General features: G+C 35.3%; 7 protein-coding genes and 1 long non-coding RNA gene across 10 annotated transcripts; 5 read left to right on the forward strand and 3 right to left on the reverse strand.

The window, feature by feature from the left end:
• Nucleotides 1–9042: 9042 nt before the first annotated feature.
• Nucleotides 9043–15492, forward strand: LOC122311809 (protein ALTERED PHOSPHATE STARVATION RESPONSE 1-like). The gene is made up of 4 exons (XM_043126494.1): nt 9043–10660; nt 10906–11123; nt 11254–11477; nt 13783–15492. Exons 1-4 carry the CDS (start codon nt 9367–9369, stop codon nt 14528–14530), a joined length of 2484 nt encoding a protein of 827 aa, XP_042982428.1. The 5' UTR covers nt 9043–9366; the 3' UTR covers nt 14531–15492.
• A 1612-nt stretch (nt 15493–17104) lies between these two features.
• LOC122311123 (serine/threonine-protein kinase BSK1) lies at nt 17105–22320 on the forward strand. Of its 2 annotated transcripts, none has more exons than XM_043125528.1 (9): nt 17105–17670; nt 17788–17923; nt 18340–18473; nt 18580–18685; nt 19479–19564; nt 20250–20447; nt 21175–21357; nt 21445–21558; nt 21864–22320. In XM_043125528.1, the coding sequence occupies exons 1-9, from the start codon at nt 17350–17352 to the stop codon at nt 22131–22133; spliced, it is 1548 nt and encodes a 515-aa protein (XP_042981462.1). In that variant the 5' UTR covers nt 17105–17349; the 3' UTR covers nt 22134–22320. The 2 variants fall into 2 exon arrangements, with proteins under 2 accessions (XP_042981462.1, XP_042981463.1); XM_043125529.1 differs by having other exon boundaries at nt 20250–20438.
• A 984-nt stretch (nt 22321–23304) lies between these two features.
• LOC122311124 lies at nt 23305–24345 on the reverse strand. Its single transcript, XM_043125530.1, has one exon. The coding sequence runs from the start codon at nt 24298–24300 to the stop codon at nt 23437–23439; it is 864 nt and encodes a 287-aa protein (XP_042981464.1). The 5' UTR covers nt 24301–24345; the 3' UTR covers nt 23305–23436.
• A 3943-nt stretch (nt 24346–28288) lies between these two features.
• Nucleotides 28289–30076, forward strand: LOC122311782. Its single transcript, XM_043126456.1, has one exon. It carries the CDS (start codon nt 29052–29054, stop codon nt 29937–29939), a length of 888 nt encoding a protein of 295 aa, XP_042982390.1. The 5' UTR covers nt 28289–29051; the 3' UTR covers nt 29940–30076.
• A 2468-nt stretch (nt 30077–32544) lies between these two features.
• LOC122311781 (endochitinase 2-like) lies at nt 32545–34145 on the forward strand. Its single transcript, XM_043126455.1, has 3 exons — nt 32545–32993; nt 33215–33365; nt 33463–34145. The coding sequence occupies exons 1-3, from the start codon at nt 32585–32587 to the stop codon at nt 33854–33856; spliced, it is 954 nt and encodes a 317-aa protein (XP_042982389.1). The 5' UTR covers nt 32545–32584; the 3' UTR covers nt 33857–34145.
• LOC122311783 lies at nt 32678–33326 on the reverse strand. The gene is made up of 2 exons (XR_006242861.1): nt 33191–33326; nt 32678–33083 (listed from the first exon to the last, which is right to left on the reverse strand). It is a non-coding gene; the product is annotated as an uncharacterized LOC122311783 (long non-coding RNA).
• Nucleotides 34146–40292: 6147 nt separating the features above from the next.
• Nucleotides 40293–47195, forward strand: LOC122311526. Of its 2 annotated transcripts, XM_043126114.1 has the most exons (10): nt 40293–40634; nt 41511–41556; nt 42285–42473; nt 42756–42868; nt 43927–44005; nt 44653–44681; nt 45101–45194; nt 45724–45813; nt 45922–46111; nt 46707–47195. In XM_043126114.1, exons 3-10 carry the CDS (start codon nt 42330–42332, stop codon nt 47111–47113), a joined length of 1146 nt encoding a protein of 381 aa, XP_042982048.1. In that variant the 5' UTR covers nt 40293–40634; nt 41511–41556; nt 42285–42329; the 3' UTR covers nt 47114–47195. The 2 variants fall into 2 exon arrangements, with proteins under 2 accessions (XP_042982048.1, XP_042982046.1); XM_043126112.1 differs by lacking the exon at nt 41511–41556.
• Nucleotides 47196–48238: 1043 nt separating this feature from the next.
• LOC122308822 (NAC domain-containing protein 6-like) lies at nt 48239–50821 on the reverse strand. Its single transcript, XM_043122071.1, has 3 exons — nt 50476–50821; nt 50077–50345; nt 48239–49252 (listed from the first exon to the last, which is right to left on the reverse strand). The coding sequence occupies exons 1-3, from the start codon at nt 50654–50656 to the stop codon at nt 48839–48841; spliced, it is 864 nt and encodes a 287-aa protein (XP_042978005.1). The 5' UTR covers nt 50657–50821; the 3' UTR covers nt 48239–48838.
• Between the last annotated feature and the right edge of the window lie 20207 nt (nt 50822–71028).

The raw sequence follows: 71028 nt of genomic DNA on the forward strand, positions 1-71028 counted from the left end.
GTGAGGTCATGTGGTCCTGGCCTTGAGTTTAGTTTCAAGATTGGCCTTGAGTTTCAAGATTGGTCGACGTTTGAGATTGAAATATTAATCATTCTGTCTACCAGCTTTAACTCTCACTTTATTTTGTAACGGGCCGGCCACCTCAGTCTTCAATTTTGACATAATCTTAATAGTTGAATTTTAAGTTGATTTGGATATTAAATTAAATTTTTTTATGAATAATAGTGAGTTGAAAGGGTAGAGTGAGTTATCTGGAACCCATCTAAAATAAGTTTAGATATTAAGATGAGTTCAGAAATATTTATGAGAAATTAAAAAAAGTTATAAGTCTCACATATATAAAAAGACGTTGAGTTAAAAGATATTATAAGTCTCACGTGTAAAGAGATTTTGAGTTGAGATAAATTTAATAATTTAAGAGTTAAATATTTGAATGTTAGATTTGGCTTAAAAGTTTAGTCTAACAACCAAACGAGATTCATTAACTCAGTTTGACTCTTTAACCCTTATTTTAGACTTTGTTTGTGGTGATACGAGTCCCTCACCACAACTTATGAATTAAGAATTCAAGCAACAACGTCATGATCTATTCGACGTGAATTAGGAGTTAATGAAAACTTTTTTCACAAGAATCCTTACAACAAAATTATCAACTAATATTAATATTGCTTAGTTCAAGGGATATCAAATTATCAATTATAAAACCGAAAGGAGTGTCAACTTTTTGACAACCATAATCAGTACTACTACTTATGAAACATTGCATGCATTGAAGAAAAATGATAAAAATAAATAAAAAATAAAAAAAAGAAGTGAAAGCGACGTGAAATTATGGCATTTAATTATTGGTTGGTGCAATTGTTTTTTTCTTCAGTAACATAAGAAAGTAATTGTCAAGATTGGCATGCATGTTGCAGTTGATCTTCTGTGGAGTTGGTGATGGAGAGATGAGACCAAGCTGGTACGTTAATTTATTGGATGGACCATCTCGAAGAAGAGGCTAGACATTGAAATCAATGTAGGCTTGGTCATCGAGAGGCCAGGTGCGTCATGCACCAATATTCTTGCATATAGTTGAATAACATGTCGATTATGTACGTAGATCTTATGATATTAAATGCTGATCAGATCTACGTTATTTTATATGGACAGTATTTAATGTAATAAAAGTAATTACTTGATTTTTTTTTCCGAGTTCTAGGAATTATTTAGGGGACAAAATTGTATGAAATCTCGAATCGAAAAGCAAGACATCATATGAAGATGATGTTTTGCAAAAGGTCCATTTGAAGAGGATGGTAAGTAAAAACCATAGACATTTTATATAAACGATGTGCTCGAGACACGGAACATGTGAAGAAGAACATGAGAGGAGGAGGGCTCATCACTGCCGGCGCCGGCGGTACGTGAGTTGCAATAATGATGGTATTTGACCTTATATTTTCCTATGCATGCATTCTTGACGGCCTGAAGTGGGATATTACAGCACTAGTACTCTGGGAAATTACTCTGCAATATCTTATTTTCTTTACAAAATAATTGCATGGATACATTTAACCTTTGAATAATGCTACTTGTCCCGACAAATGATTCCCGAGATGAGTCTTGACAAGTTTTTTATTTATTTACTGATTAAAAAAGTGTTTTTTTTTTTTTCAAAAATATGTAAAGGTATAAAAAATTGATAAAAAAATTAATAAAAAAAGAAAAGAAAAAGAAAAATAGCTTATGAGATCGAGGACCCATCCTCGGGCTACCCACTGCAGGACTTTTTACCTTTTACTTAACAGAATCACTGAATTACAGAGGATGAATTTGTTGAGGTTGGTGGTGAATGAAAGAAGATCATTAACTTGGGCATATCCTACGCCAGTGGATTGAGTTGGCTCCTGTTTTTATTCATCTTTGGTGGGCCACAAGATTCAAATTACAAGAGAATTCCAAAGCTTTCTCAAACAAGTAATTAAATGGGGCTCACATATCATTTTCCCTTTCCCCATTTTAGAAGTTAGATGTAGTAATATAATTAAGTGAGATTCTGCAAGTCTTGGCTATTGGTTTAGCTTTTTAGAAACTAGAGAAGATCAGATGGTAATACAAGGAAAATAATAAAAAAAGGAACCATAGTAGATTAACTACCCATGCACATAAAGTTCCTCCATAGCTTGTTCTAGTAAAATTTCTCTACTATTTGTAAATGTACTTTATGTTGAACCACTCTTGAATATTATAAATATATTTTATAAAAATAAATGTCTTCATGTATTACGATATATCTACTTTATAATAAATAGAATTTTGCTACGTACAAGAAAAGTCGTATATTAATCTATATATCAATATTGATTCCTTTATATTCAAAATTTAAATTAGCACTGTTTTCAATCAAATCTAATTTTTAATCAATCACATTAGATTAGTACACATATTAATATATAATTATGCTTGCAATTAAAATTTTTCCTTTTACAAAACTTTAATCATTAATTTTTTTTTCCCTTTCCTTGTCCAAACTTATGCATATATACTGTTTAATTTGGACAGATGACATCGACAATAATCATATTAATATTGAAAAAATAGATAAATATGCTTATCTACAATGCAAATCTGCCTCTATTCATGTATTGAGTGATGTGGACATAAAGTTGAGGGGTGGGTTATTTGAAAGATATTGAGAAAAAACAGTGAAGAAAACCCGAGCTGCTGCTGATTGAAATGGTCATGAGATGGGGCATTCTTATCATGTGATGGGAGTTGAAACCTCCCCCAAATCTCCTTCACTGTTTCCTGGACATTTCATTCAATTATTGGAGAATATAATAAGTGCCAATGTCACGTCTTTATAGGAACTTATGCGGTTACACAAAATTAAAAATTTCATCTCATCTCAATTCATTATTATAATTTTTTTAAATTTTTATATAAAATATAATAAATAATTTAATTTTTTTAAATTTTAATATAAAATTAATATTAAAAATTATATTATAACAATATTTTATTCATTACTATTTAAAACATTTCATCTCATATCATCGAAGACAATTGAAAGTCCCTCAATCATAATTTTTAATTAAAAATTTTGACTATTTTTGTATGGTTATCGATTACACTTTGAGATTCTAGAATTAATTATTAATATATGAATTTTGTTATATATAAATACAGTCACGCACTAATCTGTATACTAATATTAATTTATTCATATTTAAAATTTAAATTAATATTATTTTTAATAAAATTTACTTTTTAATCAATCACATCATATTGATACATAAATTAATATATAATTATATTTACAACTATATTTTTCCTTAATATATATATATACCCAACTGCAGCTTTGATTGAGCAACTAATTCCCAACTTCCTATATATGAATATTATGGCTGCAGGTATATATACAGTACTAGTACGACGTTTAACCAGTTAATTAATTATGTTTACACGTGTATTGATTTTGATGGAAATTAAGGTACCATATATGAAACGAAGTCATGGACTCATGATGGCAGACTCATGCATGAAATACTCATGTTAACTACGTACGTACGTACGTACATTTGAAGACATATTTTTGCAGGGATGCTAGCTGTAAACTACGTCGTTTTAATACACAAACCAGAACTACCGTAGAAGACCAAAATATACATACCCGATAATTTAGGGGTGGAATCGGTCTGTCCGGTCTAGGGTGAAGATTTATTCGATTCGTTTAGTCTGGTTCGATCTTTTTTTTTAAAACAATATATTAATAAAAAATTTTATTTAAATTATTAAATTAAAATTAAATAAATCATTAATATAAATTATGTAACTAACTCATTAAAAAATATTTTATATAATCAATGATAATAAATTAGATGAAAATTACATAATTAATTTATATAATTATTATATACAAATAATATATTAGATTATTTAAAATACATATAGAAGTTTGGTCCAGTCCAATCCAGGTCCAAAATTTATAGGTCTCGGGATTGGATCGAATAATTTCGGTCCACACCTTTTACGACGAGACCGTCCAGACTAGAGTTTGATTCAATCCTGTCGACTTACACCCCTACCTAATATTTTAAGAAGTATTGGATATATATATATATATAAGCAATCGTACGTTGTATCGAGTAGTTTGACCAACTATGAGCATATATGGTAATAATAAGTAAGTATTTGATTAAATAATGGAAATGGTAGCACCAAATTATGACTATATATATATATATATGAAACAAGTTGATAATTATATAATTAAGTAGTATATAATTAAGCACAAATGGGAGAGAGTAAGCATGATTATATATAAGAGAAAATTAAGAAATGTGGAGTGACGTACTAGTGCATGTCATCGATCTTAATCTTTTCAGCCGGGTTGCATGTATATATATATATTTATTTAAAAAAACTTAGAGAATATTTTAATACAACATGGCCTTTAAGATGAATAATATATATTGTATTTGAAATGAGTAATGCTACATATAATCGTTGAGTGTGTAAATACTGCACAATAATTTTAAAAAAGAGTGGAGTTCACGATTAAAAAGTTAATTTTTTTTATATGTATTTCGTATTAATTCACTTTTTTTAAAAAGACTCCACGACATTTGCACAATCACGATCATAAATATCATTATTTATTTAAAATTAATGGGTCACAACCTATTATATGGATTGATTGCTGACCATGATCAATAATGCAATGACATTTCAAATTGGGGATTGTGAGTGCACGCATGGAAAATTAATATTAGATTAATTAATGCAATATTAACACATCCATCTCCTCAATTTTCTTTTTCTAATTAGAAGACGACGACTCCGACGACTCCACCACATGATGTACGTGCGTGCTAGCTCTTGGAAAATTGAATAATCCAAATCAAACGCCTCTGACAAAAGCAACATTGGATTCATTGGAATATGACTCGTGACCCAATTTCCCTCCTCCAGCTTCTGCAATTGCTTTCAATAATTGCTTTCAATAACATGCATGCAGCTAGCCTCCATTACTACTTTCTATTCATTAACGGTTGGTTTGAACGGTTAGCTAAGTTGAATTGAATTAAAAATTAAAAATTAAATAAATATTATTAAAAAATTATTTTTAATAATAATAAGATGAATTGAGATAAATTATGATGAATTGAAAAATTAAAGACAGTCTAGATTTTAATTTTCGACCTTGTCAAATCACTTATTATTTTTAAAATTTGAATTTATGAAATTAAATAAATATAATTACGTACGTTATCATTTTCATACTTTTGGTCTAAATTATTTCTTAACAAATAGATTTAATAAATACATGAAATATTTTAATTAGATAAAGGTAAAATATAGAGAACAAAAAAAAAAAAATCAATACATACCTGTGTCCAAATATTAAATAAATCGATGAAAAAAATATAAATTGAATTATTTAAATTATATTCCAGTTGAAGGGTCTGACTTGAACACTGTCGTCGAGCCACGAGATCGATACGTCCAAGTTTGCCATGCATGCTGTTTCGTATATACGTTAGAACGAGGAAGGGAAGAAATTTCAACGAGTAAAATTAGGAAGCGATTTAATTTGGGAAAGGAAAAGCGGCTCAACGAACTCTGTTGCGGCCAAACCAGACTTACCCGCCATCTTACTTAGAGAGAGAGAGAGAGAGCGGAGCAGCAGAAAACGAACGAACGTACACGTAATCTCAAATAAATAAATAAATATACTCACAACGACAGAATGAGAAGATGGGTCAAATGGATGATTGAGACTGAAATGTTGACATCGTATTCTGAAATTATAAATGATATTTGCAGTATATAAGTATTGTGTATTTTTTTAAAAAAAATTAAATAATTATAAATTTTTTTATAAAATAAATATTTTTTTAATAATAAATCTCATTTTAAAAAATATGTAATTAAATAATTAATCACACGCACCCAATACTCTAATATTTTCTTTTTGGTTTTGTCGTTCAAAGCTTACATGTGGTCATCCTCCTCTTGGCCGAGCCGGCACAACCGGCTACTATATAAATGATATTTGTAATTAAAAAATATATAAATATTATATAATTCTTTTTAAAAATTAAATATATATAAAATTTACATAAAAAATTATAATTTTTTAATAATAATTTTATTTTTTTTCAAAATAAATACACGATATTTATATATTTTATAATTATAAAGTAATATTACTCATTTATATATATAATAGGACGACAAATAAATTAATTGCCTTATCTCCTCCAAGGGGGTGCATAACTTTCCGGTACCCAATGATCTCCATTATGATTAATTTATTAGTCTAAATGTAAAAAAACTCATTTGAAATTGACCATTCAGTAATAGTGTTAAGACTAGTTATCTTAATAGATACATCAATATTATTTAATTGCTTTAACAATTAATAAAAATAATATATTTCTTTTTGTAAATAAAAATTAATATTGATCAAGATTGTCTACTTTTGTCAATTGGGTAAATTTATAAAGACATTATTCTCCCCAACTAGCATGATTCAGCCTTTATTTTTTTTTTTAAGAAAAAACAAAACCATAACTTTCAAGTTTAATTCAACTTAGATTTTTGAATTTTTTTTAATAAAGGATTTGTTATTAAATATAGTAGCAAATTGCAATATTTACTCTCCTTCTCTTGGTGTGCAAGTTATTCTTTTTGCTAGCCAGCCAAAGAAAAGTTGGTCTTGTTGCCAATATTAGGAAGGTCCTGGAATTCTCCTACATCATGGTCCCTGTCCTCTTTGGTTTTCATCTTTATCTACCTTTCAACCTTTTACTATCCATCTGCTATATTCTGAGAAGAGATGCTACTCCTTTTCTTTTCTCTCCTTTTGCCTCATTTCATAATGACTGATTTCAAGCTGGAGATCATCATCCATTCATCCTCCTCTATATATATTTGTTTACATTCTGGAATGATGTTGCAATGATTTCTTTAAAGAAACTACCTTTTGGCTCTAAGAAATCCCAACATATATATTGAGAACAATGATATTTACATTGCCTCCAAGCATAGCTTCTTGAAAACATTTGCTGAGAATGCTTTGGGAAAAAAACAAAAATTATGTAGTCTCGTTTAGTTACATAGATGACACAAAATAAAAGTTGAGAGTTGAATAAAATATTATTAAAATATAATTTTTGTTTTAAAATTTAAAAAAGTTGAATATGAGATAGATGAGATAATTTGAACTGTGTAACTAAACCAAATATAAAATCTAACAGTTTTTAGAGTTTTAAATCGAGAGATCCCAAGCATCGAACAATTTATCTATATATAGGTAGATCCTATATTCTTATATATCTTATTAATTGGTCATGCAATTGTCATTCAATCAAAAGCATAACTAAAAATTTTCATTATTGCTTGATCATGTAAAAGGCATGGGAACTGATCTGCATTAAGTTCTTGTGAGAAAAGAGAAGAAAAATTATCAAACCTAAATCATATTTTTTTCCCCTATAAAAAAACTATAAATTAAGTTTTTTTTTTTTTTTTTTCACAAAATTCTCATTCAAATCACAAGAACATATATAAAACAACATTTGAAATTTGAATATTGATTGACCTCGAGAATAGCATGGGCACTGGTCAAGTTAGTGTGAGAAAAATGCATTCATACTTATATTATAATAAAGTAATATTATTTACAATCATAGAATACATATATAAGCGTCGTGTAATTATTTTAAAAAAGAGTGAAGTTTATTATTAAAAAATTAATTTTTTTATGTGTATCTCATATTTACTCACTTTTTTAAAGAGATTGATTGCACGGTACTTACGTAATCTATAATGATAAATATCATTTTTTATTATAATAAGACAAAAAAATAAATAAACATTAGTAATTTTAAAAAATTATGAAGATTTATTTATTGCTAAAAATAGCGTGCTGTTGCCAGGTAATAAAATTTTATGAGACCATATATTAGTACTGAGTGTCAGATATTTGGGACCAATGGATCCCAAATAACATGCCTACTCAATAAATAAACAATAATTGGAAAAATAGCATTCAATTATTTTTTAAAAAATATGAGTAATTTATAATTGGTTTGCTTTTATTGACCTATCATGATCTCTACTCCTTTTCTTTCTTTTGGGTCTTTGGCCAATCACCAAAAAAATCAATGGAGAATTCAATAGAATGTGGAGACATCGAGACTTTTGTCTGTACTTGGAAATTTCATAACCCAAAGACCCAAAAAAAAAAAAAAAAAACACACACACACATTAGTCCATCATGGTATTTCCAAGCAACTACATGGAGGCTTTAATCCAAATCACAAACCAAAACAACTCCAATCCTATCTAGAGAAGATTAAGATGCATGGCATTTAATTACAAGAAATATTTTTCACATTTAATTTTAAAAAAATATATTTAAATTAATATTATTGACGTAATTTATTATGATATAATGAGCGTATCATGATATTTATATCTCGACAGAACCTTATATAATTTTAGAAAAATAGGTTTTATATTTCCAATTTCTTATAGAAAAAACAATGAATAATTCCTAAAAAATAAAAAATAAAAAGATTAAATTAGTTAAATCAAATAAAAATTGACTTAATAAGACCAAATCTAATGCGACAGAAGCGTTACCAACCGACCTGGCTCACACGGAGAGATTTGGTACGTCAAAGAAATTAAAAAATAATAATAAGAAAAAGAGAGGAAAAATAAGAAAGGGCAATAATGTAATAACACAAACAGGGATTAGACAGAGAAAATTCGGCAGAGGCGGTAGCCCGTACTCCGTAGGCGTCAAACTTTCCGTCAAACCATGCAAAACCCCTCCTTCGAAGCTCTTTACTTACTCCCCGTTGAACCGAGTAAACTATTTTTATTTTTATTTTTATAATTATGATTATAATTAAAAAGGGAGAAGTCCATTAAAAGTATACACAGCCTGAATACTATACAAAATAAATAATATTAAAAAGAAGAAGAATATATTAATTAATTAATTTTACACCGACGCAGCACAGAAGAAGAGTCTTTCACTCTCTCGCTTCTTCAGCTTACAAACAAACCGACGACAAACGCCGTGCTGTCAAAAGATTCTCTCTCTCTCTCTCTCTGTGACTCTGTCCCTTCTTTGCTTTTCCCTTATCTTCTTCTTTCTTCTTCTTTCCTTTACCCTCGCAAACCCTAATTATTCATTTTTCCTTGGAAACAAACAGATACCCTGGCCTAATCAACTCCTATCACACTGTCGCAATCATCCATCATGCCCCGTTCTCTCTCTCCATAACCTTCAAAATCTGTTCACTTTTTTTTTTTTTTTGGCGTACTTTCCACTGAGTTTTTTTATTCTTAAATTTTTGAATGGGGTGTTCGACGTCCAAGGTGGACGATCTCCCGGCGGTGGCACTCTGCCGGGACCGGATGACCTTCTTGGACGAGGCAATCCACCAGCGCTACGCTCTGGCCGAGGCCCACCTCGCTTACATTCGCTCCCTCAAAGGAATCGGCCGCTCCCTCCACGGTTTCATCAATGATTTAACCCATTCCGCCGCTTTGCCTCTTTCCCCCGAGCTCAATCTCCCGCCTCACAGAAAGGGAGACCCTGTCCATCATCGTCGCGATGACTCCGGTCACATCGATTTCAACTCCGGCTCGGACTCCGACGACGACGATTTGGGTTCGCTCCACCACGACTCGGGTCACTCATCGCCTCTTCACCAACAGGATCGTATTGAATACATGGATACGGATCAATTCGAAGATGGGGACGGACAGTTGGGTTCGTATCAGTTTCAAGGTTTCTTTCCTGGCGACGGAGGAGGACGTGGCGGCGACGGGTCTATGCACATGAATTATATGAAGAATAAGGCGACGCCTTCGGTGGTCTACGAGCAGAGGCCAGTGAGTTCAGAGAAGGTGTACATGGGTGAATCTTCTCCTGCTTATTCTGGTTATCCTCCTCAGTCTTATTATGGAAATACTAATCCCAGTTCTAGTGCTTATGCGTATCATGGGTCTGCTTCTCCCCCCAATCCGAATTATGGTAACTATGGTTCTGGTTACTATACTAATTCCCCGAGCCAAATGGATACGTCTTCCAAGAAGCCACCGCCCCCTCCGCCCTCGCCTCCGCAAGCTTCGGCATGGGATTTCTTGAACCCATTCGAGGGTTACGACAGATATTATGCGGCGTACACTCCGAGTAGGAACTCGAAGGACCTGAGGGAAGAAGAGGGGATTCCCGACTTGGAAGACGAGGATTACCAGCATGAGGTGGTGAAGGAAGTTCATGGGGAGGAGAAGTTTGTCGCTGATGGGGGTAGAAGCGGTGGTGATGGGAGTGGGGTGCGTTCCAAGGCTGTGGTGGACGACGCTGAGGCGTCAACGTCGCTATACGAGATTAGGCCCAGTTCTGTAGTAGAGAATGATAGGATGGGGTATGATGGACATACGGTGGAGAAGAAAGTTGTTGATAATGAGGAGAGATCCGAGGAGACTAGGGCCAGGTTTAAGGGTCCTCTGAGTGTGTCTCAAGTGGTAGAGGAAGTTGAGGTTCAATTTGACAGAGTTTCCGAGTCGGGGAAGGAGGTCGCGAAAATGCTTGAGGTCGGAAAGCTTCCTTATAACCGTAAACACCGTGTTTATCTTTATCAAGGTAACAATTTTTCTATACTAAATTTATTTGGTTCGTTGGATTGTACAATTATTATTGAGCTCACTTGATCTGTAAATTATTCCTCGTTTTGGGGCTGAATCAGAATGGGTCGATAATTTATGGATCATGAACAAAAATCTTCTCCTTATGTATGAGATGGGTTTCTATTTTGTTCAGCTTGAATGGGTTGGGCTTCATTTAGCTGCTCTTTTTAACTATCAATTTAATGGATCTTCGCAAAGCAGTTTCTTCCAAGACGTTGCACGTGGCTGCTCCTTCAATATCCATGGTATCCGCACAGCCTTCTACGTCTAAGGGTGCCCAGTCATCGTCAGCCTCTGACAAGGCGGGTCCGGCTCAATTGGACGTGGATGAAGATGTGGTGGGGTTGGGATCTACAAATCTTTCGTCTACTCTACAAAAGCTGTATCTTTGGGAGAAGAAACTCTATAACGAAGTTAAGGTGTGCTGTATCATGTTATTCTGCTATTAAGTCTGGATCACTTCCTAATGCTTATCCTTTATTGAGTTCAAAATTATACTAATTGACTTTATGTCTTTCGCTGAGTTGTTAACATTGTGTTGTTGGGCAGGCTGAGGAAAAGATGCGGGTGGATCATGACAGGAAGGTAGATAAGCTAAGGCGCTTAGATAAAAAGGGTGCCGAGGCTCACAAAGTTGATGCTACTCGTATTTTAATAAGGAGCCTGTCAACGAGGATAAAAATGGCAATTCAGGTTGTTGATAAGATATCTGCGACGATTAATAAGATTCGGGATGAAGAGCTCTGGCCACAACTAAATGAATTAATTCAAGGGTATGTCGACTATAAATCTCATAATTGCATTTTTTAGCTTTCTATCCCTGTTATTTTTGTAATTTTGAGCTTCAACTTTTCTTTTCCTAGATAGGCGTATTTCTTGTATGCTTCCTCTGTACTTCAATTATGCATTTTAATGAAGTCTCAGTTATTTTAAAAATATATTAGTTTTTTTTTTCTAAGCTAAAAATATTTTAGTTAATATTACTTTTGTTCGTATAGTTCCTATATCTGGTTTTGTTTCTACCCGAATGGACAGAATTCAAAGATTTCTTTATTGGCACTCTTCTCCTTGTACCTGTATATTTGGTTTGCGCCTTTTGCGCTTATTAATAAAAACTTCTTATCAAGAGTGTGGTGAATCTTTTGGCCTGTTGGAGAGGGATTCAAGGAAATCGTCAAATAGCAGCTGTTTGGAAGATGGTTCCTCTTTTTCTTATGTGGTGTATTTGGAATGAGAGGAGTGGTCACTGTTTCGACAGTAGATAACGCTCAGTTGATGGGATGAGAGCTTTCTTTTTTCATACTTTGTTTTGCTTTGGGCTTCGGTTATTGTAATGGATGGGTTCAGTCCCAATGACTTTCGTGCTGTTTTTCAGCTTTAGCTTGTAATTAGGTGTTTTCTCTTGTATACTTCCTACGTACTTAGGCTATGCCTAATTACATGGTTTAATAAATTTCTTACTTATCAAAAACTAAAAAATAAAAAACTTCTCATCAAAACAACAAATATTGTGTTCGTTGTACTGATATTTGAATCCCAGCCCAAATGGCCATTTCAAATTTGATATATCACGATCACCATTCTTCAGTAACCTCCTACCCCTGTGGACATTTTTTTCTTGGGTCGGGGGAGGGGTTGAGGTCAGACTCATGCTTGTAACTTGTAAGTGCCTGATAAAACATTATTCATATCCTGAGTTTGATTTGATGCTCATGCTTGATATTTGACATACTGATGTACTGTTACTTTTTAGCTCCATGGCCTTGGTAGAATCATTGGGACTTAGGAACTTGTGATGCTTTGAAACACCCTTATTCCTTGTGGCTTTTTTTTTTGACGGGTGGATAATAAAAAGAACTGATGAATTGTAGGCTTTGGATGTATAATGACTACCAGCACATAGATGAAGAATAGTGCATAGTTAGGTAAAAGAATCATGCAAATCAAGCTTTCACCTGGATTGGAAAGTGATGGCTTTTAGCATACCTTAGGTTTCATTAAAGTACATTAGTTGTTTGGATCTTTACTTTTTCTAGTTGTCGTCTTGGTCTAGGTCTTCTACATTAATTATAAAAAAAAAAAAAAAAAAAAAAATTTACTTTTTCTTATCATAGGACATCATGGTTCTTCATTGGAGTTTACATTTATTCAGTAAGATTGTCCCTGCTGGGCCTGCCCTTCAATGAATTATTTACTTGCTAAAGAACAAGTGAAGTGTGTGTTTCTACCTATCCAAAAAAAGAAAAAAGAAAAAAGAAAAAAGAAAAAAGAAAAAGGAAAAAAGAAAAAAGAAAAAAGAAAAAAGAAGATGAAGATGGAAGTGTGTATTTTTATTTTTCACTTCTTTTGAGTTTCGACACTATGTATGAGTGTCAATTATATGATATACTCCAATTTGTCATCTACTTTGATGTGTTTGAGGAGTGACATATATTCATGTAAGTATTTATCTAAGTCATCTGATGGATAGGACAATGTAGAAATATGTGACCCATTCTCTGTTCCTAGTTGTTGAGAACCAGTTGCCTTTTAAAAAAAAAAAAAAAAAAAAAGAAGTTGTTGAGAGCCAGTCGGTTAGTTTTGGAACTTTTGTTCATTGAGCTAGCTATGAATCATACACCTATAGAATAATATTGAGGGAAGTTCTCTAAGAGTGTTATGATTTAAACTAATTTCTGATGTTTTAGGATGAAACTTTCAATAGTCGATCATTCAAAAGATTGGAGGAGAGTTCAGATAATTTTATTAGGTGAGATTTTGCTTGCTCCTGCTGTGAGCAAAGAGGCCAAAGAAAGTAGTGTATACACTTTTAAATGTGAGAAAAAAATGTGTTATTGATATTTAAAATTATATGTTGGTTAGGGAAGTTGAGAGTACATGATGAAGGCTCTTCTTCTCTAGATATTGACATCAATGCCATTGTTTTTGCTTGACTTTATGTATGTATATGCTATTCACGCTTCTCGTTTTCTTGATGGTTGCTAGCTTGGAATTTATATTTCTGTCATGGACATTGATATATGGTTAAATGTCTATGCTTTGCATAGTCCTTCTTGTTAATTTGGAATACTTCTTCAGGTTAACCAGAATGTGGAAAAGTATGCTTGAATGCCATCGTAGTCAGTGCCAGGCAATCAGAGAAGCCAAAGGTTTAGGTTCGATTGGATTGGGCAAGAAGCTTGGTGATGATCATAATCGAGCCACTTCGGAACTTGTGCATGAGCTTCTTAGGTGGACTGCTGCTTTTTATAGTTGGGTAAGTTGCCAGAAGGGATATGTGAGAGCCTTGAATAATTGGCTTCTTAGATGTATACTGTATGAACCCGAGGAAACAGATGATGGGGTAGCCCCTTTCTCACCCAGTAGAGTAGGTGCACCGCCTGTGTTTGTAATCTGTAATCAGTGGTCGCAAACTTTGGAAAGAATTTCTGAGAAGGAAGTGCTTGATTCTATGCGTGATTTTACCATGAGTGTGTATCATAGCTGGGAACAATATAAGCTGGAAATGCACCAGAGGATGATGGCAAACAAGGATCTGGACAAGAAAGTTAAGAATTTGGATAGAGAGGACCAAAAAATACAGAAGGAGATCCAGGTATTAGACAAGATAATGGTTCGGGTCTCTGGGGATGGTAACAGCCTATCAGTTGGAGAGGTTGTATATCCTAGTGACACTCACAATAGAAGTCTACAGGCAAGTCTGCAACAAATTTTTGAGGCCATGGAGAGATTCGCGGCTAACTCTATGAGAGCTTATGAGGAGCTTTTGCAACGCAGTGAGGAGGAAAGGGTTCGCCAAGAGCATGGAAGAGTTTCACAGGGCTGAGCGAGTAGTTAACAGAAATGTCGATGCTTTTGCATTGTTGCTCGGGAAAGGGTTTGGCATCTGCTGCTCGCAGCCCTTACATAAATCTTTTGAAGATCAGGATCTTTGTGGAGTTGAATGAAATCCTTCTACTATCTTTGGATATCATTGACTCCATTGGTTGTGGCCCACAATGGACTGCTTCAGACGGTTGTTCATATCACCAAGAGCAATCCTCATAATTTTTTTGCCTAGATTCCGTAGGCTTGCATTGCCAATAATGCTGGGTCCTATACCAGCTGTTCTAATCATAATCACGGACCACTGCAATTGGGTGGTTCTTACACCAGTAGAGATGAGGGCAAGGCTAAGCTACAATCCTACAAGGCAAGTTCGTGCTGACCAGAAAACGACTCTGTGCCCACTGCAATTGTTTTGACAACACAGAGAGACCATCTAAAGCCTGCTGCCGGGCCAAGTGGGTGCGTTGCCTGCCAAATTCTCGCTCGCTCATGTTACTTCCTACCGAGCCATATTCTCTCACTTTGTACCATGTACAGAAACAAGCAATACTCTCATTTGTACGCATCCTATGAGCAATTGTCCCATCGCGTACCAGCTTTTCATGGAAAGATGATTATGCCGCGGGGGGCCATGATTTTTTTATTTTTATTTTTATTTTTGAAGGAAAGGGTGGATGGGACACGAGCAACCAAAGGCCAGATTTACCCGGGCAGGGCAATCTCAATCTCCCTCCAGTTTTGTACGAGGATTTATGTTTTTTTAAGCATAGGCAAATTGGGCTGGTCTAGGGTGACGCAAGTCACTGAGGATGAGCCCTTTCAACAGTTGTTTGATGAATCTTCTTCTTCTTTTTCCCTTTCTAATTTTCCTCTTACAGGAATTTATTATTGTATAGACGACTTCCAGCAAGCTTGCGAGCACCTTCTAATAAAAGAGCTGTCTTGGAATTATTATCCAAATGACTATTCTTTGAGATTGATAATGATAAATCCTTATCTAGCTGCTTGCAATGCGCCGAGAAGTGAGAAAAATTGTACGTGATGGCAAAAAATCCAAAAAAGAAGTAGACATCAAATACCCCACATCGACATGCACAATTACGTGCCAAATCTCTAAAGCTAGTTGTAATCGGCTTGTTATTGGGCTTCCATCCCATCTCCAAGGATATTGACGCGAATGCTGGGTCCAGCCCTTTATTTACGATTTCCATTTTGTATATTCTTATGTTCATACTATTATAACAAGGGTTCGATCTTAAGCCGCCTTTACAGAACTCACCTACGGACCAAGAACTCTCTCTCTCTCTCCTTTTTTTTTTTTTTTTTTTTCCCGGTGAATGAAAACGTTCAACGGTGCCTACCCATGAGTCTTTTGCTTTTATTGATTGAAAAAAGAAAAAAGAATAACGTTATCATCATCTTTATTATTGAAGAAATGAAATTAGGGTGGTTGGATGATGACAAGTGGCACATCATGCACTGTGACAAAAAAAAATGGAAAAATATAGTTGTAAGCATAATTGTGCATTAATTTGTGCACCAATATAATGTGATTGGTCAAAAAGTAAATTTTATTGAAAACAGTGTTAATTTAAATTTTAAGTATGAATGAATCAGTATTGGTATACAGATTAGTACGCGACTGTGCTTGTATATAGCAAAATTCAAATAAAATAGGACACCCATCGGTAAGATACTAGAGAATATATGCCTTCCCCTCGATTAGATTTACATCTAGTAATTTGGCCTTAAGATACTCTTTTATATATATATAAAATAATAAACAAACCCTAGTAGCCAATGACAAGCAATTAAACATGATATTTATTTAAAGTTGTTATTATTATTATTATTTTTTGTTTTTGTTTTCAACGTGAGCTCAAATTTAGGGGTCAAGGACTCAAGAGCAAACCAACCAATACCACAATAAAAGACAGGATGCCCGCCTCTCTCTCCTAAAGACCAAAGAGTAATAACGATATTGATGGCTGGCTTAGACTAGCAAGCACTAAACACGTTGTCGCCTGTCTTAATTCATATGGATTTGCTCCAATATTATGCCAAATATTTGAACAGAACGCATCCAACAATTGGTCAAAGTTTTTTTTTTTTTTTTGGGACCCAAAAATATATAAGAATTAAATGAAAAGACAACCGAATTAGACTCCATATTCGTATTTTTTTTTTTCATCTGTTAAATAACACGTGCCATACCTATATTTCTCTCGAATTAGAATCTTTCAATCTAAAACGAACATTTATAGAAAGAAAACTAGAGAATAATTAATAGACTCAGCTCCTAGTGGGAACAACAAAATAGGATACAAATACACTTGTTTTTGTATAATATATGTGAAGGCGTGTGGATAATTTCTTGCAAGCTGCATTTTTTATTGGAACAACTTCAAGATCAAGGTGGGTTTAAAGTAACTTTGGCATAATACATACCTAAAATACTCTTTTTAGTATGGAGATAAGGCTCATCCTATATTTTTGACCATATTTTGATCATCTAATACAGAAAATTACAATATATATATATATATATATATATATGTACATGTATGGATTAACAACAGAGAAAGAAAGAACTGAGAGAAATAGCGACTAGCGAGAGAAGTTAGAACGCTACTACCAAATTTACAGAGAGACTGAGAAAATAAAAAGGAAACAAAACATACCCATTCTCCCCAAAAGCTAAACCATACCCACCCCTCCCCTCGTGTTTTCTCTGCTTTCTCTACTCCTGTAACACCAAGCTTTGGTTTACAAACTCAAAACCGATACCGAAAACCAAAAACTAAAACCACAGAGATCATGGGTTGCTGCCAGTCCTCGTTTTTAACAGAGACCCACCCAGAGAAGGAGCAGCATCAAGTCCAGCTCCAAACCCAGAACCTCCCACCTTCCATTGGACTCGACCCCGTAGCCGGCGGTGGAGTAGAAGTCCTATCCTTCTCCGAGTTCTCCTTCGTGGACCTCAGGGCCGCCACAAACAACTTCAGCTCCGACTTCATCGTCTCCGAGAGCGGCGAAAAGGCCCCCAATCTCGTCTACAAGGGCCGCCTCCGCAACCGCCGTTGGATTGCTGTGAAAAAGTTCACCAAGTTGGCCTGGCCTGATCCCAAACAGTTTGCGGTAAAGCTATTTGCTTTGCTTTCATTTTGTGTTTCTTTTTTTGAGTTCCGTATTGGCGCTCTGATAGATAGTGACGAACTTGGGTATGTGGGAAATTTTTGTGTTGGTGGGTTGTAGGAGGAGGCGCGGGGAGTAGGGCAGATGAGGCATCCGAGGCTGGCCAATTTGATTGGGTATTGCTGTGATGGAGATGAGAGGCTGCTGGTTGCTGAGTACATGCCTAATGATACTCTTGCCAAGCATTTGTTTCACTGTATGTGCGGTTTCTAGCATGGATTCTTCTTTTTTTAATTCTTGATTTATTGTCTTAGCTGTGGCCTGTGTATCCAATAAGACATTCTTGTTAGTTCTTAGGTTGCTCTGATTCAGATGGTCTCTTAAGCTTGTCCTTTGTGTTTTAAGAGTTTCTTTGAATCTTGGATATAACTGGCATTGACTTGAAAGTTGACATTTGATTTACTTTATAAGGTGGGATAGTTATTGTCTGATGAATGTTAATAATTGCATTTCTCTTGCTCTGTACCTAGGTTAATGGGTTATTGTATTCTTTTGTTGATATTATTTTTCTTGAATTTTGCACACGGGGTGCATTTGAATTGTTATTTCTTCCCTCTATCATATCGAGAAGTTGGTGAATTTCTGTTTATCTAAATTCTGGGTCCTTGGCAGGGGAAAAGCAAACCATTGAATGGGCCATGCGTTTGAGAGTAGCTCTTTATATTGCTGAAGCCTTGGATTATTGCAGCACTGAGGGACGTCCACTGTACCATGATTTGAATGCTTATAGGGTTCTCTTTCATGAGGTATGTTTTTTTTTTTGTTTGCTTTTATTGCATGTACTAATGCTATTTAGTTATTCAATATTTGCTATCATCGAGATGGCTTTCTTATATCTATATCCATTTGTAGGATGGTGATCCTCGGCTATCATGTTTTGGCTTGATGAAAAATAGTAGGGATGGGAAAAGTTACAGCACAAACCTTGCCTACACACCTCCCGAATATTTAAGAAATGGTAATAAATTCTCCACTCTGTGTAAGTATGATTGGTATTCTACCTCTTTATGTGTTAAAGGATTTACCTGCTTTCAGTATCTCTGTAACTTTCAAGTGGGTGCAAAGATATCTTGATGCAGCTGTTGCATGATTGAAGTGGAGTTTTTGCTCTAACAGCGTATGGCTGCAACTCTTTTACCAGGAAATATTCCTCAAACATCATATTTGTGGTGGTGGGAGTTGTGGGACTCTTGGAACTATATCAACTTTTACGTCCTTTCAAAGGGAATGAAAATATTTTTCTATAAGGCTATCTTGTTCAAAGTGCAAAGGGATGCGACCCAAGTATACAATAGGATAGGAAGCACCCATTAAGGGATGAAGAAAAGGAAAATTGTCTAGAGGGAATTAAACATAACGGCTCTAATTCTAACACCACCCACTCACATTCTTTGAAGGTCCAAACATTATGTTCCCCCCATATACACCACATCAGAGACACGAAGGAAACTATGGGGTATGAGAATGAAAATATTAACCAAAGGAACGAGAGCAAAGTTTGAACCACTAAAATCCTTTTAGTTCAAAAAAGGTTCTAGTTTATGCATGTTGTTCACTTATGTAAACTATTTTTCTCTTTCTTTTTGAATATTGATGATAAAATTTGTAACGTCTGATTTGCAATTCAAGTTAAACTGTTTATACGGTGCTATGTTGTATGAATTACGAGATTTGTTTTATTATATTTAACTTCATGAAGATTTTTCTTGGTAAACTTGATTAATTTTCATTGCCATAATTTGTAATTTTAGGAAGGGTCACTGCTGAAAGTGTAATTTACAGCTTTGGTACTGTCCTTCTGGATCTGCTAAGTGGAAAACACATCCCCCCCAGCCATGTAAGTTACCTATGTTGTAATAGGCGGTATGAAAATTTACTAATGTTTATGCGTTCTTTCTTTGTCAGGCTACATGTTTAATATACAGCCTACAAAGTCAAGATCGTTATCAAGAGTGTTACCAGAACTTTCAACTCTAAAGTTGCCTAAAATGGACTATGTGTAGAAAATGGAAATTTTTAGTTCTTTGATTCCTTTTGTACTTCACATTTTGGATGTGAACAGAACTCTCTCTCTCTCAACTAATGCAAATCTTGAAATCATGCCTGTTTCTACAATACTTATGCTTCTTTTTCCACGTCCCAAACAACCATAATTAATCCAGTTACCATGGTATTAAGCAACACAAAGGCATTTTAAAGAAGCCTTTCATCAATGAAAATCCATGCTGTTTTTTAAAAAAAATTTCTCTTATTGATTAACCAACCTAGGTTCATATAGCATCAGGCTAGAGCATCAAGGAGCATATACTGCTGTTCTTTTTCTTATTCTTTTTTTTACGTCAGTTTTTTTTACTCATACACAAATTAGTTAATCAATGAAAGAGATAGGTTATAGTAACTTAATGCCAGTTATTTCAACAGTATGCTGTCTTTTTATTAAAAATTAATATGTCCTGTCTACGAGTTTAGGAAGTTTGACTGTGTTTTATGTGCTTTTATGTTATCTACACTAATATGTGCAGGCTCTTGACATTATACGGGGAAAAAATATCATCAGCTTAATGGATTCACATTTGGAGGGAAAATTTTCTACAGAAGAAGCAACAGTTGTGGTTAATCTTGCCTCTCAGTGTTTGCAATACGAACCTAGGGAGCGGCCTAATACAAAGGATCTTGTTGCAACTCTAGCTCAACTACAAACCAAACCTGATGTAAGGAAGGTTGCTTTAACTAATTTATTTAATCATCAATTCTACCATTACTGTCAGTCAAGCATTCTGTGAATTTAAGCATATGTTCCTTTTTTCAAATTGATTTTTGGACCTGTGACATTACATACACCCATTGTTTAAAATTGGACAAACTTGTGTGATTTCTACATTTTCTTTGAATGTTCAACGTGGCTGGATGCAAATAGGAGTTTCTTTATATTATATGCAACAATGATGGATGTATGCAAACATAAAGACCAATTTGAGTGGAAATCTTGGGATATTAGAACTTCGAAGGTATAACATGGATGTTAGTCAACATACCCGATGATAGGTTTATTTTTTCCTTTAAAAAGACCTATAAAATAAAACACTGTATCAAGCTTTGCCTATTCTTTGATTAATATATTTTATTTACTTATAAAAAAAAAAAGACCTATAAAAAATTTTCCTTTGAGGTTAATGCAGTAAAATTGCAAAATAATGTGCAAACCACAACTTTAGTTTGCATTAAAACATTTGCTTTTGTCCTTTTCCTTTGCCTTGCTGCCTTCAATCTGCTTGAGGAGATTCACCTGAAATGAATCTAGAGGTTTTTCTGAGGCTTCAGTCTGTCGTAACATGGCTAGCGACTACCACAACAAGTGCCATTTAGTGGCTATGGTCTCAAGAAGATCAAATGAGCGGTGATTTTTGTGAAGAACCTGACTACCTCTACCTCTGTTCTGGATTGCAGGTTCCGTCTCATGTCTTGCTTGGGATTCCAAAGCACGAGGAAGCCCCATCAACCCCGCAACCCCCATCAACCCCGCAACGCCCTCTTTCAGCAATGGGTGAGGCCTGTTCAAGAATGGATCTCACAGCCATCCATCAGATTTTAGTTATGACACATTACAGGGAAGATGAAGGAACTAATGAGGTATTTGGCTTGTAAAAGAGGGACTTGCATGTCACCATATTCTTATATTTTATGCTGATTTGTTTATTTAAATTTGGAGCGAGTCAGTTATCTTTCCAAGAGTGGACCCAACAAATGAGAGATATGCTGGAGGCAAGGAAGCGTGGGGACTTTGCATTCCGTGAGAAGGATTCCAAAACTGCCATCGACTGTTATTCCCAGGCATGATTTTCTATTTCTTCTGCCAACACACATAAAGTTCTTAGGCTACAATTATACACTGAAATTGTGTGGTAATGAATTTACCCAGTTTTGCACGGACCATTTTACCAGTAGGCCTTGATGTAAGAGTAAGCAAGTGGGTTTGAATCCAATAATGTTAAATATCAACTAGTTGGTCTTATAACTATGACTTAATATGGCACTATAACTGTATCATTTGGAAAATTCGTGCATGGATATTAAGCAGGTTACTGATTAAACTTGGTTTTGATGTTTGCTTGATGTTCGTTCTGGTTCTCTTGCAGTTCATAGATGTTGGAATCATGGTCTCTCCAACTGTTTTTGCTAGGCGCAGTCTGTGTTATCTGTTAAATGATCAACCAGATGCTGCCCTTCGAGATGCAATGCAAGCACAATGCGTGTATCCAGAGTGGCCCACCGCCTTCTACATGCAATCAGTTGCGCTGGCCAAGTTGGACATGAACAAGGATGCTGCTGACATGTTAAATGAAGCAACTGCACTAGAAGATAAGAGGCAACGAGTGGGAGAGCATCATAAAAAAACAACCGTGTAATGAGTTATAATCGATTCATCACTACCCATTGGCAATTGTTGTTGAGGCTACCCCAAATTTGTACAAAATTTGAGCTGGGAATCAGTAGTGTATTCTAAAATGAAAATGTAATATAGAAAACTTTGTTGTATCAATGCTTGTGTGCTTCAAATGATATTTATGCACTACTTCAATGGTGTTCTCACAATCGTGTTCGAACAAGATTTAATTATCAGGAAAATGAACAAAGATTGGTGGGAAGAAATGCCCGGCTTTCGAGAGATGAGGGTACATTTGGACATTTGACTTTGCGTTGGTTGTTATAGCTCTCCAAGCTGATTGGGCTCCTTTAGTGACTTTAGGAGAGAAATAGGTACGGGATCGATTGGACCCTTTTGCGCAGGACCTCTCGGAATTCATTTCCGTACATCTCTCATTGCTTTATCTCTTGAACCCTTAATTCCAGTTCCCTGTCATCACTACTAATTGCAGGGGAACCGAATCCATGCTCTAGCACCCTGCTCAAGCTCTTTAATTGTCACTGCATTGATTCATCAAAAAATAAAGAAAGAAAAAAGAACTCAGCTACCCAGCTTGTGCGAGTAATTTATGCATATAACTGAGACAATGTTCTTTCATGTCCAATTCTGCATAATCGATGAAACTGATCTATTTCTGCAGTCGGACTCAGTACACTTAAGAATAGAGCAGAGTATTAATACAGCAGTGGCGATTTCCCAAAAAACGAGTTTTATACTGCAGGAATCAAATGTGTGTATGTGCCAAGTCATGTACAAGCACGAGTGAGTTTACAGGCCGCCTCCGCTTGAAAAAATTGATGCCCATCACGAATCTTGGAGAAGGGTAACTTTCGCTTTGATCAGAGTCCTACACAGGCATTCAAGCCCTCGTTCAAAACCTTGATGCTGTTTGAGAGACTAATTTGAGACAATTAGAATCTTGACAGCTTTTCAAAAAATTAAATTTCACAAACCCCCTCATACGACGCCTAGCCCGGAGAGAAGCGATTGGGGGAAAATGAAAAGGTTTGAATGGCATAAACCTTTAAAGAACTGATAATGGCACATCGTGTACCAATATTTCTGATTTTCATATCCAGTATATTGCATTTGCATGCTTCGTTATCAATCAGTTTTTAGGAATCCTCTAGAAGATAAAAGTTAAGTAGCCATGATCATGAATTTAGTATATTTATAATATAGAATCAGAAAATAAAGTACACCATAATCTCTTTCATGTACAAGTATGAACAATAAATCTTGAGGCCTTTCTCTACAAAAATGGATGCCCGTGCCTTTCTGGGCTAGTGATTGAAGATGTTAAGGAGGGAAACTCTGGTTTTTATTAGACGCCTAAATAGACATTCAAGCTCTTCTTCAAGATTTTGAATGCTGGGCTCGAATTTCCCCAGCAAGTTCTGCGCATTCTCTATATGCACGAGATCATCAGATTTGCTGGTCCTGAGGAGAGATTGTAATGCTGCATCCACCTTCTCAAGTTTTGTTTCTTCATCCTCGCATGAAACTCTTTTAGGATGCACCAGCTTGGATACCAAAAACCAGCCACTTGACTTCGATGGCAACTTTGGTCCAGCTACAAATGACAACAGGGACTCAAACACAGATAGAGTGACTGCTTCTACTTCGCTTAACATGTTAACCATGGCCACAGTCTCAATGGTTTTGTTGTTGCACTTGCTTTCCATGCCCTTAAGGGTCTTGTGGATTGCCTTTTTAATACTCTTCCTTGAGACCAAGTAATTCCTAACCTCCCTTCCAAACTCTGCATCACCTCCCCGTCTTCTGCGCATAAAGGATTGGATTTCATTGGTGCATTCCTTTGTCTGTAACAATACATCCTTGGCTATGCCACAAACATCCAGGAGCCTAACAGATCCATTCAGAAGTTCTTCGGCCCATTGCGCATGATGCTCTTGGGCCAAGGTTTGTTGAGTGAGCGGCAATTGAAGCAACTTGTCAACATGATCATGTAAATCTTGAAGGCCGCCTAGTTTCTGGCTTATTGACGATGATGATGATTTGGCTTCAGAAGCCCTCAACCTGCTCAATTGCTCTTCAACCTCTGAAATGAGCGGGTGTGTCCTAGAGGGCAAGCTGTTAGAGCGAACATGGTAATGGGATTTTGGGTTCAAAGGAGAGGCAGCCATGTTTCCTTGGCAAACAGAAAGTCTTGCAGTTGAAAGTAAGAATTGATCCAGCACTTTTCCTTCCATTGGTTTGGAATCTGCTCATTATATACAATGGAGTAAGGGGAACATAAAGAATCTCATCATTTTCAAATATCAATCAGTTGTAACATGATTTCGATCCAGATCTAAATGCCATCTCGGCAATGTTTTTGCAATGTCTCCCTCTAGACAGTTCTCCAACTGGTTATCAATTATTTCTATATTTTAAAAATTCATTGGAGCATCTTTTCATAAGATAATAGATAAACTGCATGTTGCACAAAAATGTATAAGATATGCAGCACACGAGTGGCATGGCACCATCTTCTTTGACACAAAACGGTAATAGCCATTCTATCCTTCCTGCTTGCCTTCGAGGAAGACAAGAAGCTTTCATCACTTTGTAAACACACAAGTATCATTAATTTACTAGCCAAGGCAGACATGCATTAATTACAATCAGGTGGTCATACTCATCATCTGGTACACCTTCCCCAGTGCATCAGAATAGTTTTTTCTTGGGCCTGCTTTCTATTTTTTTTTTTCTCTTTTCTGGTCTAAAAACTTTTATGCTTACAAGATACAATTAATGATGATGAATGAGACAATCTTATTGTAATTAGTGTTACACGTGTGCACGAGTGACACGGCCCTCTTGTCTCCCAGAGAGGCTGGCTGAACTGCATAGATTGGCTAATGCCATTGTTGTATTGGACGAGATGGTGTCAACACTCGTGCGTTGCATATTTTATATACTGGGATACAAGTTTTTATGTAATATAAGGCTTAAGTTAAGCAACTCATCTGATTTTGCAGGTCTAAATATATATATATATATATATATATATAACTGGGGAGACATTGCATAAACATTGCTGATATAGCATTTAGATCCAGATCAAAATATGTTGCCACTCATTGAGTTTTGAAAAGGATGAGATTCGGATCCTTAGTCGTAATATATACAGCAGATGCCAACAAGAGGAAGGCAAGTTTCTAGGCAAATTTTTACATTCAACTCACACAGTTTTTCTGAATTGAGTGTAAGGCCCACCAGAGGTTTTTGGTGCAATACAACTTGATATCAAGAGATTCGAATCACGAGTCTCAAAAGCAGATAGCTCATTATCGTTGGTTGAGAAATAAAGATATATGCGTATATGTTCCACAAATAAGATCTGCATGGTAAACTTTGCAGTAAGATGCATGGAAGATAGAGAAAAGGATGGCATCTTCTTACGACAATTAATGATTTCCAGATTTGTCACCCTAATCTATTTTTGTGAGAGGCACACTCGTGCGCTACGATATTTAATTAATCTACACAGTGGAAAGTAAACTATATGGATGTCATACAATAATTTAGAAAACATATAAATTTACGAGGCAGTAGTACATTTGGGCGGTGACGTTTGTTGCCTCCATTACTCTATGAAAAATGTGCTGGCCTTCTTCCTGACTGGGAGACAGTCTGATCTATCCAGCCTTACGAGTCACAAATGCCAATTTTACATATTGTTTGTCGACATATTCATGCAGCATGCAGATCTTGCCTGCTTTTTGCACAACAATCATGGTTCGGGTACTCCTGCACAATGTGTTTGATTTATAAATGGACACATCTCATTTTGCTTGCATGTGCACGTGTACAAAGGAGTGTGACAAGGGAGGGACAGAAGCGATTTATAAAAACACTCGATCGTTTTTCAATATTTTATATAGTACTGACATTATAGCAACCTTTGAGTATCCTTTTCAATAGATGGAGTGCTGGTGGGAGTGAGAGATTGCAAAAACATCGCCTTTTGATGGGGTTTGGATACAGATCAAGAATATGTTGTCGCTCCTTGATAGAAGAAAGGACGTCATTCTCAATCTGTAATATTATATAAACTTGGTCTGTAAAATGTACGTACAACTGCAGCTAACAGCCTTTCAGAACACACACCCGCTTGCCCAACAATTCGATGTGCAACTCTACAGAATGCTCCTCAGTTTCATCCTCAACAATATTCAACAAAATAAATGGCCTTGCAGATTTGTATGACAGGGTCGATAAGTTGTTTTTCTTGCTGCTCTTTCAACAAGCCTTAGCTTAAAAGAAGAATGGAAGTGGGCAGGAGCTGCGGGATGGATCATTTAGGCTCTTGGATATGGTCAGCATAGCCAAAGATATCCGGTTTCGAAGAAAACAATGTCTGCATGTACTTCAATCAATTATGCACATAAGATGGCGGAGTGAAATTGGGCTTGCAAGTCAGGTAAACAAACGCTTGGCCTCCAGGAAGGGGGTGGAAAAGACTCCTTGTAACCAGTTTAGCACGCTGAGAGAGGTGGATGCTGTCAGTAGTCTTACTCTCTGATTCCCAGTTTTCCTTTATACTAGACCAAGGTGTAACGATCCAAGGAAGCTGAGCTTATGATCCAAAAGCAATTTTTGAAGTTAGAATTAGAGCTCCTTAAAATCGTAAAGGTCAAGAAATTCTCCCTCCCAGACAACGTGGGATCCAATTCACCAGCTTTTCCATTCACACTTAGCTAAAATTGGCTTTTGAGATAATTCGTAATGATTCGAGGAAAGCCCATGCTACATTTGGGTTCGTACTTCAAAAATACTAGTCAGAATTATAAATGGAATCCCTTCGAATCAATATGAAGGCCAAGAAATTTCTACTCCTAGGCAATGGAGATTTCATTCACCAAGCTCCCATTAACTAACCTCCCACAAATGTGAGGCGTTCCACAAGTCATGTTGAAGCTATGTGGTCATTCATTTCAAATCATCTGTACAAAGAGTAGCATGAAAGGAAGGAAGCAGGAACTAACACAGATGAATTTTCGAAGTCCAGTTGCAATCCATCAATTGTCACAGGACAAGCAAATATGATGACATTCTGAACAATGCACTGAACTATCAGGAAAAATCGTATTCGTGCATCCAAGATACCAACGAAGTAGAATGCCCGTTCAGGTGTTTGATAGAAGCCAGAGTTTCTCTTCTTAACATCCTTAACCACTTGCTGAAAAAATTTTAGATGCAGTTCTAGGATTTAGATGTTCATGCTTGTCAATGGATAAGACAGACAGACGTAACTTCATAAAATATTTGATAAGGTCTTCTACAAAATTCTGCACAGATATACTTACTTTTTTCCGTAGCATTCATATTTAAGTTTCATGAGATTAAGATAAAAAAAAAAAAAAAAAAAAGTTCACATCGAAACAATCAGTCTAAGAAGGATAATTCAGAAAAAAAAAAAAAAAAAAAAAAAAACCAAACAAACACAACAGAGATTAAAGACAAAACAAAAGCTCAGATCGAATGATATTGAATTCTTGGTGATTTTATAATAAATTAACCTTTGTTGATGTGAAAACGAAAAAAAAAAAAAAAACTAAAATAAATCATTTCACAACGAGAGTATCTTTTCTTTGTAAACTATCAGGCCACACGGGACTTCATGCAATTTAATTGAATATCATATCTGTTTGTATTTTGGTGGGCAGTCTGATTAATCTAACCTGCCTATTAGTCAGCCTCATAAGCTGATACCATTTTCTGTACCGTGGAAACGCATGGCATAGTCATGTATGCAGATCTTGCTTGCTGCCTGCACAGCAATTATGTTAAAGGACTACAACACTTATTAGACTATTACCAACACATTACTTGATTACCTAATGGTGTCTCTGAGTGCAATTGTTAATTGTGCATGTGTGGGCAAGAGCAAATGTAGCCCTCATGGGTAGGCAGGCCAGGCAGGAAATGGCTACTGCCCCTGTTCTTGTATCACTAGAGATGGCCTAACACCATTCATGCGATTAATATATTATAGCTACCCGCCAATTGTGAAATATGTTATATCGTATTTCATCATGACTACTTCTTGTTTCAACCAATAATGGGCCACATGAAGACTTTATGCAATTCAAATCAGTATCGCATCTGTTAGGGAGACAGACTGATTAATCTATCCTGCTCTAGCCAGCCTCATAGGCTTATATACTCTTTTTCTATATTTCATGGAAATATGTGGCATATTCTTTTACTAGACCATGCCATTTGCTTGCACAGAAATGAAGTTCAGGGCCTGCTCCACTGTATCAATTATTAGTCAAAAAATGGAGTCTGTCATTGTACTTCTGTGCACTTCGATGGGAACATTGGAACCTGATTGAACAACCCTTGCTAGTTGCTGCTTAGATGAATTATACTTGTAAATATAAAACCTTCGAAGTCATGATTCAGCAAACAATTTCTTAAGCTTGAGTATAATATATTTCATTACTTATAGCAGTTCTGGACATGGTACAGATACTTTAATCGTGCATGTGTAAGCAAGAGCAATGTATCCCTCATAGGGAGGCAGGCCAAGCTGGACAGATGGCTATTGTCACCGTTCTTGTATCAGTGGAGACGGTCTAACACCATTCATGCGTTGAATGTATCATAGCCATTGTGAATATCTTATGTTATGATACAGAAATTGAAAATTATCGACAATGAGTTGGAGACCTAGTGATGAGGAGACATTTCTTAAACAATACTGACATGGTGGTTACAATTCAATCGAAATCATGTTGTTACTAACAATTTGCACGAGGATGAGATTCCTCTTGTCTCCCTCTCCCTGAAATATATAACGAGCAGATGCCAAGGAAGGAAGGCAGATTGCTTGGCTAATTCACTCTGACAAAAGATAGGTCTTATCTTTTCTGAGAAAGGAAAAATGGATTCCTCTGCTTCAAACCCAAAAACCTCTTACCATGCTCGCTCTAACAGCTTGCCTTCAAGACCACACCCTCTCATTGCACAAGTCAATGAACATCTATGCAGATTGAGGGCTTCTGAAGGTACTTCATCATCATCATCTATGAGCCACAACATAGTTGGCCTTCAAGATTTGCATGATTGCGGGGACAAGTTGCTTCTGTTGCCACTCAGTACACAATCTTTAGCCCAGCAGCAGCATGAGAAATGGGTGAACGAGCTATTAGATGGATCTCTTCGGCTCCTGGATTTGTGTAACACTGCCAAGGATGCTTTGTCGCAAACAAAGGAATGTACACAAGAACTTCAATCTATTATGCGAAGAAGACGAGGAGAAAGTATGCTTGGGAGTGAGGTTCGGAAATTCTTGAACTCTAGGAAGGTGGTGAAGAAGGCAATCAACAAGGCCTTGGGGAACTTGAAGGGTGCAAAAGACAAATGCACCTTCTCTCCCTCCGAGGCAGAGAATGAGGCTGTGGCCTTGTTTAGCATCTTGAGAGAGGCGGAAGCTTTCACTGTTACCGTGTTCGAGTCTTTGCTGTCCTTTATATCTGGACGAAACGCACAATCAAAGCCATGCAGATGGTCTTTGGTTTCCAAGCTAATGCGCAGCAAAAGGGTTGCTTGTGAGGAAGAAGAAACACATGCAAACGAGTTCAGCAAGGTGGATGCAGCCTTACTTTCAGTTTTCATGACAAGTAAATTTGATAACAAGCATGTTGAGAACTTGCAAAATAAGCTCGAACAGTTGGAGATGTGCACGCAAGATTTTGAAGATGGACTTGAGTGCCTGTTTAGGCGTTTGATCAAAACCAGAGTTTCTCTTCTCAACGTCCTTAACCACTAGATACTAGCTCTTCATACTTGTACATGAAACCGATGAAAGGAATATACATGTTTATCTCTTCAATACAAAATTCAGTGCCTGTTGCATAAATTATCGACCCTTATTACTCCTTTTCACTTGAAAATGAAACCAATGTTCCATACATATGCAATTTTCCAGTTTCCGATTCTCAGTCATAGACCATGCATGAAATCGCCACAGGAGACAGGAAAGAACAGCCAAAGGAAATAACTATACACGTTAAATTATCTAGATGATAAAATCAATTGAAAGTTGATTTTTCCAACATTTAAAATGAAAATTCTTAGCAGTCGTGGACAAGATGAGCAATGGACATTGGTAGAAGGTTGGACCAGATTAAGAGATAGCAAAGCCTGACCACTGAACAGCAGTTGACCCCAAAATTTACATGTTTTAGTAATCATGAAAATTAGCTGTGCTAACTCATAATGCAGTAAACACAGTTTGGAATTCGTCTGTTCTTTTTTTCTTTTCTTTTTTAAGTAATTTTAAATTTACACCAAAGCTGTCAAGATTCGATTTGTCTTTATTGACACTATTACCACGCTACACGTACACAAAAATTATTGACAAAAATAAACTAATGACATTCGCATCCGTGTATGCGTAATGGAGACAACTGACTGGATTAGCACGCTCCCTTGCTAATCTTAGATTGTTTTCCCACATCATGGAGGAGAGACATGGCCACCTCTTGAAAGAATCTGGGTTCTACACGATGCTCACGTTGACAATGGCTGCTAGCCCGTTTCTTATAGGCCTGAACCATACGGGCTTGTGTCTGCATTTCGCCCAATTGTTTCAGCCAAGTGGGCTCAGACGTGCATAATGGAATACATGAAAATTTTCATTTTACACCTTCATATGATTATCACCCTTTTTAAAGAGATTTGGTATATCAAATTACTTATCTTTTTTTCAATTTACACCTGGTGGTTCAATGTTCTTTTCAAAAGAAAGCCACCATGTCTTTGCGTCTCTCATAGGGTGGCTCGACCTATTCCATTCAAGGGGCATCTGCTAGTGCTAAGAGCCACCCCATGGCGACTTTTGTGGTGGTCATCGGTGGCCATTTTTAAGATTTTTTATTTTCAATTTAATTTTATTAATACTTTGTTTGCATTAAAAATTAAAGGAGGGCATTTTATTAATATCTTGTTCGACCATCATCATAGTCAATCATCATCTATATTTAAATAGGAGTAAAATATAATGGAAAGGAAGACCAGTTAAGCTGGCAAAATCATATGGATGGGTTATGGTCTTTATTTTGAACACTTTGTAAAGTATATAGGGTTGGTATACATATAATAATGAGGTGCGTGTAGGGTTATCCAAGTGCAGGGCACCAAAACCTAATTTTCAAGTCAAAGCCAGGGGTCTCTGGTCTGTGTTGGTGCACGTCCCTTTCCCTCTGTCGGAGTTTGGGCAAAATACGCAAACCTTCCGGGGAGGTTTTTTTTTTTTTTTTTTAAATGAAGAGGACGCCACCTCCACCTTTATTATCGAAATCTGTCATTTATGTGGGAGGAAAATCATAACCAGTGAAACAAATGAGAGAAATGACCAACAAAACAAAAAAGAAAAGGCCTAGAAGGTGGGTGCCGTGGACTGATTTCATGGGATATTCTCACTTTCCTTGAGCATATCCTGCTTTCTTTAACAGGTCATTAAGTGCAAGTGACATTTTTTTTTTTTTTCTAACAAACATGTCAGTGTCTTGATGTGGACAAATTGCGTTATGGTATTGAGGATTTGGAGGCTTATTATGAATATCATATGCATGAAGAATAACCTTTTACATGTCTCTTAGTAAATCTTCTGGCCATTGAATGAATATATGCTTGCAGCATCATAAATGGTATGATCTGCTGTAAGCTGTTTGTTATATTATGTGGCTCGTACAGAGTGGAACATATATTCAGAGAAAGGACGCTGATGCAGAAGCGAGGGGACTGAGCGGAGCGGAACGACTGGGATTAGTAAAATGTATCTGATGTAATCCTAATTTCATATGGTAAAATTTCAGCCACCGCTCGCTTATGATGAATGTAGTCACGTTGTCGAACTATATTAAATCTCTATGTTCTTTTACTTTTTCTTTTTCATAAAATTCATCATAATTACCGCACGTTTTCACAACACTGTTAAAAGGCAAGATAACTTAAAAAGGACTCGATCGAAGAACAAACCTGGGATGGTATTACTTACAGGGTGATGTGCATACTTTTTTTACGTAAATCTATCGTCTGTATGGTTAACACCACATTTGATCTGTATTGAAATGTTGGCTTTAATTTAAGATCATGTCCAGTCTTACACGCTCTGGAGTCGTGTATGAATGTATGGCAAACAATGTTTAATATTTAATAAGCAATCATGTACAGTACATGAAATGGAGATAGTCAAAGCCGCCCTATGCCTTTCTTTTTAACCTTTACTTTGGATTACTGGATAAGGATGAGAAGCTGAAATCAGCCATCGTTATTGAATAAAGTCCAAAAGAATTAAAGTGAAACAAACAAAACTCTATCCGGAGTAATGCTCACCCTCAGTACCCAATATATATACACCAACATATTCACCCTCCCCAAACATAAACCAAAACATAAACAAACCAGAAAATGATGTTTGCCCTGGCAATTCTCTGTTTATGGCTGTCTTCATTTCAAAGAGGCTTAGCTGAGCAGTGTGGAAGGCAGGCAGGAGGTGCTCTATGCCCAGGTGGGCAGTGCTGCAGCCAATTTGGCTGGTGCGGCACCTCCCCTGACTACTGCACCAACGGTTGCCAAAGCCAATGCAGTGGTGGTAGTGGAGGTGAAGGGGACGTAGGCAGTCTCATCTCAAGGAATCAATTTGATCAGTTGCTGAAGCATCGCAACGATGGCGGCTGCCCGGCCAAGGGCTTCTACACCTACGATGCATTCATAAGCGCTACAAAGTCCTTTCCTGCCTTTGCTACCACTGGGGACACTGCCACCCGTAAAAGAGAGATTGCTGCTTTCTTAGGCCAAACTTCCCATGAAACTACAGGTTAGTTAGTTAGTTCATACCTGGCTATGAAGTTTCATCATATTGTTACCAAAAATTAACAAAGTGTCCGATCCGGAGATGACATGAAACCTTGATGCCGATGATCACTAAAACATTATTAATACTGTCCGAATTCATGATAAGAATATTTGTAATATAGTATCTATGTAGATTCCTGAGTTGTTCAGAGAATTAACCTGTGTTGTGATATGTATATGTAGGGGGATGGGCAAGCGCTCCAGATGGCCCATACTCTTGGGGATATTGCTATCTTAGGGAACAAAACCCTGGATCCTACTGTGCTTCCGATCCAAATAATCCTTGTGCTCCTGGAAGGCAATATTATGGCCGAGGTCCTATCCAAATTTCATGGTCAGTACATCACCTTTACAATTACATTATCTATATGACTTTTTGTCTTTCAATTATAATTATTTTTTGTGATGTACACAAAATTGTCATTATTCAGGAACTACAACTATGGGAGGTGTGGAAGAGCCATAGGAGTGGACCTATTGAACAACCCTGACCTTGTGGCCACCGACCCAGTAATCTCATTCAAAACAGCACTCTGGTTCTGGATGACTCCACAGTCCCCAAAGCCGTCGTGCCACGATGTTATCACCGGAAGATGGAACCCATCTGGTGCTGACAAGTCGGCCGGTCGGGTTCTGGGATATGGTGTAATCACAAACATCATCAATGGTGGACTGGAGTGTGGTAAAGGGTGGAATTCTAAGGTTGAGGATCGCATTGGGTTCTATAAGAGGTATTGTGACATACTTGGGGTTGGATATGGTAACAACCTTGACTGCTACAGCCAGAGGTCCTTTGGGAATGGACTATTGATGGACACCATGTAGATGCTCTAGATAACTTTGGGACTGTGTGCTTCAGAATAATTGATCATTTGGTCAATGGGGAAGGTTGATCCTTTGGTTTTTGGTATTATAAAGTTGGCATATGTAACTTTCTCATGTAATTATCTCTTGTGAAATGAGAGAATACAAATAATTACTGAAAAAAATGGGTACAACAATTATTTTATTTAAAAACCTGTTATGAGTTACCTGCCAAATGCCAATTGTGATTTACTATCCTAAAAAGAAGTGGTAGCTGCCGTCATGAATGTGTAAGTACTGTAGAATTATTTAAAAAAAAATTATTAAATATGAAATTTATATAAAAAAAAATTTATTTTTTAATAATAATTTTTTTTTTTAAAATGACTATATGGTAATTACACGCTTATATTAAATGAGTATTACTCTTTGAAAGTGAATCTTTTTCATCTAAATCCATACTAATAAAAAGTTAAATACAATAACCCTCCAAAATCAAATGTTTCAAAAATCATTCCTAATGAAATAAACTGTTTTTATTTTTTTCGAAAATCCAACAGGTGCCTATATTGAATAGCAATTAATCTGTACAATACTGTTTCTTCAAAGCTGAAGGCATTATTTGCATCAGTCCACACTTTTTCACCCTAACAAATGTGCTACATTATTTACTTCTCTACAAGTAAAACAATTGCTCCAGTTTTGATGATTTTCAAACATCAACAAACAGACTTCGCACATCTTCAATCACAACCCCACAACCAGTATTAATAATCTCTCTACCGTTTGCAGCCATAACTATCCCCCTTGAATCACCTTCAAACCTCAAATATGACTAGCTCTTGACACAAGATCACTGCCCTTCTTAGTGCACAAGTTCAGCTACAGCAGGTCTGGTTTATGTTTAGAAAGAAGCAATCAACTCACCATCACTATCTTATAAATATTCTCAACACTAATTAATATGCTCTAAAATCTTACAAATCTATATATATATATATATACACACATTACACTTATATTTATTTTCTAATCATGTCACGTGTCATCTATTCTAATTATCACATAACAACTCTACGTGGTATTTATTATGATAATTTAAACCTAAAATAAATTATAACTAAAAGAAATTGGAAGAAGGGTTAGAACCCAATATAATTAATAATTTTAGTGGGTCATTAGCTTAAGAATATGCTTATATTCTAATTAAAACTACTATTGTGCTCACTTATCTTATATTCGCACGCCCTTAATAACTGTGACTTTTTCACTATTCTGTTTAGTTGTGTAGTTTACATAAAATGAGATGAGATGAGATATAATTTTTTAATATTAATTTTGTATTAAAATTAAAAAAAATTGAATTATTTATTATATTTTATATAAAAATTTAAAAAGATTATAATCATTAAATTAGATAAAATAAAATAATTTAATTTTTGGTAAGCAATCGGCGCACAAGAATCACCATTCATCCCCTATCTCGATGAGTCCTCTCAAAGAGAGAGAAAAAAAAAATTCTATTTACAGTCCCGTTCGGGGACTGCCATGCAGACCTCACTTAAACAAAACGATTCGTTTCATGTAAGTGAGGAAATAACCCTGGCCCCTTTGATTGAAGAAAAAGTCTATTTGCACCCGGCAATGCGTACCCCCTGCGTACACGTCCCTCCACGTGTGCAAATGAAACGGTGTGTTTCGTATACACCAGTTCTCCCCCCCTTCCGATAATAACGAAGCTCCATTCTCTCCTTGTTACAAAACCCAATACTGATTTTACACATAATAACTGCTTCTCTCACTGAAGCTTCTCTCTCTCTGAGATCAAGCTTTATCATCTCCTTCCCGAAGCTGTGACGCCCCCAAATTCCGTTTGGGATTGGACGGACATTTGAAGCGTCGAGACATGCAACACAAGGTTACCTGCCCCCGTTCATGACATATAAGATGCAATAATCCTAACATGCATCTAACATTATGCAATATTCGCAGCGGATAATTTTTTTCTTTAGCAATACTATGCACCAAACTGAAAATATCCTAATACTTAAAACATACTTCATACATAAAGATCCATTGAATAACTAAGATCACAGCACTATTCCAAAATAGTTATGATCCAAAAGTACTAGAGATGCAACTCCATTGTACAAGTAGTAATTTAACTACTATATTAACATTAACGACGCACCGTCGTTCAGTCGACTGTGTCTAGTTGGTCAGCTCCTGATCCTCCTTCAGGTCCTGTAACAAGATCTACCATACGGGGGGAATGGTAGTTGGGATTACCACAGTGAGATTTGATTACAAATCTCAGCAAGTTAACAAAAAACTTTCATACAGACTAATGATGCATGGATGACAGTAAAAGCATAAATGCATAATCAAATTCATAAGTAATTAAAGCATAACTTAGTGTACAACATAGAATAATTGACATAGCTTAAATTGAATCATGAAGTGAACTTGACTTAGCATGAACTTGCTCTGAAACTTGAATTAACATGAAAAATACATACTCCACAGTTGTTGTGGCCCCATGTATTCTACGTGTAAATACATACTCCACAGTTGTTGTGGCCCATGTATTCTTCACAAACTTGACTTAACATTAAAAATACATACTCCACAGTTGTTGTGGCCCTATGTATTCTACACAAACTTGACTTAACATGAAAAATACATACTCCACAGTTGTTGTGGCCCCATGTATTTTACGCATCACATTTGTAGTTAAATACATACTCCACAGTTGTTGTGGCCCCATGTATTCTACACAACTTGACTTAACATTTAAAAATACATACTCCACAATTGTTGTGGCCCCATGTATTCTACATAAACTTGACTTAACATGAAAAATACATACTCCACAGTTGTTGTGGCCCCATGTATTTTACGCATCACATTTGTAGTTAAATACATACTCTACAGTTGTTGTGACCCCATGTATTCTACACAACTTGACTTAACATTTAAAAATACATACTCCACAATTGTTGTGGCCCCATGTATTCTACACAAACTGAATATACTCAAGATGAAACGTGACTGGAATATGAAAGGACTGAAGCCCTGACGTAACATAACGTGACTTGAACATAATTTGAAATACATAACCAACTTGAGATAGTAACATTTCGTAACATGGCATAACATATAACATACAACATATTTAGCATGACATATTTGTAATGTATAGTAATACATGACAGAATATATTGTGTAACAGATAAAAATTGATGACAGAATAAATTCTGTATAATAGACAATTACATGATAACTTGGCATGGCATGACATATATGATAACATACATACATACACTGTAATTCTTTTACTTAACACACATACACAGTAGACTGCTAGTAAGTTGAAAGCTAACTTACCTCGATCTCCGCGTTTCTTATAAAACCTCAAGCGCGATCACGAGGAACTGTAATTAGTGATTCTAAAAGTTAGTACTAAATCACTAATAATTTGAAATATGGAAAAATACTAACTTAAAGAGTAAAATTTCCATTTTACTTCTTACATGTAGGAAAATGACCGTTTTACCCATAACTTAAGAATTTTGCATACTAACTCCAAAAGTCACCAAAATTTACATGCCTCATGTAAATTTTATCCTCAACTCAAATATCAATCTAGAAAAATTTAAAACTAATCACAACTATTAAAACTCCATAGGGCCGAAATTCTCATATGCTATTTCTATTGATTTTTGTTTCCAACTTGTTTTGATCAACCTTTTGATCTATGACTTATAAATATGTGATCTTCAAACCAAACCATCACATGGTTTAAAAAGATGTCCTAAAACATATATAAGCTTCTAATTCAAGATCACATGGTTAAAAATTAACCAAAACATAAATTTAGCCAAGAACATCCACACTTTGGCTTATCTGAATATCTCTTTGCATAAAATTTCATATATTTGAAACTAACATCAAATATCTTCAAAATAATAATATAACATGTATATAAGATGCTTAGGATCCTCCAATAAAATTATCAAAGTCATTAGAATAGGTTTAGACCACCAAAGAGTTAAACTTTCTCAAAATAGAAACTGTTTTTCTTCTTCCAGTTTCTAAGTTTCTAAATCTAAGCAAATATTTCATCAAAACCTTCAATCATGCAAAAATCCTCAACCAATAGTCATATATACATGTTAACAATACTCCATAAAAATTTCGGACCAATATCTATCCATTAGCTTGGTCAAAAACTCCAAACTATAACATATTCTCCAGTTTATCTCCCAGAATGACCTTTCTATAGTTTACACAATATTTGACTGACCAAATGATCTTCAAATGGGGCAAATAAGATATCCATGTAAACTAGACTCAAAAAGGAACAACTTATATGAAGGAGACTGTATGATAAAACACTTACAACAGCTTCGAAATGGGCATGCAAAAGAACTCCTAAAAGCTGTCCGAGAGAGAATGTTTGATATTCTTTTAAAGAAACGTGTAAATGAAGATAAGTTCGTGGGTGATGGCTGGAGATGCTTATGGAAGAGATAAGGGAGATGATAAGGCTGGAGTTGAGAGTTGAGTGTGGTTTTCTCCTACCCAAAATATCTATAAAATATTATCTCAAAATATTCTATCCAATAATATCTATAAAAATCAACTCAATATATTTTCCAAATGTGGAGTAGACTTGGAAGAGTAAGGTGGATAAAATCTTTCTATGTGTATTTTAAATCTCTATTCTTAAGATATTTTCCAAATGTGTATTTTGCTTAGGTGTCATGATCTCACACCTTGATTTCCTTCACAATTCCATCTAATGGTTTCTCTTTGTGCCAAGTATCTAATACTATTCATTATGTGTGGTTAAGATCTTGCCAAGTGTCCAAATAAAATATCACTATCCTAATTTGGACATTTCACACTATGATTTTAAAAATACTACGCTCAGTACATTTACCGAGGTTACTATTCACTCCAAAAATAAACGTAATAAACTTAGTACTGAAAAATTCTAAATATTCAATTAAGCCTAGTGGTGTAGACTATAATGTATTCTGACACTTTTAACTATCTCAAATAATTAAAATTGCATTTCTGGCACCATAGTGAGTGATAACACTAACTATGTTGACAGGCTAAAATTTATGCGATTAGTCGATTCGTGTAAACTTACAGAGTTTTCACGAGGTTCCTAAAGTCAATAGAAATTCCTTAATTGAATTTCTAGCGGGCTGTTACAGAAGCTGTCTGGGTTTTTTTAGTCAAGTTTGATGAATTTTTATTTCAATTCTGGTTGGAAAGAGACCCATTTTGATTTTGTTCAGCTTTTTATTTTCCTTACCTGCTCTGTAAATGGTGGAAAGGATGCCAGCGATGGGAAGTGGAGAAGAAGAGCACTGCGACGTCGATGGTGGAAAGAGACCGTAGCAAAAACTTGAATCTATTTGGAAAGAGACCCAGTTTGTTGCTTTTCCGTCGATGGTGGAGGAGGTTGTCCCGTTGGAGGAGTCGTCGTCGATGGGCATAGCACAGAGAGGAAAAAAAATTTGCGATTGAGGAAGATTTGATACTTGGAACGTTTGCTGCTTTCCGTCGATGGTGGAGTAGGTCGTCCCGTTGGAGGAGTCGTCATCGATGGGCACAGCACAGAGAGGAAAAAAAATTTTGCAGTCGTGTATTTCCCCCTTTCGTCATCCTGCCTTCCCGATTCTGAACCCAATCTCCCGTCAAACGAAGAGACCCTAACATTCGCCATTGAACTTTGTAACGCCCTCACGACACTGCCGGGTCCACCAACCTTTTTCCTTTCGTCTGTGCAATCCAAGCTCCTACTCATACAATTCGCTTGCCTTAATCGCGCAGGCTATCGCTGCTGATCCGTCCCCAGCCTCGAGTTTTCAGTCTTATCGACAGCTCTGGCCGGTGTCGTCGCCTTCCTCCTCTCCGGAGTACCCTTCCTCACGCTCGGCAATGGAGACGGCGCAGGCTTCGCCTTGCTGACTTGGAGCGATAACGATTCACCCTGAAACGACACCGATAAGCTCCTCGCCGAAGTGAACAATAGCTTTTGAGCCGCGGACACTTCACCATTGCCGCTCCCAGGTCTCGAGTCCAGAGAACTGGGCTGAGGAGTGGCCGTCCTCCTCCTCTCCACTGACTGTGAACGTTTAGCCAAAGACGATACCAAAGGCATCGGCGTCATCGTAGTCGTCCGAGAAACCAACGGCGATGGACATCGTCAGGAATTAGAAGTCGAAGAAGGCGTAGAAGTAGAAGAAGAGGAAGAGGACATGTAGCGAGAGGTGACTTGTTGAGATTTCGACCGGCGATGGGGAGAGACTGCATCCTCAAAAATTTACAGTTTTTGAGGAGGCACCCCTCGAGTCAGTTTTTTTTTTTTTAATTATTATTTATTATATCGGCTGACGTGGTATTATTATTTATTATACCACGTCAGCCGATTCCGCAACAGGTACCCATCGCCGGGTACCTGTAGCAGTCCACTTGATTGAATAAGCCCCTTCGCACGGCTGATTCTCCAAGCCAGTTCGCCGCTCGCAGCCCCCTTCGATTTTCCAAGCCAGTTCGCGGCTCGCCGTTTGCCATTCGCCGTTCGCCGTCGCCCCTTCGAACAACTGGGACTCCCTTCGACGTTGCCCCTTCTCCTTCGCCATCGCCCCTTCGAACGACTGAGAAGAGCACTGCCTCGTCGTCTCGCCTTCGCTGTCGCCCCTTCTACTTCGGCCCGAAACTCCCTTTGCCTTCGTCGTCTCTGCTACCTTCAACATTGCTGTAGTCCGCCATCAACAAGGTATGAGCATATGCCAATGAGTTTGAAATTTATGGAATAAATTGATTTATGCCAATGAGCTTGAAATTTATGGAATAAATTGATTTATGTTAGGAACCTGTTGAGAATTTTTGTAATGTAACAAGGAAACGAATGGAAGATGGAATGATGTTTGCTGTAATACAAATGACAGAATCCTGGAAGATGTTTGTAAGAATCTAAGACTATTTGTCCGGTGGACTCAGCTGTACAAGAGCTAAGCTCTTGTATCATTAGACTGAATCCAAACTTGCTTCCATTCCAGACCAAGTGAAGTCGCTCGAAATTCCTCTAGCGTAACTCTTTGATTTGTTGACATGAATCACTTGAGTTTGTAGAAGTTGTTGGTGATGTGGTTCTTTTGGCAGTATACTCAGAAATATTGTTGGAAGTTCTTCCATTCCAGACCAAGTGAAGTTGTTGGAGAAATTCACAATGGATGCTTGATTTCTTCTGGTTCATAATCGTGATCCAACTACCAAGTGATCAAATATCACCACCTTATTCCATATCTTATTTTGGACAAAATTCTATTCTTTGAACCCTCTATTCCATAGAAATTATTTATGCACCCATAATGATTTGAAAAAAACAAAAAAAAAAAGCATCCAGAACAACCACCCAGAACGATTGTGAATCAAAGTCTAAAAAGCTACCAGATTGATTAAATATTTACATAATGGCTGGTATACGAAACAGCGCCGTTTAATATATCCTGTATATTCATCACAGTGGAGATTCCCTTCCTGAGCCATAACCTATATAAGTCTCTCAGTCTGCAGCTCTCAACTCCTCTCTTGCTTTTTGATTTATTCTGATTGACGTTTGATTTCTCTGCATTAAATTGATATCGTTTAGGCGGATTCTCGGTTGATTTCTTCGATTGGCTTGATCTTGGCCGAGGGTAAATCTCTCTCTCTCTCTCTCTCTCTCTCTCTCTCTCTCTCTCTCTCTCTCTCTCTCTCTCTCTCTCTCTCTCTCTATATATATATATATATATATATTTATAGATGGAGACTTGGGAGTAGATCTCTCTCCGATTTCGTGATGGGTGTCTTCGCATGCATGATGCTTTCCTAGGAAAACCCCTCAAAATGTATTGAAGAATTTTCCAAATACCACCAGCTGGTGGATTCTTGCACATCTAAAAAACTGAAGGCCTTTGTTTTATGGCCCGATTGGTTTTGGTTTTTTGATGAGCTTCATGTCAGAGATGTCAAAATCATTTTGATTTGGTTTGGGATGACACATTTTTTTCAGTTAATGCCTTCAATTGTCTGTTAAGATGTGAAAGTGATTCAGTGCTTTGAAAAATATGTATTTTTTGGTCTGGGAACTAAAAGCATGTCACTGTGGTCTCTACTAAAGGCCTGTTATTTCTTACGATTTTTCCGTTTTAAAACCTTTTAGGGCTAGAAATTGTCGTTGCTTAGTTTTTAAATGTTGCTGTTTCTCCTTTGAATGATTTCAAACAATGGAAATATACTGTTGGATCTTTACCAAGATCGTGGTGACTGTCTATACAATTTTCATTTTCTTTTTTCTGAGAATAGTTAATTTTATGTTGGGGAGGTTAAGCCTTTTCATTTGTATATCTTTAAGTGAACTATTTGTGTTTTTTTTTTTCTCCAGGAAAGTCTTAGGCTGCTTAAGCAACCTAGATGTACCAGAGACTCCATGGGTTTAGAAATTGATACTCTCAAGGAGAGGTTAGCATCCATGCTTGGTCAGCTCCAAACAGAGTGTGGCATTCTTGAACGAATGGCATACAAGAACAAGAACCAGCATCGCCGTTGTTCGTATTTCCAGTATATTTTGAAGGTTCTTATTCTTTACTTTCCTTTAAAGATGCTTACACTTTTTCAGTTTCTGCTAATGAAAAGACTAAAAAAGAGAAGGTATTTGTTACTAGTATGTGCTAAATATGCAAAAATCTCACTTCAAGTTTGTCAAATAGCCTTAAATCGGCCAAATTCACCTGTGGGTAGCATATAATGAGTTTTTTTTCCCCCTACTTTAGCAGCCAAAGAGAGCACTGGATTCTTCTTGTTATGGAATTCTTATTGATTTGTGCACTTTTCCTTACTTCTTTTGTGATATTAGGTTAGGAGGGATCTAAGGCTTCTGAAATCAACTAAATTGGAGGAGTTAGTAGATTCTTGCTTTTTGGTTATCACTGGAAAGAGACCTAAACAAAAGGTGCACCTTTTAGAAAGGTAAAATTTCCGTTGTCTTATATTAGACCTCTAATTAATAGGTGGGTTGTATCATGAGTATCATGAGCTTGCAAATACTTTGATTAGTGTTTATTTCCTGTGAAACACAATGCATGTATATGTAACTGTATATTATGGTTGTCTTCACCTTAGAATTGGGATTGCTGTCAAAAAACTATAGGCAAGACCCAATGTGGTACGCTTTCCGCGAAGCCTTAGTTTTTTTATGCTTCTGCTAAACCGTAGTTTTTTAATGCCTTTCCTACTAGGGAAATGGTATTTTTAGTGTACTGAAACTAAATCAGCATCATGTATTTGGGAGTTCCTTTTGAATTTGGTACATGGCAAGAAAATGTCCATAAATGCTCATACGGATTTTGATGAGCATGTATGAATGTTGGCTCTGGTAAGGATAAGCACAATAGTTCATTGATGAGAAACACAATACATATCTTAAATTGCAAACAATTAAACATAATGGAATTGTCTGCATATAAGAGAGCATTATCAGGTGACAAATAGGGTTGAGGTTCTGATCACAGTCATGATGGCTTCTGTACTTTTATTAACGGTGGTTAAAGAGAGGGACGAAAGTTGGACACTTTCCATTTTAAAGAAGAGTGATGCTTTAGAGATGGAGGTCTAAGGCATGGATGCATAGGGTTGGGTTTTACCATGTAGAGATAAAATCTGTTGGATGTAGATTAGGTTTAAAAATCTTAAAAGCACTTGTCCTATATTGTTTTGCCTACTCCTTGGCCTACTATCTACCTTCCTATCCCTGTGCTATTATATAAACCGGAACGAACAAAATTAATCCAATTTGTTAGTATTGTAACTGGATCAAAGCACCTTCTCTACCATCTGAACTGTAATTGTCTTTTTAGATTATTATGGCATCTTAAAATCAGTTTTAGTTTTGGGAATAAAAAGATGAGCTTTGACTCTTTCTATCTAGATATGTCGTGCATGACCTCATTTCCCAATATTTATGAGATAACCTTATCTTTATATGGGCTATATGGTTAGTTTCCACTTATTGATTCATTTTGTCCCAGTTTAAAGAGGAGAAAATGTGATGGTGGAAAACATAATTTCATGGAGCGACTTCTGGGAGCTGCACGACTACTCTCACTGGTACGGTCATGCTTTTCTCTTATGCTTACCTTCGTCTTTGCCCACCTTGGCTACTGAAGTTATTACTCGTTCTCATTGCTGCCTTTTCTATTCCAAGGTTGTTTTGACTAACGTGGACATCTCTCTCTCTCTCTCTCTCTCTCTCTCTCTCTCTCTCTCTCTCTCTCTCTCTCTCTCTCTCTCTCTCTCTCTCGTATTTAAGCTACTGAAGTAGAGATTTCATCCAGATGTTTTTTCCTCATCTATACTAAAGTACCCAACTGATTGTTGGCTTTTGGTTCGGAAAGATCTTAATATTTTCATTCTTTTGAACCATTTAAGATGTGCATTTTACATTCAACCCATGTTTCAGGCCTGGTCAACTTAATTAATTATGGTGTCTTATAGAATTCTTGATAGGGAAAATAACTGTTTTAATTTCCACAGTGACAAAATCAACTAAGCTTATATTACAACTCAGTTTTGGCTCCATGGCTATCAGGAGGCAATCATGTTGAATAATGCTACTACAGATTCACGTTGCCATTAACTTATCAAAAAAAGATTTGTGTTGCCATTAACCATTTGATTTGGCTGCTGGCATCAAGGAGCAGTTTTGTGTGGATTTCTTGAATTTGGTAATCATATCTGCCTTGTTTCTCATGCAGATTGTTGAGCCAATGTTGATGGCAGCTGCGTATCCTATTTATTGGTTAAAAGTTACTTATCCATATTGTTTATAAGATGGACTATTCGTTTTTGAAAGTTGTCCTTTTTCCGTAGACATGTTAGAGCTTTTGGCTGTACGTCAACTCCTATGACTCCTTATGTTCAGTTATTAAGCATCTACACAAACACAAAATTTCCCTTCCTTTTAGTTGTCGCAAAAGAGAAATATTTACATTTCTTATATTTTAGCACCTTTTCTTGTGCTGCTGTTATGTAGATGTACTCAGTGGATTTAAAACTTGCCAACAGATTATTTGCCAGTTAATGCAAGAACAGTTTTTAAGCCTTTTTTAAAATAGATTTTCAGAACTTGCTTCATGTGATTATCTTTTTTTTTTTTATCAAACAAGCAAAAAGGTATCATTTTTATCCTTGACTACTCTGCAGTGAGATATCTATCTTGCTTGCTCGATCCTTTTTCACGGGATTTTCTATGACCATGTTGGCTCTGCTCGCACGCCTTCGAGTTTTGGTTCAGCAAGTACGTATGTTACGGGTCTTGTTCTTAAACTGTTTGAGAGTTGACATTTGCACTTTTAAATTCTCAGTTAGTTTTAGGCATATCACCTCGTTGATCCTGTTTATCTATGTAACAATCTCATCTTGAATAACCATATTCCTGGAGGATGAAATTTGGATTGTTTTTTATTAGTAAATTTGGATATTATATGAGAAGAATAAAGTTATAGATGTATGGCATGGTTACAGAGATTATTTACCAGCAGCATTTAGAAATTGAAATAATTTGAACAAGCTTTGGTTTCAGGCAACAATCTCACCTGCCCAACTAACAAAGGGTATCTATTATTTTGCGCATAAACGTTAGCAATCTGCAGAAAAGATGGTAGTCTCCTTGTGACTGTCCTTTAGGAATAAGTATATAAACGCTTATATTGATGTTTTAGCATTGTGGAGTCTTGACCTCTCATATTTGTATTGGAGCTGCCTGCTATCAGTATGGAACTAAGCTACGTCTTCCAATTAAACTTCTATTTATGTTCCTTGTACAGATACTACATGATGTAGTTTCAATATTCAACATGGTTTCTTCTATCTCCCAGAAGAAGCAATCTGTAAAGATAAACCAGGAAGGAATTGAGGTTGGTCTACACCTCTTAATTCCTTTGGTCAATTTCTCTTTTCAATGCCTTTTTAGTTATAAGAGTTTTTATAAGTTACTTTTTCTTGTCCTGCTATGACCCGTTCAGGTCTTCAGGGAGTTTTATCCTACCAATGAGGAAGTTGTTACCTTAGAGTGTGTATGGAAATCAGATAAGTTTGTATTACTTGAGAGGATGTGTAAGAGCAATACTGGAAGCCCAGATGAGGATCTTACAGAAGATGCATCTCTGGGAGCATCAGCTGTAAAGTATCAAAGTGTTGAGTCTTTTCTTGGAGGTAAGCATTTCTCATGGTTTTCTTCTGATTGTCAACACACCCCCTCCCCAAACACCACCTCCACTCGGATCATTCACTTTTTCTTCATTCTTTCTTTTCTTTAAAAGCCAGCTTCGGTTGTAATTGCATGTTTCCTACATCTTACTGCTTATGGAGCAAGAATATCCCTCCTTCATTCACATGTTTCTTTACACCATATGCTTTAATGTAATAAGTTTTAAGATTGCTTACTATTTTGTGCAAGTCAACAGTAAACAGTGGCTTTTTCTGCTATTGATCGGCTGAAATGTGGCCTGCTTGCATAGTTTTTCATTTGTTGCATTAGAATTAATACTTTTAAATCGGAGATAAAGACAAGTAATCTCCATATGATGAACCGTAATGACTTTTATTGCCAAGAGTGACTTCATCTATCAGAGTAAAAATGTGTAGAGTACAAGCGTCAAAGGAACCCCTTATCCCAGGGTTTAGGATACATTGAAGTGCATTACGATGTGCTTGATTGAGTACATTATGATGCATATAAACTGTGTACCATTATTAAGGAGTCTTGATGCTTTTACTTTCTAGCAACTCCTGAATGTCTCTTTTGTAGGTGATGAACTTGTTCCCAAGAAGGTGGATTCAGACCAAATGGGTGAAAAAGGTCCATCTCAGGCGGTGAGGACTGATTTGCTCGCAAGCCCTCCCATGGAGAGTGACAATAGGAAGGCAGTTGAAGATTGTAGGGAAGTCGGAAATGGTTCAGGAACTGCAGCTACACCTTGCAAGAAACTCCTGCAGGAAGTGAGTATGCTCACAGCCTCAAAGCGCTCTCCAAGTTCAAACACTTCGATACTCAAATCCGGGTCAAGAAAAGTAGCATTCGTCTCTGTGAAAAATCCTCCAGCATTAACGGCTAATGTGAAAAATCTGCCAGTACCTGGCTTTAAAGGTGAGGACAACGCAGATCCATTTTTCAGCTTGCTCATTGATGGAAATGTGAAGGATAGTCTCCTCTAGTTACTAATCCTTTGAATATGATTTTTTTTTTCTTTTTAATGATAGTCTCGTCGATAATATAATTTTCATATAATTCTTCGACTTCTCTCATCCATTCAATAGGAAAATTTATAGGTGAATTATCCTGAAACTCATATAAATGTCTGTTCCGGATAAAAGCCCCTAAAATTGTAACCAATGAATTATTTTTAAAAACCCCTGAATTAAAAAAAAAAAAAAAAAAAGAAAAAAAAAAGAAAAGAAAACAATTGAGACAGACAACATAGAGAAAGGGCACAATGTTTTTGAATTCCATGTGTATAGTTAAGTGATTTATGGTGAATCTCCCTCGATCGGTGGATTTCCTTGTCTCTTCGCACTCCATATCATTCTTGTTTTCTTAACAACAAGATAAGATGATACTTGAGTTTGACCTTTTAACTTTCTTAGGGGGTGACATGCCGCGTGAAGTTCTTTAAACTTCAGCCATAATTTTCGATCCAACGACTTAGGTTTTGTAACCTCAACATACAATTTAATAACTACAATGAATTTAGGAGAGACCTAGAACTCTCTATGCAAAATCTGAATTAAGCATTACGGTTAGAATTTTAAACTTCACCATGAAGTTAGTTAATTCATAGAGAAATGTCAATAAATTATAAAAATTTACTTGTCAAATTATCGTGATTTGATATAATATATTAGATTGTTACCTCTATTTTTTTTTTAATTATGATTATAAAGTAAATATGATGTGAGGCATTAAATCCTATTAGTTTGTAATTTTTTTATTTCTAAGATTTTTTTAGACGGCACTTTCTCACCATATGCAAAAAGAGTTTACGCCTTTCACGCTTTAGGCATCCCTTTGTACATTACCTTTTATGCATGTACTGATTCCATATATTAATTTATGAGACAACTTTAAGGTTCGCAGCATTTTTATTCTCTATGACGGAGGGTCAAATCAATGCTGGAATTTTGTTTTGTTGAAATCTCTCAAAAATAGAACCAGTCAACCATTAATATCAGAAAGAGCAACTTACTTTATTTTTTATTTAAAAAAAAGTAAAATACATCAAATCAAAATTAAAATTAAAATAAATATTTTTAAAAGATTATTTTATTTTAAGATTGTAGACAAATTGTAAATGAGTAGTTGTTTTATTATTTCTCTATCAACAGCACAAAAGCTAGCTTTAGTACATCACAGAGTTCGAAAATGGGCTTTTAATTTCTAAGATTCAAATATACAACGAACAAAGTAAGGGTCCATACAAGCTTTTTCCTACAACGCCAACAAAAAAACAATACAAAGTAAGTTAAAAAAATAAAAACGAAGAACAAACAAACAAACAAACAAAGATGGGAAGCCCCTTTCTCCGAACCCATCTGTTTGGTAGAATCCGTTCCCATCTTTGGCACTTGAATTAAAGATCAGTCGATGAAGCAGTAGGTTTCATTACCATATAGCCTAATTTCTTGGCTTCCCTTAGTTTTCCATTTGTTTTTAAAATTTAAGAGAATCTATTCTCGAAAGTGAAACTGTTCTTTAATCAGAACAGAAAGCGCTCTTTGGAATGATGAAACCAAGTCATGGCCAACCACCTGAGGAGTAAACAAACACTCATCCAGAATTCCCTTTAATCGAGCAGGGATTGGCCCATAAGCTACTAATTCATGCACAAATTTATCTACATGGCCTAAGTTTATTGTATTCTGGGCATGATGAACGTGAAGAAATTAGAAGTTCAGAATGTTGGCGTAAGGGGTCAGGTTTTGAAGCCAAGGACTGTTTAACTGAGTCCAAAATTGATCTTGGGTCCAGTCCATGGTCGATTTGGGAACTTGAAGCTCTGGCAACTTGTCCTTCCCTAGTGGCAAGTGCAGGGATGTGGAACATCCTCTACTTTCAATTGGTATTCCATGCTTTGTGTCTTCTTCTGCTTCTTTCTTGAAGACAATGTTGTGCACAGGCATTGGTGGTACAAACTGATCCTCCTGTGGAGTTAGAAATGAGATGGTTTCAAGTGATGATGATGGTGGAGATGAATAAGGGGAAGCATGAAAGTTCTTCATCTCTTCCTCCATTGCTGCCCTTTGCTCTAGGACTTTCAAAGAAGTGGCCTTCCTGTATATCTTGCACAGTACTATGTCCTGCATTTCAAAACAGAGACATTAGGAAGGACCATAGTGTGGAGTTATTGAATTAGTTGGGTGAGAATAACTTTAAGGAAAATACTAAGCTCACAGATAATTTCTACCGACCGAAATTTTTTATTTATTATTTTTATTTAGTGATTAAGTAAATATTTTTAAATGAATATGTAATTTTTTTATTTTTAAAAAATATCTAAATAATTTTAAAAAATAGTGAAAGAAAAAAAAAATAAAGATTTGTAGTGATCGGTAAAACTTTTCTGTAAAAAAATTCTGTGGAGGTAGCAACGTCCATAACTTAATACCACTGTGATTTCAATTACTAAACTACTACTGACTTTTATTTACCTACCAGTAGAGGGACCTACTCTAAAAATAGAATATTGTAAACACTAGGATTTTCATTTGCAGTGCTTAGGAATGTGGCCCAAGTGTTATTGGGTCCCAATAATAATTTATTGGAAGGGCACTTATAAAAGGTGTACATGAACTCAATGGATAATAGACTTGGTATTAATAATCTCTCAACCTAGTTCCATCTAAACATTTTCATGGAAACTTCCCAGATAGCTTTTAATTCACACCAACAGATAGTGATTCTTGAAAGAGATATTTTCTTGGAATTTAGTGTCCGTGGACTTGAGAAAACTCCTTTTCAAGTACTACATTTTCTGAAACAAGCAAAGCCCTCGATTCTTTCTCGGAAAATATTGGCTGGGGAAGCAATTTTCCTATTCATTGGCCAAAACTACAACTTTGGTTTCAAAACTGAAGAATCGACAAGTCTAAACTTTCTACGACGAAAAGGTTGGCTCGCTAACCTTTGGTAACGGAGATGAATCAGGCAGGCGATACTCGTTCATCACCCAGTCGGTCTTGTTTCCTCTAGGTGCTCTTCCTTTATAGAAAACAAGGGTCTTCCTTAAGCCAATAATCCGTTTCGGATCCGATATGGTCACGATTCTCCGGTCAGAACCTGTGGCTTTCCAAAACCCAGTTTCAGTTGTCCGGTTAGGCCTCCCACCACTACCATGCTTCCTGTCCCTCGGCACAAAGAAGTACCACTCTCTTTCACCGATCCTCGCCAGCCCTTTTTTACAAAAACCATGACAAATATTCAGCATCATAAGCATAATCATATATTACTCGTACTGAAATTTGAAACAAAACTAATTAAGCAAAGTAGGAAAGTGCAGAAAACAATATATATAAATAGGTACCAGGCAAATCCCAAGGGTCATGATGATAGATGTTGAGAAAGCCGATTATATCAAAACGCAATCTTTTTCCAAACACCATGTTCTTGAGGTAGAAGTCGAGAAGTTCTTCTTCTGTAGGGTGAAATCGGAAGCCCGGAAGTTCAAGTTCTGGTGTCATTTCATCTATGGCAGTGGCTGTCATTCTGGTTAAGTAACTAGATATTGCTGCAGTACTTGCTCTTCACTATTCTTGTTTAAGGTTGTGTGTGAACTGTGAAGGTTTTTTTTTTTTGCTTTTTTTCTCCTACGTAGATACACGGAACACTCTGTAAGAATATTTATAACAATACTGCGGGGGACAATGAATCTGTGTTTGTGATTTATAAGGATGGCTGATAAAGAAGGTTGTGACCAAGTCGTCGAAGTTGTGGGGGCAGGGAAGTCCTTTTAAAAAAATGTTTCGAGACTTGGGGTCCGTCAGTGGTGGAACCCACACGGCATTGCAAAAAGTCACCAGAGACTGAATTGTGAGTCTGTGACAAAGACGCAAATCTTTTATGCACTCGGCATGAAATTTTTTTTCCTTGTCAGTTTTGGACTCTTACCTGGAAATTCCAGACAACTCGGGGATTTTTCCAAGTAATGCTGCTCGGCTCCCATGATTTGATCTTTGATTTTGAATATATGAATCATGTAATAATTTCAAGGCTTCAAAGGCAAATTAGTAGGCAGCAAGTCTTTTAAGGACTCCTCATTCTTGTGATGGCAGTTTGAGTCGGTCTTATTAATGGGGTCTTTGCTAATTTCTTGCAATCTAAACAAACACTAGGAAAGTCATCTTCTAAAAGTTTATAGTTTCTGCAGATCCCACCTTCAACAGCTCATCCCTCCAATTTGCATCATTGAATTTCACTCCAACCTTAAAAATCAAAACCCCAATCACATTTACTTTCATGCAACATTGCAAGTTTCAAGTGGTTGTATTCTTTATAGATTCCCTTGCTAAAAGCTAAAGGCAACTGCACTTTCAGGGAGATTAAAAGAGTATATGACATGTGAGTGCGAACGGTTGAATCTCTTTTTCATTTTTTTTTTTCTGAACAGTTACAATCACATATCGGATAATAGTAACAAAAAGGAAGAAGGGATTGATATATTATTGGTTTGGTTTACACTTCTATATGAAATAGAATATCTTCCCATAACTTATTTAAATCCAAGCTTAAAACTTGATCGATATTCATCCCTCAAGTGATAACAAATTTACTAGGAATTTGTAGATTTTGAATTCTTGGTTTATAAATTGCAATTGCTGAAGCGCTCGAGAGGAAATGATTGTTGGGTTGCATATGATCATAGGTCGTTAATTCTTGAAATTAAAGAGGTAGATACTGGATAGAGTTGAAAAAAACTAATCCCAATTTAGATACAAGAAATGTTTCATCTCATCTTATCATTACAATTTTTTCAAATTTTCAAACAAAATATAATAAACAATTCAGTTTTTCAAATTTTAAAATAATAATAATATTAAAAAATAATACTCTAATAATATTTTATTTAAATTTTAACTTTCATCTCAACTCATTGTCCAAACGACACCTTATCGGCACTTGTTGATATTGGTTGTTTTCATATGATTTCATATAAGAATCACTCAATTAAAGTACATGTTATAATGCTACACCTTACAGATGATACAATGGAAGAAAATAAAATTTAGTTTGGGAAGAAACAAAAAAAAAGAGTGGAGCAGAGGTATTTCATGTGCCTGTTGTTGCATAACGAGCTTGTATGAAAAGTACTTGGTATTTTCAACGTTGTTTATATCACAAAGTCTTTATGATTTAGTGCCCACAAAACTACAAGAAGAAATGAATACTTTCCAAAGCTGTCAATTCAAGGGCAACCACGCGTTGTTCCACTGTTTATTTTTCTTTTAAATATATGTACAACTTTGGTAAACAGGCTGTTTTTCATGGCATTTGATGGGTAATTTGACTTGGAAGTCTTCCCCGTAGACCTGAAGAAGTCTTTGCTTCCTCCCAACAAAATGATAAGAATCACCACAGAAAAATTAGACTTTCTAATATCTTCTAGTAATTGCTCTGATCTACAGTCCCATTTGCTTCTAAATTTCTCATTTTTCACTCAAATCTAAGAACATAGACATTAGACAAGGTTTAAAGGTACAAAAAACTATTAATTTAATAAAGTTGCTTTCTTTGCAATTTCCTCGAAGTTTCTCGTATCTTTTGCCAAGCAGGTTTTGAAAGAGTCTTCCTCAAGTCTGCAGGGAACATATTTTCTGTATAACAAAGTTTGTGTCAGATTCGTAAGAAACCCTGTTCAAATCCTTTATACAAATCTAGAAGTTACTAAAAAATTTACAAATTAATATAGTTTGATATGATATTATGTTAGATATACTTTATAATAAAAATAATTTTATAATTTAACGTATTATATTAAATTATATTAATTTATGAATTTATTTTTTTAATCTCTTTATATCTAAAGATTAATTAGGCTTATTCATCCGGGCTAAATTTTTTTAGGTCCAGAAACCCACATCTCTAAATCCATATTTAAAACTTGGAACCTTTTTTTTTTTTATTCATGGACATCCGACTTTTGCTTTGCAAACAAAAGGGAAATCCTCAGAACATCATGTCCATGAATCTTGCGTTCATTTACAGAAGCTGATAAACAGAAAAATGGTATTATGATTAGTGTGCAAGACTCCGATTTTGTTATAACATTGGTTCGTGAAAGTTAAAATTTGGCCACAAGTAAAATCATCAAAGAGAGAATTGACGTATAAGAAATTAGAATGCCCGAGTGTTTGCCATGTGTTCATTTAAAGTAACATTATAACGAGGAAGAGTGACTGACCTTGCTGCAGAATTTCAACAATCCATAGGTGCAAAGAAATGATTTTTTAAGACCGGAATTCGGATGAACAGTCATTCTAAACCATTTCTCATATCAATAACTAAGCAAAAACTGTTTGAATCAAAAGTCTAAGCTTGTGACAAAGTCTCATGGTTCTGTTTAATGACGAGAATGGAAGATAATTTTGCAAGTCCCACATTTGCAGATAATATTCCAAAAATACAAAAGGTGTCTAACATTATAATACTTTGACTGTAAGCTACAATTCCGGCACAGATTGAGCTGGGACTCCAATGCTGAAGATTTTGATGTATAATACCTCTTACATCTCAATTCACCCAAGATGGGAGTCATTCAGTGAATTACATTCTCGTCTACTTATGTTTGTATCTCTTTTTACTCTTACATATAACGAGTCAGTCAAAAACTGTATGAATATTTTCTATTTATTTTTTAGTAGAAAGCATTTCTTGAGAAATAAAGATAATTATAAAATGAGTTGTTCTGTTCTCGAGTTAGTGTGTAAATCATATCATCTATACATCTTAAATCGTAAAATTTTATTTGTAATATTTAAATTTTAAAATTTATATTCAAAATCAAATTATGTCATATAAACACTTTATTGGGTGTGCTCTACGTACCGACTTGATAATATAATTTTTCTTATAGAATAATATAGAATAGTTTTGAATTCTACATACCAATTTGAAAAAATAATTTTTCTTACATGACAACGTAGAAGAATATTGAATTCTAAGTCCATGGAGTCTCTTACACGACAGAGTCAACATACAAAAATTATTAGTGGGTGTCTCTTTTTTGTTTTTAATAAAAATTATTTTGAGGTAAATGAACCTTTTGAAATCTTATATATTGAACAGCCATGGTCTTTTTTCTCCTTTTTAATTGTTCTTTTTTTTATCAATAAAATGACATCAAGATGACTACTGGGATTGACCCACCTTTTTTATTAAATTATTGACCTGTTGGGATGAAATTCGATTTTTATTTTTGATGAGAAATAGCCTCCGTTAATTCATAAAAGTGAAGTTACAGTTTTGATCTTATACATATAAGAAAATTTCTATATTACAAACTAACTACTCATATTTAAGACTTTATTAGTTCACAAATTCCTTTGTAACTAGTATGATCTTAATTTCTATAATTCTCTACAGACAAACCTCTAAAAAATAATATTTTGCCAAATTAGAGATTTCATACCCCACCCTCCGAAAAAAGAGAAAACTTTCACTATAAATAAAATGTCAAAGAGACCATTTCTTTTTTATTTTTGCTTAAACAAAAAAAAAATGACAATAAATATAAATATAGATATGAAAATGATGAATTACAACTTAGATCTACGTCTGTAGACTTTGAAACCTGTCATACGGCCTAGGACGCCTATAGGTCCACCTTTTCAGCTTAAAGGAAAGCATAATACATGAAATGAAAAGACTATGGTGATACGTAAGGGACATGCAACGCTAGGAGTGTGGTAGACAATCGAGTCTGGAGAAACCGAGGTCCTTGGCCCCCAAAAATGCCACGCGTGGTGGCAGTAGGAGCTTTCCGATACAGTGGCGCGTGGATATCATCTATGCGTGTGACTTACACTCGATTTCATTTGATGAAAATCTTTAGTCATCTTGTTGAACCCAAGGTTTCAAGATTTGTGTAATTATATATCTACACATAGATTTTGATGATAACAAATGAATTCAAAAAATAAAAGAATCTCAAACTCAAGTTATCTAAACAATGGAATCAAGCACATCAAGGAAACAAGTATGAGCAAGAAGGAAACAAGTTCACATTAAAGTGATAGAATAATGTTGTAAATCTCTTAAAAATTCAAAATTAGGATTAAGGCTCAAAATTGATATTTTATCATAAAGCATTAAAATACATTTTCAACATGTGCATGAATATTTTGAAAATTAAATTTGAAAATTGAAAGATGATTGATTGTCATCTTTCACATGTGCATACCTTGATTAAAGGGTTGAACTTTGAAAATATTAAAGATGATTGATTGTCATTTTTCACATGTGCATGTTTTATTTGAATATTTTCAAAAGTGATTGATACTTTTTTTGACTTATGCAAAAGGTAGATGATTTTGTTTGAAATATTTGAAAAGTAAAGTGTGCTCTTTTTGTCATATGCAAAAAATAAAAGATTAGGTTTGAATTTTTTGAAAAGTAAAGAGTGCTGCTTTTGTCATATGCCAAAAGTAAAATATTAGGTTTAAAGTTTTTGAAAAATGAATGATGTTGTCTTTGACAATTGAAAAAGAAGAATTTTTTATTTGAATTTTTTGAAAAAATGAATGATATTGTCTTTGACATGTGAATCTTTTTTAATTTGAATATGAAATCTTATATGCCTATAAATAGATCATTTGAGAGTTTCACATTCGCAACATCCAGAGCATACAACATTCATTCATTCAAAGCTTTCATTCTCCCTTCTTTAAGCATTGAGCCTTAATCCTTATTCATTTTGAGAGATATAGTTTGCGTTGTATTGTTCTTATTTCACTCATTGAGGAGTGTTTTCTGATAACTTACCCACTATCAGCTCTTGTATTAGAAAAATGTGTGTATAACCCTTGTGCGTGTAGAAAGTGTTCTACACGGAAAATAGTTGAATTACCATGTGTAAGGTGATTGCAAGTGTAAAGGATGTTCTACACGGATCCTGTTACCCAGATGACTAACACAAGAGGTGGGGTGAATTGAGTTGTATTAAAAAAAATAACAATTATAAATCAAATATATAATATAAAAAATAAACAAAATATGAAATAACAATAAATATAAAGAGTAAGGGTAAGAGAGAAGCAAACTCAGTATGTTAACGAGGTTCGGCCCCACTGCCTACGTCCTCGCCTCAAGCTACCCCTTGAGGATTCCCAAATTCACTATTCAACCTCCTTCAGGTGGAGATAGAAACCTATTACACCTTTGAACAGCACCGCTACAAAGGATCCGTGTAGAACACCCTCTACACTTGCAATCACCTTACACGTGGTGATTCAACTATTCCCCGTGTAGAATACTTTCTACACACACAAGGGTTATACACACCATTTTTCTGATATAAGAGCTGATAGTGGGTAGATTATCAAAAAACACTCCTCAATGAGTAAAATAAGAACAATACAGCACAAACTATATCTCTCAAAATGAACAAGGATTAAGGCTCAATGCTTAGAGAAGAGAGAATGAAAGCTTTGAATGAATGTTGTATGCTCTTGGTGTTATGAATGTGAAGCTCTCAAATGATCTATTTATAGGCATATGAGACTTCATATTCAAATTTAAAAAGATTCACATGTCAAAGACAACATCATTCACTTTTTCAAAAAATTCAAATAAAAGGTTCTTCTTTTTCAATTGTCAAAGACAACATCATTCACTTTTTCAAAAAAATCAAACCTAATATTTTACTTTTGGCATATGACAAAATGAGCACATTTTCCTTTTCAAAAAATTCAAACCTAATCTTTTACTTTTTGCATATGACAAAATGAGCACACTTTACTTTTCAAATTTTTCAAACAAAATCATCTACCTTTTGTATAAGTCTAAAAAAGCATCAATCACTTTTGAAAATATTCAAATAAAACATGCACATGTGAAAGATGACAATCAATCATCTTTAATATTTTCAAAGTCCAACCCTTTAATCAAGGCATGCGCATGCAAAAGATGACAATCAATCATCTTTCAAAATTTTCAAATTTAATTTTCAAAAATATTCATGCACATGTGGAAAATGTATTTTAATGCTTTATGATAAAATATTAATTTTGAGCATTAATCCTAATTTCGAATTTTGAAGAGATTTACAACATTACTCTATAATTTTAATGTGAACTTATTCCCTTCTTGCTCATGCTTGTTTTCTTGATGTGCTTGACTCCATTGTGTAGACAACTTGAGCTTGAGATTTCTTTATTCTTTGAATTCATTTGTTGTCATCAAAATCTATGTGTAAATATATAATTACACAAAACTTGAAATCTTGGGTTCAACAATCTCCCCCTTTTTGATGATGACAAATACTTGATAGAACCTGAAACCTGTATTAATACTTAAGCCCCCCCTGAGAATGTGCGTTAGTTTTTCAAGCAAAAGTATAAATATAATTCCAAGCATATATAACAAGTTTAGCAATTTAAACAGTATTAATGTTCTAGTCTAACACTTCTCCCCCTTTTGGCATCATTAAAAATGATCCGCAACAAGTAAATAGACTGAAGAAAACGGTGCGTAAGTAGACACTATAGATAGTTGAAAAATGGAGCCGTCCGTGACCCGACAAGTGCTGCAAAGTCTCGAGGCCTACTGTTAATCTCGCTGGCTTAGTAAGAAAACTTTTGACAATGTGTGTCCAGCATATCTTGTATTTCTTTTGACTAAATAAGATTTGAAGAGACAATAGTTTGTCTTATTCTTTATGCTATCTCTATAAAATCAGTCCTGAAGTTCATCTAATTCGCATCAATTTTTCATCTCATCTCTATAACTCATCTGCATTCCTTCGGCATTCTCGTTTTAAGCCTTCTATTCTTTTCTCAATGGCTCATTCTTCTAACATTTCTCTAGATCCATCCATGAGGCATTCTGCATCTCAACCTCTTGTCCTTTCTGCAGCTACCATTGGTGCCATGTTGTAGCAAGAAAATAATAATCTGACTAATAAGTCAGATTCTGATGCTATTTATGACTTGGTGAGTCTTGGGACTCGCTACTCTTCCTCTATTGTTGCTTTTTCTCAGCGGCTACAAGCCAAAAATCATGAAGTTGAAAGGCTCAAAGAACAAATTGTTGTACTTCAACGACTTGTTCAAGAGTCTCACACAAGGGAAGGAATCATTCGGCAGAAGAATAAACAATTAAAATCTTTATTAGATTCTTCATTCCGCTTGCCAGTTCCCATGGATAAGAATGACATGATATTATATGAAGAGCATGAGTGTCTCAAACATGAGGCTAAGAATCTCAAGTTTATGTAAAAGTATTTAAAAATCTATCTCTATTTTTATTGACTCTAGTCTATCTTTTAAGAGATATTCATAGCATGCATCATACCTATTTCTCTTCTGATCATACATAATCTATCTTCTGGTAAAGGCTTTGTGAAAATATCTGCTAACTGATCGTGTGTGTTTGTGAATTCTAGTACTATATCGTCTTTCTGCACATGATTTCGAAGAAAATGATATCTTATTTTAATATGCTTAATTCTAGAATGTTGTATTGGGTTCTTTGAAAGATTTATAGCACTTGTATTATCACATTTGATTGGAATGTGATTATACATGAGTTTAAAATCTTCAAGTTGTTGCTTCATGTAGAGAACTTGAGCACAACAACTACCCGCAGCAACATATTCTGCCTCAGCAGTAGATAGTGCAACAGAATTTTGATTTTTACTAAACCAGGAAACTAGTGCATGACCTAAGAAATGACATGCTCCACTAGTGCTTTTTCGATCTATTTTACAGCCAGCATAATCTGCATCTATGTAACTGATTAGATCGAAAGATGTGTGCTTAGGGTACCATAACCCTTGGTTAATTGTACCACTAAGATATCTAAGAATGCGCTTAACTACAATTAAATGTGATTATTTTGGAGATGATTGAAAGCGTGCACATAAGCACACACTAAACATAATATCTGGTCTACTGGCTGTTAAATATAATAAGCTACCAATCATACCTCGATATATTTTCGAGTCAACTGGCTTACCAGATTCATCTTTATCAAGTTTAGTTGATGGACTCATTGGTGTTCCAATTTCCTTAGCATTTTTCATCCCAAACTTCTTCAGTAATTCCTTAATATATTTTGATTGATTGATGAATATCCCACTTTTTGCTTGCTTAATTTGCAATACGAGAAAGAATGTAAGTTCTCCCATCATGCTTATCTCAAATTCTTCCTGCATAGTCTTAGCAAAAACTTGACACATATTTTCATTAGTAGCACCGAATATTATATCATCAACATAAATCTGAATCAAAAGAATATCATCATTTTCATATTTAATGAAAAGAGTTGTGTCGATTTTTTCTCTTGAAAAACCTTTTTCAATCAAGAAACCACTAAGTCTCTCGTACCAAGCTCTAGGAGCTTGTTTAAGTCCATATAGTGCTTTTGTGAGTTTGAAAACATGATTTGGGGAAATATGATTTTCAAAACCTGGAGGTTGCTCAACATATATTTCTTCATTTATAAAACCATTTAAGAAAGCACTTTTAACATCCATTTGAAAAAGTTTGAAATCTTTATAACAAGCATATGCAAGTAGCATTCGAATAGCTTCTAATCTTGCGACAGGTGCATATGTCTCATCATAATCGATTCCTTCTTCTTGATTAAAACCTTGGGCTACAAGTCGAGCCTTATTTCTAGTAATGACTCCGGACTCATCTTTCTTATTTCTAAAAATCCATTTTGTTCCAATAATAGTATGATTTTTGGGTCTAGGAACAAGTGTCCAAACATCATTTCTTTCAAATTGATTCAACTCTTCTTGCAAATGTTTGGATGCAACTCTTCTTGCAATAATAGCCCAACATTGGTTACTTTCATATATTTAGATGCAAATGTTTTATTTTGAATGACATGGATAATTTAGGCAAGTTTGATGTAAAATCTGATGAAAGTATTTTTTTCGGGTATTCTACTAATAGTAAAGCTTATAGAGTATTTAATAAAAAGACTTTAACTGTACAAGAATCTATGCATGTAGTATTTGATGAATCTAATTCTCCACTCTCTAAGAAATCTATTGATGAAGAAACAGGAGGTATAAATAACATGGAAAGTCTTAATCTCAACAAAGAGAACACAATAGAAGAAGTTCAATATGGAACCATCAGGAAAGATCATTAAAATTTAATACAAGATGCAACCAAATAATAGAAATTTGTGAAAGATCATCCAGTGGAACAAATTTTGGGAAAACCTTCACGAGGTGTAAGTACTTGATCATCTCTTAGAAATATTTCCAATCATACTGTTTTTCTGTCTCAGATTGAACCCAAAAATATTGATGACGCACTTCTCGATGAATCTTGGATTTATGCAAGAAGAGTTGAATCAATTTGAAAAAAAATGATATTTGGACACTTGTTCCTAGACCCAAAAATCATACTATTATTAGAACAAAATGGGTTTTTAGAAACAAGAAAGATGAGTCCGAAGTCATTACTAGAAATAAGGCTCGACTTATAGTCCAAGGTTTTAATCAAAAATAAGGAATAGATTATGATGAGACATATGCACCAATAGTAAGATTAGAAGCTATTCGAATGCTACTTGCATATGCTTGTTATAAAGATTTCAAACTTTTTCAAATGGATGTTAAAAATGTTTTCTTAAATGGTTTTATAAATGAAGAGGTATATGTTGAGCAACTTTCAGGTTTTGAAAATCATATTTCCCCAAATCATGTTTTCAAATTCACAAAAACACTATATGGACTTAAACAAGCTTCTAGAGCTTGGTACGAGAGACTCAGTAGTTTCTTGATTGAAAAAGGTTTTTCAAGAGGAAAAATCGACAAAACTCTTTTCATTAAATATGAAAATGATGATATTCTTTTTATTCAGATTTATGTTAATGATATAATATTCGGTGCTACTAATGAAAATATGGTTCAAGTTTTTGCTAAGACTATACAGGAAGAATTTGAGATGAGCATGGTGGGAGAACTTACATTCTTTCTCAGATTGCAAATTAAGCAAGCAAAAAGTGGGATATTCATCAATCAATCAAAATGTATTAAGGAATTACTGAAAAAGTTTGGGATGGAAAGTGCTAAGGAAATTAGAACACCAATGAGCCCATCAACTAAATTTGATAAAGATGAATCCGGTAAACCAATTGACTCGAAAATATATCAATGTATGATTGGTAGTTTATTATATTTAACAGCCAGTAGACCAGATATTATGTTTAGTGTGTGCTTATGTGCATGCTTTCAATCATCTCTAAAAGAATCACATTTAATTATAGTTAAGCGCATTCTTAGATATCTTAGTGATACAATTAACTTAGGATTATGGTACCCTAAGCACAAATCTTTCGATCTAATTAGCTACACATATGCAGATTATGCTGGCTGTAAAATAGATCGAAAAAACACTAGTGGAGCATGTCATTTCTTAGGTCATGCACTAGTTTTCTGGTTTAGTAAAAAATAAAATTCTGTTGTACTATCTACTGCTGAGGCAGAATATGTTGTTACAGGTAGTTGTTGTGCTCAAGTTCTCTACATGAAGCAACAACTTGAAGATTTTAAACTCATGTATAATCACATTCCAATCAAATGTGATAATACAAGTGCTATAAATCTTTCAAAAAACCCAATACAACATTCTAGAACTAAGCATATTGAAATAAGATATCATTTTCTTCGAAATCATATGCAGAAAGACGATATAGTACTAGAGTTCATAAACACACATGATCAGTTAGCAGATATTTTCACAAAACCTTTAGCAGAAGATAGATTATGTATGATCAAAAGAGAAATAGGTATGATGCATGTTATGAATATCTCTTAAAAGATAGATCAAAGTCAATAAAAATAGAGATAGATTTTTTAAATACTTTTACATAAACTTGAGATTCTTAGCCTCATGTTTGAGACGCTCATTCTCTTCATACAATATCATGTCATTCTTATGCATGTGAACTGGCAAGCGGAATGAAGAATCTAATAAAGATTTCAACTGTTTATTTTTTTGCCGAATCATTCATTCCCTTGTGTGAGACTCTTGAACAATTCGTTGAAGTACAACAATTTGTTTTTTGAGCTTTTCAACTTCATGATTTCTGACTTGTAGTCGCTGAGAAAAAGCAACAACAGAGGAAGAATAGTGAGTCTCAAGACTCACTAAATCATAGATAGCATCAGAATCTAACTTATTAGTCAGATTATTATTTTCTTGTTGCAACATGGCACCAATGGCAACTACAGAAAGGACAGGAGGTTGAGGTGCAGAATGTCTCATGAATGGATCTAGAGAAATGTTAGAAGAATGAGCAATTGAGAATAAAATAGAAGGCTTAAAACGAGAATGTTGAAAGAATGTAGATGGGTTATCGAGATGAGAAGAAAACTTGATGCGGATTGGATGAACTTTAAAACTGATTTTATAGAGATAGCATAAAGAACCAGATGAGCTATCATCCAAGTCAAAGAGCAATGTGATTTTTTTTCCCGATCGGTGAAAATGACATTTTTTAAAAACTCGGAACCTTCAATCTCGTTTGTCAACAACATCAAGCGATTTTTTCAAATCTCCAGCCACACTTGTCGGGTCACGGATGGATCCAATTTTTTTTTCAACTGTCTACAGTTTCTACTAACGCACTGTTTTCTTTAGTACATTTACTTGTTGCAAATCTTTTTTAATGATGCCAAAAGAGAGAGAAGTGTTAGATTAGAACATTAACATTGTTTGAATTGCTAAACTTATTATATATGATTGGAATTATATTTATACTTTTGCTTGAAAAACTAACGCACGTTCTCAGAGGGAGCTTAAGTATTAATACAGGCTTAAGGTTCTATCAAGTATTTGTCATTATCAAAAAGGGGGAGATTGTTGAACCCAAGATTTTAAGTTTTGTGTAATTATATATCTACACATGGATTTTGATGATAACAAATGAATTCAAAGAATAAAGGAGTCTCAAACTCAAGTTGTCTACACAATGGAGTCAAGCACATTAAGGAAACAAGTATAAGTAAGAAGGAAACAAGTTCACATTAAAGTGATAGAGTAATGTTGTAAATCTCTTAAAAATTCAAAATTAGGATTAAGGATCAAAATTAATATTTTATCATAAAGCATTAAAATACATTTTTTACATGTGCATGAATATTTTGAAAATTAAATTTGAAAATTTTGAAATATGATTGATTGTCATCTTTCACATGTGCATATCTTGATTAAAGTGTTGAACTTTGAAAATATTAAAAATGATTGATTGTCATCTTTCACATGTACATGTTTTATTTGAATATTTTTAAAAGTGATTGATTCTTTTTTTGACTTATACAAAAGGTAGATGATTTTGTTTGAAATATTTGAAAAGTAAAGTGTGTTCCTTTTGTCATATGCAAAAAGTAAAAAATTAGGTTTGAATTTTTTGAAAAGTAAAGTGTGCTCCTTTTGTTATATGCCAAAAGTAAAAGATTAGATTTGAAGTTTTTGAAAAATGAATGATGTTGTCTTTGACAATTGAAAAAGAAGAACCTTTTATTTGAATTTTTTGAAAAAGTGAATGATGTTTTCTTTGGCATGTGAATCTTTTTTAATTTGAATATGAAGTCTCATATACCTATAAATATATCATTTGAGAGCTTCACATTCACAACATCTAGAGCATACAACATTCATTCAAAGCTTTCATTCTCTCTTCTCTAAGCATTGAGCCTTAATCTTTGTTCATTTTGAGAGATATAGTTTACGCTATATTGTTCTTATTTCACTCATTGAGGAGTGTTTTCTGATAACTTACCCACTATCAGCTCTTGTATCAGAAAAAGAGTATGTATAACTCTTGTGCGTATAGAAAGTGTTTTACACGGGGAATAGTTAAATCACTATGTGTAAGGTGATTGCAAGTGTAAATGGTGTTCTATACGGATCCTTTGTAGCGGTATTGTTCAAAGATGTAATAGGTTTTTATCTCCACTTGAAGGAGGTTGAATAGTGAATTTGGGAATCCTCAATGAGTAGTTTGAGGCGAGGACATAGGTAGTGAGGCCGAACCTCATTAACATACTGAGTTTGCTTCTCTCTTACCCTTACTGTTTATATTTATTGCTATTTTATTTTTTATTTATATTTTATATTATATATTTGATTTATAATTGTTATTTTTTTTAATACAACTCAATTCACTCTCCATTTTATGTTAGTCATCTGGACAACACATCTGAAGGATCAACGAACTGAAAATCTTGCAGTGGGGGCACGTAGTGGTTGCTGGGTTCCAAAAAATAGAAAATTGGTGTTTTGCCCTACTTTGGAAAGAAAAACAAATTTTAAAAAATAAAAAATAGAAAATAAAGGGCTGCATAGTTTTAGTCTAACTAGATGAGGAGGAGGGAGGGAAGAGCCGAAACTTCCCCCGTCCCGGCAAGATTTTGCTAGGGACAAGGCTATGAGCTCTCTATATTCTTTGATTATTTATGCTTTTTATTCAAAGATACTGCAATTTTTCAAACATTTACATTTTGGGGAAGAGAGTATATAATTCAAGAGCGAACTGCATATGCATGATGCCCACCGTAGCATATCATTGCAATTTCAGCGAAAATTAGGTAGACAGGAAATTACATTTTTCACCCATACATTACTTATTTTTCTCTTTCTACCCTAAATTATAAAAAATTTAAGCCTGTCATCACTAAGAATTTCAATTAACACTCTCAACTTATGGTTGTTGGGATGAGTTAAAAAATAAAAATTGACCATGTGATATAATCTTAAACCAAGGATTTAATTACTATATATATATATATAATTCCAGGTGTGAATTGAAATATTTGGTAGTTTGAGATGCAAAATAAAAGGCAAATGACTGTTTGTGGATGAAATGTGTAATTCCCCATGTGATAAGCAGTAAAAAAATTCATAAATTGAGTGATGAAAATATAATCAATTAAAAAATTGGCAATATAATGATTTATACAGTCTTAAAGTGTGCATTATTCTCGTATTCATTTAAAAAAATGGAGATCACTATTAAAAAAAATTCATATAAATCTTAGATTTACCCACTTTTTTAAACTTTTTCAAAACGAGTATACAAAAATTGCACACTCCATAAACTATAAATATCATTTCTCCTATTATTATTGTTTAATTTAATATTAAAGATGACTACTAGGCCCTTGATAAAACCATGACGATTTCTTTAGCCACAATAGCTATAACAGCACATCCATATTTCTCGTCTCTATTCTATATATACTTATACACATGATGTATAAATTTTTGTCATTCAATCTCGCATTAAATGATCATAAATATAGAATAATTAGATATATGGTATCATAAGATTTTGTATCCTTTCCTATATTTAATATATTACAATTAATAACATAAGAATGTCGCATTTAAAAAAAATACTTCACAATCAAGTTATAAATATAATTACCAAGAGTTTGATAGCTTGATGGCACACGGCCTACTTCTCTAAACGGAGAATATGGGTTCGAACCCCCATTATAAAAATAAAAATAAAAAATAAAGTTATAAACAAAATTATAAATTATAAATGTTGTTTAGTGCATTGCACTGGTGCAAGACTAGTATCAACTAATATACTATGTTACTATTATCCCATAAAGCCAACTCATTCACTCTCCCTTTTACTTTGAACTCCCTCTTTTCACTTTGCTCATAGTTTGTTGCATTATTAATACAGGAACAAAAGGAGATTAAGGACATAGAAAATCAAATTGCTCAACCAAAATCTTGGATATCAAAAATGCTAAAATTGGTACTATTTTAAATGTTCTATTTTGTTCCACAATACATAATATATATATTTTTTTAAAATCATTATCAAACATAAAGAAACTTCTTGTTATTTCATAAGTAATGATAAATATACAAGCTTTTATGCAACCATGTTTTAAATTGAAGCTATTTTTGTAAAACGATGTTATTTTTATAAATTATTTTATAAAAATGTCTCTCATTTAAAATAAGATTACGTAAAATATTGTGAAAAAATATTGTATGTCTATATTTTCTTAAGAAAAATATATTTTAATTATAAAGAGATATCATAAAAATAAATTCTTAAATTAATATGATTTGATATACTTAAATTGTAAAGCGAATTTTCTATATTTTCATTCGGCAGACGCCTTCTGGACCCGGAGGATAATGTACGTATACTCTCCATTTTGCTTTTTTATCACTTGGGTTGGACCAAAATTCTAGAGTCCTCAACAAAATCGAGAATTTCTCAAATTTCGTTCAGATTTGAGTATGGTGTATGGTATAAACCCACTAGGCCCACTTTTAAGGAAGTTGTTTCAACTTAGTTGTATGAACAATTACTGAACTCTAGCCTAAAGAGTGAAGGCCATGAACATGGATGGGCCCAAACAAACCAAAACAAGAGACCTATTAAGCCCAATTATGAGACCAGAACATGGAAGGCCATGATATCCATGCTTGACCATGTTTGAAGGGGTAAAGTGGTCACACCCAGTCTTTGATTTTAATTTTAAAAAATTTTATAATTAATTCAATTTGCATTTGCATTTGAATTAATTATAAAAATTTCAAGCCCACAGACAGCAGCATATCACCAAAGTTGAGAAACCCAACGAGGCAATGACTAGAAAAGGCATTGCAATTATTGAGGGTGCCCAATAACATAGTATTTCTCCACTATTTGAACTGAAAGTTTATACAGTATTGAACAAAAGGTGTCTGTGATAGGATCAAAACGAGAGACATCAGCCAGTCCCACCTAATATGAATGTGGTCCGATTGTAAAAGATGAGAACTTTTACACTATTTGAACTGAAAGTTTGAAATGGCTTTCCACCCTCTACCAACTGAGCAAAAGTCAAGTAGTGGATTGAACCAGAGAGTGGGGCATTTCTGTTCTTGAATTGGCCAGAGGAAGGAGACAGTGAACAAGGTGTTGTCAGTGTGAGAGTGGTGGGAAATAGAGGAGTGGACTTCAAAAAAACAAAAAAATAAAAAAAGAGGAGTAGCCTTTTAAGCAGAAGACACGCATCTTTTACATCAGGAGGAGTAATGATCGAAGACATTCTTCAATCAGTCCTCCAATGTAACCGTACTGCACTATTTGAACTGCACAACCCCCCCTTGGGAGTTGTTGGGGGGCCGGGGCTTCGATCTCTGATCACTGTTTGAGGATTGAACTCCTTGGCTAGTTTAGTTATGAGGGGAAAAAGCCTTTGTATTTGCACCCCTTTCTTCGCATGTTTTGGTTTCAATCACTTTGCTTTTAGTCAGGGTCGGTCTTTTGTGTTTCAATAACAAGATGGACTCAAATTATGCAGATCCCAACAGATCATTCTCGAGAAAGATTCAGTAGTAATATATCAGCAAATGGATAAAGCTAGCTTGCCACCTGAAGGTGACCGCATTTGATGACGGCTCGACGTGGCAAATATATTTTAGTTCTGACATGACAAGTGAGAAAAACACTTTCCCGCTGCTTTGGTTTCTCCCAGTACATACAGTGTCTCCTCCCATTACACATGTCTCCCTCCTTCCCAAGAGGAAATCAATATCTCATCCATCCACCGGCCCTCAACTTCACAGCACCGACCACCACCAAACTCGGCCCATCTCCGGCGATAGAAGGTCCCACACAGTAGTTCAAAAACCTGGAGGAATCCGAAAGAGGGGACCGAAAAACCCATCCACTCTGTTTCTGATTCAGCCCCCCGACAATACCATTCACTCCACGGCAGGTTCAGGTAAAATGATAGTTCACTACACATTGAGTGTTGCAGAATTTTCATTGTAAATGTGTATCAATATCCCATCCATCCACTGATTCTTATCCATGATTTGCTCTCTGTAAATATTCTGCTATAGCAACTCTGTTTCTTGGGTATAGATTCCGTAAAGGGCCGTTGTTGTATATGTCCTTAAATAGCCACATTTTTGTATTAACGTATGTAAAGGTGCCACCTTTTAGTTTCCAAGTTATCCTTATGTATTAACGTACGTAAAGGTGCAACCTTTTAGTTGAAGTTGTGTAAAAAAATCTAATGCTATATTTCATCTATGTTAAAAAGGTTTGTTTAGGATGTTTTAACTGTAAAAAATTTTAAAACCATACATCTTGTTTCTCATAAAGACAAAGAAGCTGTACTACATTATTGGGATGCCAGAAAAAGATAATCTTAGACTTAGAAGCTAAATCGACGATAGAAGCTCTGAACAATGGCAGGTACGAAGCTCTGAACCGGCGATAGAAATAAGAGACGGCGATGGAACCGGCGATAGTATGGTGCAAAGGGGTTTACGGACGACAGCTTGATCCCTTTTCTGGGTGACGGTGACGGCGCAGGGACGACTGGGAGGAGACGGCGACCGTAGGGCTCCTGGATTTGCATTTTTTGGGTATGAGAATGGCTTCACTCACAGACAAATTCATCCCATTATAATTTCTGAACGTTTGTTTTTTTTTTATTATATTTAATGCCACATGGTGTAACACGTGGCATGCCACATCAGGCGGTCAAAAGCTACAATTACAGTGGAGCGGTACAATAGCGCGACCCGTCAGCAAATTCATCCTGTCATTTAATGATAGATGGGAGATTTTCATCGGAATTATAACAGCTGTGTGCATACATTGGGTCCATGGATCGCTTCCACGCTGTCTGTTGGAAGCATTGCCACTGACAAACCCTCTGTTTGTATTGTTAATATAGACAGTGTGGTGCAGCTCCCAATGTACGTAAAGCAGTATGTACAATGCTCTTGTCAAGAAACGTCGGAAGATGTTTGGAACTGCTAATTTTAAGAATAAACAAACACACATCAGTTTACTCGTATAGCGCCTATCATGTTCACTTTAAATTGATAAGATATCCTTGCATGAACATGAGTCATATCCAACAGATGTTTTGGTCGGTGCAAGCTAGTCCTCTCTCATCAATTGGAAAGCCAAAATAAATGGATGGAGTTTAGATTTTGCTTAACTTTCCTGGGAATATTTTGAAAATGGGTTTTGGATTCTAACAGAAAGCATTACAGAAACTCAATGAGAAGAGTTTTGGAAGCTGGGAGAAATTCTTTAAATATTTTGATGAAACCTGGGCTGCACTGGCTATTGGATTTCTCGACTAAAACAACAAAGCGAACCCCTGGAAAAATGTTTTGATTTCCAAAACAAGACCTGATATTGTCTCGCTTCCAATTTCCTTTGCTGCTTACATTTCTTCATCTCGTAAGCTAAAAGTAAGCCACAATCACAAGTCAGTACACACTCCGGTCCCCACCCTGCTACAGTTGTAACCACCACACCCTTCGCTCGCAGTTGACCTATAATAATGAAAGTGTCTAAGGACAAGCTTTCAGGGGCGGCACTCCTTGTATCATCATTGCCCTTTGCCAAAGGGAATGGTCCAATCCAACTGTGAGACCGGCCACAAGAACAAAAGGGAGGAGGCACTAACTGCACAACGACAAACCGGTCCCCCAACCGTGGTCACACTCGCAATGTCCAAAATCAAGGATGTTGGCATTCTAGTTTGGGCAACCCAAACCACAGCTTTGTATTTTTACCAGGCAGAGGGCGTCAGGGAGGGACGCTACATAAAACCCCATGAATAATGGCTGCCTCCTTATCTCAAGTGATGGGCTGCCCCCCATGTTTAAGTGCTATAGAAGGCCAAAGTTACCCATTATTATTAGCAGATTGTATGAAGCTTCATTAGTGGAAATCCTACTTTAGCTTTAGTGGGAGAGGGCATCATAATAATCAAAATTTGAGACTGTCAAAAGTCCCAATAGTCCCTACACAGAACCACTTTCAACTTGCTATTATGCTGAATTATCAGCAGGACAACATCTGGTTTGAAATATGTTAGTTCCACCAAACATTCTAAAAAACATCATGTCTGCAACAGAAATAGGAGAAAAAATAGGAGTCAAAACCTAGCTGCCTCTAAGTTCGTCTCTGTAATATTTTGGTATCCAACAAGATTAGGCCCCAAGCCTAAAGTTGATGACTTTCGAACCCCCGAATTCAAAACCAACCAACAGTTCTCAAGTCTCCAGTTGGCTTATGCAAATATTACGTTACACCTTAAAGCTAATTCCCAGGTCACATTGGTCAGGTACCAAAGTAATTCTTCCGATTTTTTTTTTTTTTTTTTAAAAACTGACCATATTTCTTGTAGTTGTAGATGACAAATCAACGAAGTAACTAATTTCGTTTCTTTTCTTTTCTTTTGAAACTTGTGAAAGCGTCACTCTTTATTCAAGCCTACAGATTGTGGCTAAGTACAAAAAAAATTTATGATAAATTCGAACTTCAGTGAAATAGTTTTATCACCGTACAAAAAATCCTGGAAACGTCGCCAAAGAGAAAAATCATTTTTCAGGCTTTTTCATGCCTAAACGGAAGTTCAAAGTCAGATCCAATTTGTGTAGAAACATCACATCCCGAAAAATAAAATGGAACAAACCCTCTTCTTTGAACACTACAAAGTCCTAAGTCCCATACCAACCGAAAGGAAGGTCTCATCTTTATCGTTATTTCAAATTTAAGTAGTATTAAGGGGGATAATTAGCATTGGAACCCCTGGGGTCTCTCTTTGGAATAATAATTCCGAAAAGCATGATTTGGTGGTTCGTTAGTTACCATGATTAGTAAGATTTTTTCAATTGATCAAAGTTTTCGGGTCATCATATCCCTCCTCTATTTCTCTGTCCTCTACAGTGCTTTTTCAGGAGACCAGAAAGAGCCTCCGGCTACAGTTCAAAATCCCTGTGCTGGAGTTGTACTGGCCTCTCATCCTCATAAGCAACCCAACAAATGCAATAAGATTGGTCTTAAAAAGGAGGCCACTCGTCCACCACTTATAGGACTCATCCAACGTAATCCCAACATT

This window comes from Carya illinoinensis, chromosome 5 (genome assembly GCF_018687715.1).
Source record: "Carya illinoinensis cultivar Pawnee chromosome 5, C.illinoinensisPawnee_v1, whole genome shotgun sequence".
Taxonomy (NCBI): Eukaryota; Viridiplantae; Streptophyta; class Magnoliopsida; order Fagales; family Juglandaceae; genus Carya; species Carya illinoinensis.

Bases quoted from the DNA above. Each gene is read 5' to 3' on its own strand.
- LOC122308822 (XM_043122071.1), bottom strand. From the start codon at position 50,656: ATGACAGCCACTGCCATAGATGAAATGACACCAGAACTTGAACTTCCG. The intron at 50,346-50,475 runs GTACCTATTTAT...TTTGTAAAAAAG, and splicing joins TGACCCTTGGGATTTGCCTG to GGCTGGCGAGGATCGGTGAA. The intron at 49,253-50,076 runs GTTAGCGAGCCA...TTTGAAATGCAG, and splicing joins ATTCATCTCCGTTACCAAAG to GACATAGTACTGTGCAAGAT.
- LOC122311123 (XM_043125528.1), top strand. From the start codon at position 17,350: ATGGGTTGCTGCCAGTCCTCGTTTTTAACAGAGACCCACCCAGAGAAG. The intron at 17,924-18,339 runs GTATGTGCGGTT...GGTCCTTGGCAG, and splicing joins TGCCAAGCATTTGTTTCACT to GGGAAAAGCAAACCATTGAA. The intron at 18,686-19,478 runs GTAATAAATTCT...TTGTAATTTTAG, and splicing joins TCCCGAATATTTAAGAAATG to GAAGGGTCACTGCTGAAAGT.
- LOC122311781 (XM_043126455.1), top strand. From the start codon at position 32,585: ATGATGTTTGCCCTGGCAATTCTCTGTTTATGGCTGTCTTCATTTCAA. The intron at 32,994-33,214 runs GTTAGTTAGTTA...ATGTATATGTAG, and splicing joins AACTTCCCATGAAACTACAG to GGGGATGGGCAAGCGCTCCA. The intron at 33,366-33,462 runs GTCAGTACATCA...GTCATTATTCAG, and splicing joins GGTCCTATCCAAATTTCATG to GAACTACAACTATGGGAGGT.
- LOC122311809 (XM_043126494.1), top strand. From the start codon at position 9,367: ATGGGGTGTTCGACGTCCAAGGTGGACGATCTCCCGGCGGTGGCACTC. The intron at 10,661-10,905 runs GTAACAATTTTT...TTCGCAAAGCAG, and splicing joins CCGTGTTTATCTTTATCAAG to TTTCTTCCAAGACGTTGCAC. The intron at 11,124-11,253 runs GTGTGCTGTATC...GTTGTTGGGCAG, and splicing joins AACTCTATAACGAAGTTAAG to GCTGAGGAAAAGATGCGGGT.
- LOC122311526 (XM_043126114.1), top strand. From the start codon at position 42,330: ATGGGTTTAGAAATTGATACTCTCAAGGAGAGGTTAGCATCCATGCTT. The intron at 44,006-44,652 runs GTACGGTCATGC...TTTCTCATGCAG, and splicing joins CTGCACGACTACTCTCACTG to ATTGTTGAGCCAATGTTGAT. The intron at 45,195-45,723 runs GTACGTATGTTA...TTCCTTGTACAG, and splicing joins TTCGAGTTTTGGTTCAGCAA to ATACTACATGATGTAGTTTC.
- LOC122311782 (XM_043126456.1), top strand. From the start codon at position 29,052: ATGGATTCCTCTGCTTCAAACCCAAAAACCTCTTACCATGCTCGCTCT.
- LOC122311124 (XM_043125530.1), bottom strand. From the start codon at position 24,300: ATGGCTGCCTCTCCTTTGAACCCAAAATCCCATTACCATGTTCGCTCT.